Source organism: Leopardus geoffroyi, chromosome D4 (assembly GCF_018350155.1).
Source record: "Leopardus geoffroyi isolate Oge1 chromosome D4, O.geoffroyi_Oge1_pat1.0, whole genome shotgun sequence".
NCBI lineage: Eukaryota > Metazoa > Chordata > Mammalia > Carnivora > Felidae > Leopardus > Leopardus geoffroyi.
The window spans coordinates 5,809,008-5,880,902 of record NC_059342.1 but is presented as its reverse complement, the minus strand read 5'-3'; the positions used below and the strand labels follow the sequence as shown (position 1 = coordinate 5,880,902).

General features: G+C 43.8%; 1 protein-coding gene and 1 long non-coding RNA gene across 2 annotated transcripts; one reads left to right on the top strand and one right to left on the bottom strand.

Moving 5' to 3' along the window:
- Nucleotides 1–14,653: 14,653 nt before the first annotated feature.
- On the top strand, nt 14,654–29,983 carry LOC123593826. Its single transcript, XR_006710557.1, has 3 exons — nt 14,654–14,667; nt 17,349–17,350; nt 29,875–29,983. It is a non-coding gene; the product is annotated as an uncharacterized LOC123593826 (long non-coding RNA).
- Nucleotides 29,984–41,346: 11,363 nt separating this feature from the next.
- On the bottom strand, nt 41,347–47,468 carry LOC123593099 (spermatogenesis-associated protein 31E1-like). The gene is made up of 4 exons (XM_045468644.1): nt 46,929–47,468; nt 46,114–46,168; nt 45,545–45,605; nt 41,347–45,318 (listed from the first exon to the last, which is right to left on the bottom strand). Exons 1-4 carry the CDS (start codon nt 47,442–47,444, stop codon nt 42,078–42,080), a joined length of 3,873 nt encoding a protein of 1,290 aa, XP_045324600.1. The 5' UTR covers nt 47,445–47,468; the 3' UTR covers nt 41,347–42,077.
- Between the last annotated feature and the right edge of the window lie 24,427 nt (nt 47,469–71,895).

Sequence of the window (71,895 nt, the reverse complement as noted above, 5' to 3'; positions counted from 1 at the left end):
CAGGCGCCCCTTATTATGTATTTTAATAATCCACATGTGGAGAGTATTGTACTGAGCCTGTGAGGTGAAAAAAGCTATGTCATTAATCCAAGTGCTATTATAAACGTGTTTTAGTGATAAAACTAGCACGTCCAGAGTTTGGAGATTTCGACATCGAGTTAGGAATTTTTTTTTTAATATGATTCTTTTTTTTATTATGTAATTTATTGTCAGATTGGTTTCCATACAACACCCAGTGCTCATCCCAACAGGTGCCCTCCTCAATGCCCATTGCCCACCCACCCCCCGTAAACCCTCAGGTTGTTCTCAGTTTTTAGGAGTCTCTTATGTTTTGGCTCCCTCCCTCTCTAACCATTTTTTTCCTTCCCCTCCCCCATGGTTGAAGTTAGGAATATTTAGACTGTTTCAAGTGAAAGTAGAAGGAAGGGATTTTTCAGACGTTACGAAAATTAGATATTTGGAGTCCTGTGGGCTAGACGTTGTTAGATTGGTAGATGCTACAATAATTCCTCATTTCTTATACACACACCTATGTGCAATATATGGTTTTGCTGACCCTTATTAAGAGGTAGAATCTCCCCTCCCCCCATTTGTATACTTGGAATGGCCTTGTGACTGCCTTTGACCAGAAGAATGTGGAGTGAGTAATATTTGTGACAGCTGATCCCAGGTCTTAAGAGGCAGTCACTGTAGCTTCCTCTTCCTGTTTGCAAGTCGCTGCCTTTGTGTGAGGAAGCTAGAATGGCCCCCTGAGACTCGGGGACCCACATGCCCCACCAGTTGGGGTCCCCTCCCCCAGATGAGCCAGACCCTGCTTGAACCGCCACATCAATAACCACGGATGAGACCAGCCGAAAGAACTGGGCCAGGCCTGGCCCAAGTAGAACTACGAGCAAATGCCAGTGTCGTTTTAGGCCACTCGGTTTTGGGGTACTTTGTTAGGCAGTGGCAGATGACAACTAACACAATTCTTCGAAATGCCAGCGTGCAGGGTAAAGCCTAGTAAAAGGACTGAGGATTTGTGATCTTGAATTTTTTTTTTCTCTTAAAAGCTCTATTTAACTTGTGTTTGGCTTTTGATCAACCGTTGTATTTGAGAGAGAGAGAGAGAGAGAGAGCACGGGAGAGGCATACAGAGGGGGAATAAAGGACCTGAAGCAGGCTCTGCGTGCTGCCAGCAGAGAGCCTGACATGGGCTTGAACTCATGAACTGCGAGATCATGACCTGAGCCAAAGTCAGATGCTTAACCGAGCGACCCAGGCGCCCCTACAATGGGCTGTGCGTAAGGCATTTTTATACCAGGCAGTTCCGCCCTAGGGCTCCCATTACCTCCCGTGTTTAATGGTACCTCTCATTCCAGCCTGGCTTCCTCTCTTTGCAGACTGAGAGTCTTAAGGGTCCGTCATTTGTTGGTCTTTGGCTCTCCAGTTCTGTGCACAGTGCTTCCCACATGCAGCGTTCAGTGGGTGATTATTGATCGACCGGGTACATCTTTGTTGTGCCTGTGCCAGAGTCCACGGTCTTGGCTGGCAGGTAACTCATTCTCTGACTCCAGGATCCAGATAACTGCCTGGTCTGTGGCAGATAATCAATACATGCTTGGGGACTGACTGATGCTTTTTGCGTATGTCTCTAATCTCTGTCAGGGAAAAGTGGAGAAAAGTTATATATAAAAATAAATGATTTTGCTTTTGTGGGAGTCAAAAAAGTGCAGTGTGCATCTATCACCTTCGATGAATTCCTAGCTCAGACCTCTGCACGTGGGACGGCAAAGTGACTGCAGGTACCTGAAGCCTTCGTTGTGAGAGGGGGGCGGGGAGGGCATCATTTCAGAGACAGATAAATGTAAGTTACCTTTTAAAACCCTCAGTTTCTGCATACTATTTAAAAGTGATGGGGCGCCTGGGTGGCGCAGTCGGTTAAGCGTCCGACTTCAGCCAGGTCACGATCTCGCGGTCCGTGAGTTCGAGCCCCGCGTCGGGCTCTGGGCTGATGGCTCAGAGCCTGGAGCCTGTTTCCGATTCTGTGTCTCCCTCTCTCTCTGCCCCTCCCCCGCTCATGCTCTGTCTCTCTCTGTCCCAAAAATAAATACACGTTGAAAAAAAAATTAAAAAAAAAAATAAAAGTGATACATGCATCGCCAGTGGGCTCTATCTTACAAAAGCAAGTGCTTCCTGCTCTTTGTTAAATAGCCGATGCCTGACAGCTCATGCTGAGCGTGGCACCCACCAGTATCCCTTCTGGTTGTGTGAGAACGGGTGACTTTAAGAAGCTGACCTCCACTGTGACAGTGGCATGGACTGGAAGAGCTCTGGGGGAGGTGTGGGAGCACACTGCCTTGCTTTAGCTCTGAAAGTCAACAGTAGCGAAAAGGCAGCAGGGCTCTCAGATTCTACACACTATCGGGTTGTGCTCAACAAAATCCTGCCAGGCCTTCTTGAGTTCCCTGCTAGGTTTTTAGTTAAAAAAAATTTTTTTTTAAGTTTATTTATTTATTTTGAGAGAGAGAGCAGGGGAGGGGCAGAGAGAAAGGGAGGGAGAATCCCAAGCAGGCTCCGTGCCACCAGCACAGAGCCCCATGCAGGGCTCCATCCCACAAACTGCAAGATCATGAGCTGGGCTGAGATCAAGGGTCAGCCGCTTAACCGACTGAGCCACACTCAGGCGCCCCTTCCCTATTAAATTTTGAAAAGTGACAGAACAGCCCTTTGAAATCAAGAAGAGAGGACAGTGAGTGGCATATGACATATAGATTGAGCATAGGCCCATTAGGTCATATAATTTATGCAGTTGAACCTTTGGGGTTGATGCAAAGGTGTCAGTGGGGGAGACTTAATAAGGATCTAGAAGCAGATGCTGTCTTCGAGGGTTTGCACATGTTCTGGTGGCCCCCTAAAAAGCTAAGCTCACGTACCTGATTCGTCAGCATCAGGCCAATGAAAGAGGGGTTTGGAGAGGCCACCTCTGAGATATGAAAACATCCCTTTTACGAGATCAGTGTAACCCGAAACCTATACTACATTCTCAGGCTCTCTCGGGTTGTGAGACCTAGATGTCCGAAATAGGACAATTACAAGTTTATGTCCTGATTTTGATATGTGCTGAGGGGATTAGCATCATAATCTAAGATTTTGGGGGAAGCACGGTTTGCTGATCCCCACATGCCGGGAGCAGACCAGAGTTCCAAATCTCACAGGTGCTTGCTTTGGGCTGATATGAAGAATAGTCCTTCCAAACTTTTTCTGGGGTTGTTCCCACCTTTTGGCTATTGTAACTAGTATTGCTATTAACATCCATATGAAAGTTTTTATTTACACACCTGTTTTTAGTCGTTTGGGATATATGCCTCAGGAAAAGAACCACGGTAATTTCACACTCAGATTTTTGAGGAACTGCCAAACTGTTTTCCACACCGTCTGAACCATTTTACGTTTCCGCCAGCAGTGGGTGATGGTCTGGATTTCTTGACATCCTTGCCAACAGCTGTCACTTTCCATTGTTTTGATTATAGCCATCCTGGTGGGTGTGAAGTGTTTTCTCCTTGTTGTTTGGTTTGTATTCCCTAATGAATAATGATGTGGAACAGCTTTTCCTGTGCCTGGTGGCTATTTGGATATCTTCTCCGGAACAGTCTCAGTCCAAGTACTTGGCTCATCTTGTGATTTCTTTCCTTTTGTCATTGGGCGGTACACAGCTTGGTATTTCCTGTTCCTGTCCTTTATGAGTGACATTGTATAGCGTGCACTCTCATGTCGTTTGTCCTTTTCACACGATATTGTTTGTGGATTCAGCTATGTCATTATATGTAGTAGTAGAACATTTATGCTGACTGCTCTATCGTTTTCCACTTTACATTCAGAATTGATTTGCCTTTCTGCTTTTGATGGGCATTTCATCGTTTCCAGTTTTTGCCTATTCCAAATCATACTGCGGTAAAAATTCTAATATGTCTCGTGGTGAGCATCTCTATTTGCGTCCGTTGGTGCTGGTGGCTGTCAAAGGTTTATACCACCAGCATTTAATCTGAGTGATCTGGAGCCTTGGACACAGTTGTGATCCATGAGTTACATTTCTAACATAGAATTTCTTTAAAGGGGAGACTCTTAACAGCCCTTAGCAAGCAACCACCTGCCTTTCCGTCTGAAAGTATGTTGACATGCAGCTGCCTGCACCTCCAGGGTATCGGGATGTCTAAGACCAGAAACGGTGTCTTGTCTTCATTGGTTCCTCTGTCGCAACTAGGATTTTACCTTCTCTGGAGTGAATAGGTGCGGCAGAGATATATGGACCAGATAATTATGGGATACTGGCAAAATAAAAGACATCCCTCAATAACTATCTTAAGACTTGCTAGGGGCGCCTGGGTGGCGCAGTCGGTTAAGCGTCCGACTTCAGCCAGGTCACGATCTCGCGGTCCGGGAGTTCGAGCCCCGCGTCGGGCTCTGGGCTGATGGCTCAGAGCCTGGAGCCTGTTTCCGATTCTGTGTCTCCCTCTCTCTCTGCCCCTCCCCCGTTCATGCTCTGTCTCTCTCTGTCCCAAAAATAAATAAACGTTGAAAAAAAAAAACAAAAAGACTTGCTAAGACATGGTATTTTCTTTCCTTTTTGCGTGTCCCTAGAGCTGTTGCCTCTGTACTTGATTAGATTATTGCACTGAGTGCTCCCATCCTAGATAATCAGCATCTTCAACTCTAGCTTCACGTGGATGTCTGGAGTATAGATGCCACGGGCATCTTTCTGCTGGTGCCAGACATTTATTTCTGTCCTTTGTTAGCACTTTAAACATACTTTAGATGCGGGCGTCTGGGTGGCTCGGTTGAGCGTCTGATTTCGGCTCAGGTCATGATCTCGCGGTTCCTGAGTTTGAGCCCTGAATCGGGCTCACTGCCTCAGCACAGAGCCTGCTTGGGATTCTCTTTCACTCTCTCTGCCCCTCCCCTGCTCGCTCGCTCTCTCTCAAAAATAAATAACATAAAAGAATGCTTGAGATGATTTTATTAATTATTTCATATTGGTTATTTTATCAACTTTAAAGTAGATAAAGGTCTTTAGCTAATTAATGTATTTGTCTTCACTTCCTTCAGTGTAACTAAGAACGTCAACATGATTCTCTTCTCTTATTCAATGAAAGATAAAAAAAACACTTCTGGATTTATAGTTTGAAGGGACAGGGTGTATGATGTATATGGCCTTATCATTATTTTTTTTATCTTGTCTGCCACTCATAGAGAGACCAAATAAGATTTCTTCAGAGGAAAAATATCCAAATACTCAAATACCAGTGTACTTTTGCTAGGAAAACTTTTCTTTCTTTTTTTGAATTTTTTAATGTTTATTTATTTTTGAAGGATAGAGAGATAGAACATGAGCAGGGAGGGGCAGAGAGAGAGGAAGACACAGAATCTGAAGCAGGCTCCAGGCTCTGAGCTGTCAGCACAGAGCCCAATGTGGGGCTTGAACCCATGAACCATGAGATTATGACCTGAGCCAAAGTTGGACGCTTTACTGACTGAGCCACCCAGGTGCCCCCCTGCCCCCAGTTTTTTTTTCAGTTTATTTATTTGAGAGCGAGTGAGAGAGACAGAGAGGGGAAGGAGCAAAGAGAGAGGGAGAATCCCAAGCAGGTTCTACACCAGCTGTGTGGAGCCTGATGGGAAAGTGGGGCTGGAACTCACAAACAGTGGTCATGACCTTGACCTGAGCCGAAACCAAGAACCAAGAGTCAGAGGCTGACTGACTGAGCCATCCAGGTGCCCCTAGGAAATCTTTTCTTAAAATTCTCACTTGGTCTTATGAATTTGTTATTTTTGGAAGTTCTTTTCCTGTGACTTTAAAAACATTTCTCTACCAATTTTGACCATATGATACAAATGAGATATTTGCTTAGTCCATTTATAAACTCTTTCCGGTTCTGGCTTAATTGTGTTGTGTAATAGATCATTTAGTAGATTTACTTGTTAAATGCATGTGCCACCTGCCCTAGAGACAGCTTGGCCTAGTGAAAGATTAGGGGTTTTTAGACTTGAACAGACCTACTCCTTTTCTTTATCAGAGTGTCCACCGTCAACTTACTTAATGTCCTTGCATCTTAGCCTCTGCATCTTTAAAATGGAAATAATAACATTCGTCTTGGGGGGCTGGTATGAGTTAAACACCGTTAACAAAAGCAGTGCAAAGAGCCTGCCACACAGTAATCAAGAAAGAATTGCCTTTCCTTGCAAAATGTGGGATGCACATAGGAAAGAAACAAGGCACCTTATACGAAGAAACACTAGGGGTGCCTGGCTGGCTCGGTCAGAAGAGCGTGCGACTCTTGACCTCAGGGTGGTGGGTTCGAGCCCCATGTTGGGTGTTAAGATTATTAAAAAAGTAAAATAAACATAAAACAAAGAAACACTAAACACTTAGGGATTTGAAGGAAAGCTTCACAGAGGAAAAGAGGAAACATTTCTGGACGTCAAGGCTCGGCTTTAGTCAGGATTAATGTGAACGTGGGTGGGTGATTAGTGTCTCCATCCCCGGGGGCTTAATCTGGGCCAGACCTGCAGGGCCGTGCACATGGTGGGGTGGCTTCCCCTTTGGGAACAGGTGCTCCAGGGGGTGGACATCCTGGGGGGTGTAGATTAGCAGAAGGGAACCTAGAAGGGAAGACTTCTTTAGAATGTTTCTACAAAAACGGGCACTTTACTCTGCAATGTGCCCTTGGCGACTGGGTTTCCCATCTTTGGAGGATGAGGGCAGGCACAAGGAATAGCAGTTTCTCAGGAGACAGAAGGCTCCCATTTTTTTTTTCTCTTTTTATCTCACTTGCACAGAGAATCTGTCTCCCTCAGGGGCATAGAGAGTGAAAAGACCTCCCAAAAATCAAGCAGGCCAGAGCTGCTCTAAGTTTTGGAGCAAGAGAAATGCTCGGCAATGTGGCAGCTATAGGCAGAGCCTCTCCTGGGAGCCCTGAGACCCGCCAGTGTCCTGCAACATTCAATGCAGTTCCTGAGGCTCTTGTCCTGGGACCAAGGGCCAGGGTGGGCCTCTCCCTGGTGAGCCATAGACAGAGACTTTACCAGGTGGGGTTGCCTCACAAGGTTGCTTTTATTTGTACAAACAAGGAGATCTCTGGAATAATTTCCAAAGCCATGACTCCCCAGACAAAGGAAAGCAGGCTCCTTTTTTTTTTTTTTTAATTTTTTTTAAACGTTTATTTATTTTTGAGACAGAGAGAGACAGAGCATGAACGGGGGAGGGTCAGAGAGAGAGGGAGACACAGAATCGGAAACAGGCTCCAGGCTCTGAGCTGTCAGCACAGAGCCCAACGCGGGGCTTGAACTCACGAACCGCGAGATCATGACCTGAGCGGAAGTCTCGGAAGCTTAACCGACTGAGCCACCCAGGCGCCCCAGCAGACTCCTTTTATTAGGGCTTGGGATGAATATTCAGAAGGAGATTTTAACATTATAATGAGGTTGAGGTGACTGTTGGCCATTTCTGGCACTCTCTGATTCATTTGGTTAGGGGGTCTTCCTCAAATGGTTCTTCTGTTCCAGCCTTCACTTGTTTCTAAAAGGTATAATGGCAGCTAGAAATTTCCTGAGTTCAGGGGGTCAGGCCAGTGACAGAACCAGGGTTCTTGCTCTGCCTGTTGACTCAGGGGCCCTGACTGTATCATCATATATTTTCCCTGGTCCTTCTTCCATGGTTTTATAAATACAATGCACTCTAGACGACGTATACATGGTACAATATGCACCATCAGAAGTTAATTCCAGGCTGTCATTATCATCCCTCCGTAGTTTAGGAAGGTATTTTAGGCTTTTCAAGATGCTGCTACCTGCTGCCTTGTTCTTTGATGGTGAGTTGGGGGCCATGGTTTCTGCTGCTTGCTGGGTCCATTGCGTATTCCTAGCCACCACTCGCCATGTGAGCTAGAGCGCCGACAGGGAGTTTCAAGAAGGTGTGTGACTCCTGGGGTGCCTGAGTGGCTCAGTTGGTGGAGCGTGTGACTCTTGATCTTGGGGTTATGGATTTGAGCCCCATGTTGGGTGTAGAGATTACTTAAAAATAAAATCTTAGGGGCGCCTGGGTGGCTCAGTCGATTAAGCGTCCGACTCTTGATCTCAGCTCAGGTCATGATCTCACGGCCTGTGGATCGAGCCCCACGTCTGGCTCTGTGCTGACAGGGGAGAGCCAGCTTGAGATTCTGTCTCTCTCTCCCTCTCCCTGCCACTCCCCCACTCTCTCTCTGTCTCTCTCAAAATAAATGAATAAACTTAAAAAAAATAATAAAGTCCTGGTTGTCTATTAAAATCACCCAGGGAGATTAAAAAAAAAAAAAAAAAAGAAGAAGTCATGTGACTTTTGCAGTTGATGTTGGACAAAACTGATTGAAGGGGTGTGGTGGGGGTGTGTTTACCTAGTAACTCCATGAGCCCCACCTGGAGGGGAGTTCTTTTTCATGTCTGAGGATGCCACCCACTGTGCTCTCTTCTTTCTGTCCTTGTTATAAGCAATTCTACCCAGAAATTGGGAAGGCATTTCCGCTATGATTCTGGCCACACATTGGGTGATGTGGCCATTACCTGAGGCCCTGTGTACTGACCATGTTACTGGAGTGGACTTGGGCATCATCCCTTAAGGAGGGGCTCTTAGTTATTTGACAACTGGAAAAGGTGATGTGTAAAACAAAATGGCGTGAGTTCTCTGCCCTCATGGAGCTCTATGATACGTAAGGCTCCTACTTTATGGAAGAATAAGCACAACTAAGAGAGTTATGTAACTTACACAGTCACTACCATTAGGTGGTCGGCAATGTTTGGATTTAAACCCAAAACTTACCTTAAAGCTAAGGTTCCATTGATTTGTCCTGACATGTGTAAGCGATCCAATTAATGGGCATAAATAACCACCTTCCACGGGGGAAAAGTGGTATAAATATTATTTGAATTAAAAAAAAAAAGGAAGGGGGCACCCGGGTGGATCAGTCGGTTTGGCATCCTACTTCGGTTCAGGTCATGATCTCGTGGTTTGTGGGTTCGAGCCCCACGTCAGGCTCTCTGCTGTCAACGCAGAGCCTACTTCAGATCCTCTGTCCCTCTCTCTCTCTGCACCTCCTCCCACTCGTGGTCTCTCACTCTCTCAAAGATAAATAAACATTAAGAGAAAGGAAGAAAAAATTCTTACTAACATGTTAGATTTATTCCTGACTTTGACCTTAGCCTAAGCAAATGAAAACACGGGCACTGATTATCTCATCTTTCACTATGGTAAGAATATACTGGAAAAATGGAAGCACCCTAATTTAGAGGATCTGCCAACTAATGGAAGTGGTGGGGACAGGCAAGCTATGTCAGCCAGGGGGTGTCATCCAGTCACAGAAGAAACTTGCTGGCCAGTCAGGAATGAGTGGTGAACCTCACAGGGAGCAGGTGTTGTGGAAAGACCCGCAGAGGAATTCAAAATACAGTCGTATCTGCCTAATATGAAAGAATTTTCCAAAGACCAAAAATAAGATAAAATAAAATAAAACTAATGGAAGAAAAGTTATTTTTTTTCCTGGGCGTTTGGTAGAAATGAGAACATTTTTTCTTTGGACCTGGGATGTCAGTACAGCAGTTGAAATAGGTCACTAGTTGCTTAGCAGGGACGTGATGTTGTGAATACCCGTGCTCTCTGCCCTTCACAGACCTCTGCTTTTCTAGAATAGAGATGGACTTGTATTAATTGTTAATTAGGCCGTGGCTTTTCCTGTCTCTGTAATTAATGTCCTGTCTCCTTGCGAGGCTGTTTGATACAGTACTCCGTTCCCACATCTGTGGGCCTGGAATAGCACGGGAAGGCTTTCTAAAGAGGAAAAAAATAAGTTGTAACAACCACAAGCTTAAAATATTAAAAGGGATGAGATTTTTTTTTAATGATTCCTGCTTTGGTCAGTAAGAGGTTTTTGTCTTGGGGGGAGGGGGCTCCAGTTTTCAAGGTGAAAACAGAAAATAGTTCACTAGAAAAACAAAGGGATAAAGAGAAGATTGCACACTTTCCTTTGGCAGCTGGCGAAAATCAATCCTACTTCAATAATGCTTTCAAAACATTCCTGTTTTGAAAATAAAGTCTAAAGCCATGTCTAAGTTTCATAACTACAATCTGAAAAAACTACTAAAGAGGGAAAGATTGTAATTTTTAAAATATTTCATTTTCCATCATAAAATCTCATTTCTGCTTGACAGTAAATAATTCTAGTCAATTCCAGATTTCTCAACTCATGGGCAAAATTTCCATCCATGCAAAGTTTTGGAAGTTCTTTCTACAATGGCTGTCGTGTGAGGGGCTTATGGGCGTAATGGCCTAGGGAGCTGGTGAGGGTTAGAACAGAGTCCCCAACCACAACTTGCTGGCCTCTGCTCTCAATTCCATGTCTCGCCATTGGGATACCATTTTCACACATTGTCTCTTGGCACACAGGTGACCAGGTTACTTTGCACAGATCAGTCTGGGCACTCACTCACATCCTTCAGAGTCTTCTGGAATTGGCATCCCCTTAAGAATACTGTTTGTCTTACAATTCACCACTCCTTGTAATGCCAAGAGTGTTGCATTTCTGGGTCTGCCCGCCCCTTCCCTTCCCAAATAGTTGTTCCACACCTCCTATTTCTTTGAGGGGTGAGCATGAATGGAGAAGGAAACATGCATTGACATAGAGCTCACTACGCTCCCCACATCCACAAGACCGAATGCTCTGGGCCATTTTCTTGAGATGTGGGAACCTCTACCAAATGCCCCTAGCAGCTGGCCCACAGGGTAGAGGTTAACTGAGGTGACTCTGGAGGAAACATGTGGGTTCCTGGGGTGCTCAGCGCATGGGGGCTCCCTCTTTCCTTCTCTTACAGTTGTCTGTCAGGACAGCAGGAGCCAAAGCTTAGGTGGAATTTTGGGGTTAGGATGATCCTGATGTCGTCTTCCTTCATAAACTGTATCTCACGGTCTTTCTGCAGCAAAGATTCTGAAATGCTTCTAGTTATTAAAAAAACACTGCTAGAAAAATTAAGAAACATTAATATGACAACAATGCTACCTCAGTTTCACTCTGCTGTACCTTATAAATGTTTCTCTTTTCTCTTCTCTCGTCCCCTCCCCTCCCTTCCCCTTTTCTCCCCTCCCTCTCCTCTCCTCTCCTCTCCTCTCCTCTCCTCTCCTCTCCTCTCCCCTCCCCTCCCCTCCCCTCCTCTCTTTTCCTCTCCTCCTCCCCTCCTCCTCCCCTCCCCTCTTCTCCCCTCCTCTCCCCTCCCCTCTCCAGGACATAGCTTGCCCTGGGTCCTCAATGACAACTCCATGGCAGTCATAACTAAACACTAACCCAGTGAAGCCAGAGACGATTTCATTTGCACAGAGTACTTTCCAAGCATGAAATAGTTCATAAACATTCTTTGTGAAAATACTTTTGCTTAAATGAATGTATCGGAGGCAAAACTTTGTAACCTTGAATACACTATAATTTTGGTTGCTGGTCCTTGTCTGAACTGCATGGCTCAGCCTTGAAAGGGCTCAACAAAGAAATGGCAGAATGAAGAGTGGAAGTGGGAAAATTGATTGAAATTCAGTCTGACTCTGGACGGGACCGCTTTGGCTCCGGGACTGCGGGTCAGGGCGGGGAGCTGCTAGGAAGGGTGGTGGGGCACATCGTAGATGAAAAATCCACCTGCCCTTTATCATGTTTTAAAGGATGGCTATAATCCTGTAACTATATGGAAACTGCTTCCAATCTGTGTTATTTACTTGATGGATTGATCCCATGTTGACATCTCATTCATAAGACAGTGAAAGTCATCTTAGAATAAACTCTTTCACTTAGGGAGTTTTTCAATGCAGAGAGGGCTTTGGCTTAATGGACAGCAGAGGAGTAAGACGTGGGGTAGCTAATCTGCTTCCTGTAGCTACCTCTGCACCTGCCAGGTTAGGAAGAGGAATACCGTAAGGATAGGACACCCTCTGTGGGAAATTCCATGCAGCGCCAGGCACAGCCTCCTCCTTTTTAGTCTGCACACAGGGTTTGCTTTAAGCATCCCACATCTGGATGATGAGCAGTTTTACTGCCCTTTAAATGAAATAATGGCAGGTGAAACCCCCCTCACACTTTCCAGATGGAGACGCCCATTGGAGGAGATGGTTGCTCTCTCCATTCCCTAACGCCCCTACCCTAACTACATACACACAGTGCAGGGGTGATGTTTTTGGATTGCTTTAAAGTCCCAGAAGGTGAGGGTGTGGAGAAAAGAGAATCCTTCTGCACCGTTGATTGGAGTGTAAACTCGTACAGCCACTATGGAAAGCAGTATAGAGGTTCCTTGAAAATTTGAAAACTAGAAATACCTTATGATCCAGCAAGAGAAGGAAACAAAAATCTAGGAAACCAAAGCAACAGAACTTGATAGCAATTGGAAAATGCTCGTACGTATTTCCCAACACTTGCGCGGTTAATGTTTTAAGCTGTTTCTTTCGTGTCCCAAACGTTTATTGTTGTAAGACATTGAGTTCAGTCCTAAAAAAACCAGCCATGTTCATCAGCACCTCTTTCTATCTGAGCACTGACTACCAATCTTGAACTGTCAGAGGAAAAGCGTCTGGATGGCGCTACAGTCTCTCTGCCATTGGCGTGATCCTGGTTCTATCTGGACGATGACGTGTGGAAACAGGAGCCCTGTGATCCCCACCAAGCAGATGACTATGCCTGTGGACAGTCCTCACTGGTGACTGCCAGAGAGCTAACAAAGGGCTATCGCATTGTTTCCATTTTTTTCCCTGGTGTATAGAAAGTTCACAGAAATGATATATACAAACAACTAACTGAGAATGTAAACTATCCCTAGAATTCGTGGGGCAGTTACCAAATTCCATGCTCACCCTAAATTGTTAATAAAACTGATTTGCATGCAGGATTGCTGAGAATACAAAAAGATCACATAAAGCAGAGCTCACCCATGACTTTGATGCCCGCCAAAGCAGTGGAACAGAGCATCAACTAAGGAGGCTGTGGTGGGATTGATGAGTCATCTGGGTGCAAAATGGTAGTCCTCGGCTGGTCCAGGGATGTTGGAGGAGACATGGAGGGGGCAGGGCAGGGCAGGTATGACCCTTTTCTTCCTCTGCATGGCCAGTATTTATTCCTAGCTTCCACCCTCCCCCCGCCACACGTCTGCCACCTCTCTGTCTGCTCTACTTTAATTCAATCTCCAAGACTAATCACCCCCAAGTTGAGCTTTTCACCTGTATTTAATTCTGGATTTAGAGCAGATTGTTACTTCAACTCAAGCTGATAACCAATGATTTGTCAATTTACATAGTAACGAATGGTTACAGGAGTGTATCATCTATTTCAGATTCCAAAGAGGGAGGGATTTTGCTTTTTAAACTTATTACAGGGGCGCCTGGGTGGCACAGTCGGTTAAGCGTCCGACTTCAGCCAGGTCACGATCTCGCGGTCCGTGAGTTCGAGCCCCGCGTCGGGCTCTGGGCTGATGGCTCAGAGCCTGGAGCCTGTTTCCGATTCTGTGTCTCCCTCTCTCTCTGCCCCTCCCCCATTCATGCTCTGTCTCTCTCTGTCCCAAAAATAAATAAATGTTGAAAAAAAAAATTTAAACTTATTACAGAACATTGTGGTATTGGAAAAAAAGAGAATATCTATGTTTGTTTTTCCAGGTTTTTAGCCATGCTACAGGGGTAGAATGTAAGAATCTTCACATGAGAAATAAAATTAGTTGTGTATTTTTAAAAAATATTCTTGAATGTTTTATTCATTTTTTGAGAGAGAGAGAGAGAGAGAGAGAGAGCATGTGTGCACACAAGTAGGGGAGGGGCAGAGAGAGAAGGAGACACAGAATCCGAAGTGGGCTCCAGGCTCCAAGCTGTCAGCACAGAGCCTGACGTGGGGCTCTCACGAATCATGAGATCATGGTCTGAGCTGAAGTCGGATGCTTAACTGACTGAGCCACCCAGGCGCCTGTGTCTTTTTTTCAAATGTTTATTTATTAGAGAGAGAGAGAGAGAGAGAGAGAGAGAGAGGGAGAGAGAGAGAGAGAACGTGTGCAAGTGGGGCAGGGGAAGAGAGAAAGCGGGCTACAGAGGATCTCAAGTTGGCTCTGCGCTGACGGCAGAGAACCTGAAGTCAGGTTCGAACTCTTGAGCCGTGAGATCATGACCTGATGCTCAACTGACTGAGCCAACCAGGAGCCCCCAAATTAGCTGTGTCTTGTGACTGTTCAGCATTTTGCTCTAAGTTCTGCGGGTAAATGCAAAATGCCACAAGACAGTGCACACTTGTCCAGGCCCAAGGACGTCTCTCTTAAGGAGTCTAAGAGTGTGCATTTCCTGGCCACGTTTCAGTTCTCATGGTGAAATATGTCTGGAACACAAATGACTAGGGATTGCTGATTAATAGAGGCCTTAGTCTTTTCTCCTGATCACTGCTCGCCCAGCCTGGTGCCCAGCCTGGTGCCCTCTGCCTCTCCTCTCCATGCTATCTATGTTTCCTCTATGGAGTGGAGGAGAATCATTCTATGGAGTGGAGGAAAAGCCAGTGATGGTCTTTTCCTAAGTCAAGATGGGACTCTGAGGAAGCCCGTTTCCTTATACAAAGCCCTCTCCCTTATAAAGAAACTTGAAGTAGTCGAGAACATTTTCCCAATGTTTCTTGAGCTTGCTTCTAACCACGGTGTCTGCTCGTTTCCAAGCATGAACCAAAGCACAGTAGTTTGTGTCAATATCATTACAGTGAAGGTATGGAATATTCTTTATCTCTCCCTACACCTGGATGACATTAACAAGACTAGAATACTAGAATTTATTGAGCCAATTTTATTCCTACTAATAGCCCAGCAATTCCAATCAGCCTGTAAAATGCTGGTTACTTTCAGCATTAGACTTATGATACTTTCAAGTCAGGTCTGGAGCATCACACGATGGGAGGAGAAGACAAAATTAGGGCAGAGACGAAATCGGAAAAGAGGCCGGGATGAAATGGAACAGCTTTATAAATGAGAATGTTTGAGCTATCTATAATAGGGTACATTTGTACTCATGGTTGAGAATAATCACAATATTTTCAAGGACATCTCTTTTGCTAAAGGTTCTGTTGCCCAAATAAGCATGGTACACATTTTACTTGGTTTTAATGCAGCATTTATTAGGATACTTTCATGTCTTCTAAGCCCCAATAATTTTTAAAATTATTTTTGGACATCTATACACACATGCTATAGTATGATTGGGTATGTGTGTGCAACGTATGTATGTATGAGTTAGGTATGTGTGTTTGTGTATAAGTATGTGTGTGTATGCATGTGTGTAAGTTTGTGTGTATATGTGTAAATATGTGCACGTGTATAAATAGGGGTTTACGTGTGTAAGTGTGTATATCTGTGTGTATACATGTGTGTATGTGTTTATGCATGCACATGTGTATGTTTCTGTTTTGTGTTTGTATGTGTATTTGCATGTGCATTTATGCATATGTGAATGTGTATGTGTAAGTGTGTGTGTTTGTGTGTGTGTGTGTCTGGAACTCTTTTTATTTTTATTTTTTTAATTTTTTAAATGTTTTTATTCAATTTTGAGAGAGAGAGAAAGCATGAGGGGGACAAGAGATAGCATGAGCAGGGGAGGGGCAGAGAGAGACAGAGGGACAGAGGATCCGAAGTGGGCTTTGCGCTAACAGCAGCAAGCCTGATGCGGGGCTCGAACTCACAAACCACTAGATCATGACCTGAGATGAAGTCAGACACTCAACCAGTTGAGCCATCCAAGCACCCCATATGTGTCTGTAACTGTTTTTTGTCTTACAGCATATACACCCAAAAGTGACAAAAGTGACAAATGTGACTATCACAATAGCAAAGTTTTCATGCTTATGTTTTCAGAACACTATAATCTCAACTTCCCGCACTATGTTCATCAGCAGAAATAAAGTTGCAAAGCAAACACTCTTGTTTGTACATTTGACTAACAACATTCTGTGTGTTGACAGCCCCTATTGAATTAAATGTCATTTTTTTTCTTGTTCTTACATTAGCTAAGTGGCTTCAGAAAAATACATTTTCATTTTAAAAACCATACTGATTTGAAACAGCATTATAAGTTCAGGTTGGGAAAATATAATATCTTCATAGTTACAACTTTATTGACATGCTGAATTCATGTTTTCATTTACTTCTTTTGTTGTTGTGTTGTTGGAGTCTTTAATTGTTTTAAGTGACACAATTATTAGAGCATTGGAGTCTTTTGAGATAGTTAAAGGGTTTTTATGCCTTGGCTGCTGAAACTAGGACCAGGCGAAAATGTCCCTGAACATAGGTTGTGAGCTAAGAGAATGAATGTCTTTAGTACCAAGATGTCTGGTGACCAACGTTAGAGGAATGAATTCTATTTCTAGCTTTACGACTAGTTATTTTGAATGGATTAGAGGAATGAATTCTATTTCTAGCTTTACGACTAGTTATTTCGAATGGGTGAAACATTCTAACTCATATTTATAAACCCAGAATGAGTTAGTTGCATCTTAATTTTTCTATAATTAACAGATTCTAAAATATATGTTGTGCAATGGAAAGTGGTATGAAATGAGGGACAGTACATAGTTTCGTGAGCCCCATATATGATGGAAGAGGTCTTTTCTTTCAGATTCAGACTCAATGTGGCCCCTGGTAGAAGGTTTACAGATTATAAGAAAAATTTAGCAAATACCACTGGATTTCTTTATGTTCTAGTCTTTGTAAGAACTAGCTTTTAACAGTGTCAAAACTGTATGTGTGTTTTCTCCTTCATTGATTTCTGTTCTTATTTTGATTAATTTGTCCTTTTTTCCTCTTTTGGTTTATCCATTCTCTTTCATGCTTACACAGATGGATCAATGTAATCTACTAAGTTAACAGTCTAAGAAAGAAAAACTAGATGATTATATCAACTGATGCAGAACAACCATTTGACAACAATCAACACCCAAATCTGTCAAAAAACTAGGACTACAAGGTAACATCTTCAACCTGATACAGAGCATCTACAGGGGCACCTGAGTGGCTCAATCAGTTAAGCATCTGACTCGTGGTTTTGGCTCAGGTCATGATCTTACGGGTTCGTGGGTCTGAGCCCTGTATTGGACTCTGTGCTGGCAGTGTGGAGACTGCTTGGGGTTCTCTCTCTCTCTCTCTCTCTCTCTCTCTCTCTCTCCTCCCCCCCTCTCTGCCCCTCCCCTGCTCATGCTGTCTCTTGTCTTTCTCAAAATAAATAAAAGAAAACAGAGCGTCTACAAAAAGACTCACAGATAACATCATTCTTGATGATGAAAGACTAAGTATTTTCACCATCAGATCAGGAGTAAGGCAACGTTTGTTCTTACTACTACATGGGGGGGAATCTAAGTGACACTATGAATCACACTATTGTGCAATTCAGTACAAAATTAGATCTCATGTTTAATTTTCAGCGATGTCAGTCCTGTGGCTACAAGAAATACGAAATTTTCTTTTTCGGGTTGACATGTAGGCCCTCTGGTTCTCGGGCCCTCATCTGAGCTGAGAATTAAAAGACTTAAGCTTGTTCTTTTCTCTCTGCAAAAACTTAATTACACTAAAAATAAGTCATCCCACACCACAGTCATCCACACTGCTGTAATGGTCAAGGGCAGCAGCTACAGGGGCCCCCGAGTGTGTGTGTCAGTTGGTGTTTATCACAGCTTGGCACAGATGGCTAGTGTGGTTTGGTTAAATTTCATGTCACACACGCCATGGATTTCTAGCATCTCATCTTCCACGAGGCAGGAGATCAGCACCCCATGTTGAGCCCAAAGGCATGAGAAAACGAACTTCCAGATCCTGTCCTTATGGGCCCGTCTTCTGGAACCTCTTGCTATCACGTCGGGTTCCATTCAGGAGACCCAACTGGGAAACTATGAGGAAGTATTAAGCTGTTAGAGGAAAGTAACTTGGGAAGTGGAAGGAGTACCCTAAAGGGTACCTTAGGGCTTAAGGGAGAGGACCCAAGGCAGGACAGACTTGGAAGGGGAATCGGGGCTTTGCTGAATAAGGTGTGGTTACAGAGAAATGTGCTGGATCGCCACTGGGGCGATCCATAACTCCTGGGAAAGCAGCAGTGATTCTGGGGTTCAGAGCTGCAGCTTGTAGGCAGACAAACGGAGGGAGTCGGGGGCACTTCTACAGGCACTTTTGGAGTTAGGCTGGAGAAGGAGCATATAGCTACCAGGAAGGAAAACCCCTTCTTCTTGCAATGTCTCTCCAGGGCATTCTCAACTGCCCAAGCTTCACATCATTCGGGCAGCAAGGGAAATATTTAAAATGTCCAGCTCTATGGTCATGGATCAGGCAAAAAAAGTATACATTTGGTGTGGAGAATCATTAAATTGATACCTGGCCCACACTTCTGCTACCCTTAGCCATTTTACACACAAACCATGTATGTATAAGTATCTATCATGTTTAAAGGGAAGATTGCAATATATAACCTTGTCCCACAAAATTCCCCGGTGGATTTTGCTGAGGTGTGTCCACCAGTCATAGTAAGGACCACAAGGGCCAGTTCTGGTCAGGGAAATGTCTGTGGGGCTCACTACTAGTGATATAGGCCACGTGAGTGGTCCAGGCGCTCCCATCTGAGAACATCACTCTGGAGAGCCTGGGACCAACACGGCGCATGTGTAAACGGTGTTCTACCCACATCAACGTCCGTTCCGACAACTGGAACTTGACCGTGGTAACCTTGCGTGTGAGAGGGTGTGTAGCATCCCTGACCGGTACCCGCTCGGTGCCTACCATTGGGCCAAACACAAATAATTTCATGACTTTTCCAAATGACCCTGGGGGTTCAGTCCTCCCCCACTGGGAACCACTGCCCTATGCCCGCCCCCGCCCCCATGCCTCTTGGTATTCCACCCCCAATTTCTTTCAGGTTCCTTTTAGCACTGTGTGTTCTTGCCTGTGACGTTTGTGTTCAGAAAAAAACTTGTGGAAGAGAGGATGCCTGCCCATTACAACAAGTCACGCTTCCCCCCTCAGGGAAAACACATGTGGATGGTTAAATGTCGTAATCTCTCTCTCTCTCTCAAAAATACACATTAAACAAAATAAAATAAAATAAAATAAAATAAAATAAAATAAAATAAAATAAAATAAAATAAAGATATTATTGCCAACATATTGGGATTACAGCATGAAGTACAGAAGAAATTTCATGTAAAACACCTAGTGTCTCATGTCTGACAAAATATGAACACTCAATAAATGACAGTTTATTTTTGTAGTTGATATTATTATTATCATTACTTCCTATTAATATTAGATCAGCGTGAAAGTGGAGTAAATACATACCTTTCCCAAAAACATAAATACAAGGAGGGATCCCAGAGGATGTTTACTCACATTTTATTGAGCTCTGTTGTGAACACGGGCATTCGTTTTTCATAAAGCACTTGAAATTCTTCACTTAAGAAGTCCAATGACTAAAAAGTAATTAATTATCAGAGTCTACTTTGGTGGTTGATAGGCTTTTCTTCTTGTAAGATACTGAGTAGAGGTAAGGATAGACACTCCAGGTAAAACAGACTTACTTCTCTTGATTATGTTTGTTTAGTCTGTAGAATTCAAAATGTCTTTGCTTGTTCCAAGTCTGTTGAGATTTTCTATTTCTTCATGAGTTAGTTTAGGTCATTTGTGTGTTTCAAGGGGTTCATCCACTTCTCTAATGGTTACCTAATTTTTTACCACACAATTGTACACAGTATTCTCTTACAATTGAAGTTCAACTCTATAGGGTTAGTAGCATTTCCTCCACTGTCGTTCTGATTGATTTTAGCAATTTATGTCTTCTCTTTGTTACTTTGTCAGCCCAGCTAAATATTTGTCAAATTTGTTGGTCTTTTTCTAAGAACCAGTTTTGGGTTTCATTGATTTTTTCTATTATTTGATGTCTCTATTTTGTTTATTTCTGCTCTAAACTTTATTATTTCCTTCCATCTGCTAGCTTTGAGTTGCTTTGCTTTTCCTTATACAATTCCTTATGTTGTGAAGTTACATTATTGATTTGAGACCTTACTTTTTTTTAAATGTTGGCATTTATGCCTATAGATTTCCTTCTGAGTACTTCTTTCACTGCACCCCTTCAGTTTTGATAAGTTGTGTTTCCATTTTCACTTGTCTATAAGTGTTTTCTAATTTCCCTTGCGATTTTTAAGCGTGTATTGTTGGAGTTTCCATATATTTGTGAATTTTCCTGTCTTCCCTTCAGTTATATATTTTTACCTTCATCGTGTTGTGGTGGAGGAAGTACTTTGTACAATATCTGCCTTTTAAAACTTATTGAGACTTGTTTTGTGGTTTAACATGTGATCTGTCCTGTGGAACATCCCATGGGCACTGAAAGAGAATTTCTTCTGCTTTTGTTGGGTAGGCTGATTTATTGATTTATTGGGTTGTTCAAGTCCTTTATTTTCTTAATTCTTTAACGTCTAACTGATCAATCAGTTATTGAAAGTGGATCATTGAAGTTGCCAACTCCTATCATAAAACTCTGAATTCCTCCCTTCCATTCTATTACTTTTTTGCTTCATATATTTTGAGGTTTTGTTCTCAGTTGCATAAATGTTTATAGCTTTTATTTTCCTTGAAATATTTTACCTTTTATTAGTGTATAATTTTCTCCTTTGTCTCTTTTAAACTTAAAATTTTTTTTTAATATTTATTTATTTTTGAGAGACAGAGAGAGCACGAGCAGGGGAGGGGCAGAGAGAGAGGGAGACACAGAATCCAAAACAGGCTCCAGGCTCTGAGCTGTCAGCACAGAGCCCGACGCGGGGCTCGAACCCACGAACCGTGAGATCATGACCTGAGCTGAACTTGGACGCTTAACCGACTGAGCCACCCAGCGCCCCTCTTTTAAACTTTTTAGAATGAAAGTCTACTTTGTTTGATATTAGTATAGCCACTCCGCCCACTATTTGTATGGAATATATTTTTCCATCCTTTTACTTTCAACCTATTTTTGTCTTAGAAATGATGTGAGTCTGGTGGACAGCACATAGTTGGATCATGTAGTCTTATCCATTCTGCCAATCTCTATTTTTTGATTGGAGAGTTTAATCTATTTACACTTAGTCACTGATCAGAGGGCTTTGCTTCCACTATCTTCCAGAAAACAAATATGTTTTCTACATGTCTATAGTCTTTCTGTCCCTCAGTTTTCTCCATTACTGTCTTCCTTTTAGTTGTTTTTTTGTGTGTGTTTGATGAATTGTTTTGATTCTCTTCTTAATTCCTTATATGTATATTGCACATACAGTTTCTTGGTAGTTACCATGAATGTTACATTTAATATCCTAAAATTTAAAAAATCTAATTTGAATGGATGTCAACCTAACGTCAACAGCATTCAAAAGATTCTCTCCTATATAGCTCCACCCTTGCTTACTGTTACTATTGCCATAGATTATACATGGTGTGCCATATAATATGAATTAATATGGGGCGCCTGGGTGGCGCAGTCGGTTAAGCGTCCGACTTCAGCCAGGTCACGATCTCGCGGTCCGCGAGTTCGAGCCCCGCGTCGGGCTCTGGGCTGATGGCTCAGAGCCTGGAGCCTGTTTCCGATTCTGTGTCTCCCTCTCTCTCTGCCCCTCCCCCGTTCATGCTCTGTCTCTCTCTGTCCCAAAAATAAATAAACGTTGAAAAAAAAAATTTAAAAAAAATATGAATTAATAATTATTTTCTATGCATTTGTTTTTCAAACCCTGAAGAAAATATAAAGTTGGATTATAAACCAAAATTACAATAATAATTGCTTTGCATTGCCCGTAATTACCTTTACCCTCTTTCTTTGTATGGCTTCAAGTTACTATTTTTTTTTTCTTTTCAACCTGAAGGACTCTTTTTAGCATTTCCTGCAGGAAAGGTGTAGTGGTAATGAACTCTCTCAGCTTTTTAAAATCTGAGAGTGCCATTTCTTTACTATTTTTGAAGAACAATTTTGCTGGATATAAAATTGTCCATTGACAGCTTTCTTTATTTTTGTTTTTTCTTCCTTTAAGCATATTGGGTATATCAGCCCACTGACTTCTGGCCTCCAAGGTTTCTGATGAGAAATTGACAGATAATCTTATTGGGGATCTTTTGTGTGTGTTGAGTCATTTCTCTCTTGCTACTTTTAAGATTATCTCTTTGGCTTTATCTTTCAACATTTTTATTACAATGCATCTTACAGTGAATACCTTTGATTTATCCTATTTAGAGTTTGTTAAGTTTCTCGAACACGTAGATTAATTTATTGAAATTTAAATCCTTTAAATTTGGAAAGTTGTCAGGCATCATTTCTTCAAATATTTTTTCTGCCTCTTTCTATCTCTCTTCTGATGGCATTCCCACAATGCCTGTGTTGGTCCACTTGATAGTATATTACAGGTCCTTTATAGGCTCTGTTCATTTTTCTTCATTCTTTGTTCTTTCTGTTCTTCAGAATTGACTTGATCATTTCAATTGTTCTTTCTTTCAGCCCACCAATTCTTTCTTCTGCTTGTACAAATCTGCTTTTGAATCCCTTTAACATATTTTTCATTTAAGTTAGTGTACTTTTCAATCTTCAGAATTTCTTTTTTGGTTCTTTTTAAAAATAAATTTATCTTTTTTATTGATATTATTTTCCCACATATTCTTTTCCTGTCTTTGTTTATATCTTTCTTTATCTCTTTGAGCATCTTTAAGACAGTTGTTTTTAAAGCCTTTGTCTAGTAAGTCTGATACCTGGGCTTCCTCAGGTACATCTTCTGTTGATTCATTTTTCTTCTCTGAATCAGCTATACTTTCCTGTTTCTTTGTATGCCTTGCTATTATTTTATTGGAAATTGGGAGTTTTGAATCTTATAATGTGGAAACTGGAAATTAGATTCTCCCCTTTAGCCAGAGTTTGGTGCCTTTTTATTGTTCTTGTAGGGTGCCTGTGTGCTGGGGTGTCTTTTCTGAGCTGCATCTTTCCTTGGGTAAGCATGATGGCTTTCCAAGTCCCCCTTCATACACAGTTGTTTTAATATAAAAAACAACAGGTGTGACTTGTAAATCTCCTGGAAGCCACTGAAGCTGGTGGGAGTTGTAATATTGGTGGCCAGCCTCCATGTCCACACCTCATCAATCAGAGCAATGACTTACAATGAGAATCCAAGACCCTAATAGTTGGGTGACAAGGTCCTGATTGGCAACCCTGGTTCAGTAAGCTGCCTCGGAAAGACGGATTGTATTCCTCACAGCTGCCTGATACAGGGCTGGATATCTGCCACCACCTTCATGCCTTGAATAAACCAAGTTAACCGAAATTTCCCAGCCAAGCTGTCCCCTGGACATTACAAGTGCTCACATAAACTACACCATTCCAAAATAATCACTTGAGATAGTTTCTGCTAGTACAATTGTTGTCTAGCTGCAGAGATGGATGCCTGGTGCTTCCAACACCACTGTCTTTTCTTCCTCCACTCCCCTGAGGATCGATCTTAACAGCGAAGTAGAATTACTTATTTAAACTTATCGGTTTCCATGCATGGGATATTCTAATTTTTCTAACATTGGACATTTCTAACTTCTAAGATTTTATTAAACTTAAAGTGTCTACGACCTGTTCTATTGACTATCTGGAAAATAGGACCTTAAAATCCTAGACATTTTGATTAATCAGAAAATTACATGGCACTAATATCCTAGTCAATCAGGCATCCATATGTCAGTCTAGTACCACTTTGAGGGGTAATTGAAATAACCTTTCTTTGCCATTGCTGACTATTGCAGAGTGTGAAATAATTATAAAAGTATAAAGGCCCTTAAGGAGAGCAATTTACCTATTCTTGGCATTAATATTTAGGACCAGTGCCACCTGGGAACAATCAGCACAAGTGACTTCAAATTTTTGGAGAGTATCACCATGGCAAAAAAAAAAAAAAAAAATGTAATTATAGATAGATTTCAGTGTGAAAAATTATAAATTTACTTTTTATAGCTCTGACTTTGGTGATATAATTGCACCCAAGGGCATGACTTAACAAAGAGGGATTGATAAAGGAAATGCCATTGACTTCTCAAGCGGTGCACTTCATAGGATATAGTTTTATAATGAAGACCCTAGACAATCATGAAGTTTCTGAAAGAAGCATCTATATATATGCATGTGTATTTTTTTTTTAATTTTTAAATGTTTGTTTATTTTTGAGAGAGAGACAGAGAGCAAGCAGGGGAGGGGCAGAGAGAGAAGGAGACAAGGAATCTGAAACAGGCTCCAGGCTCTGAGCTGTCAGCACAGAGCCTGATGCGGGCTTGAACTTGGGAATGGTGAGATCATCACCTGAGCCGAAGTCGGACGCTTAACCGACCACCCAGGTGCCCCTATGCATGTGTGTTTTTAAAGTTTGTACTGGATTGGGATTATAAGGCTTGATGGGATCTAAAAACATTAAAGGGGGTCAGGAGGATGTAAGCCAAATAAACAAGGATTGTTAGAATGCCTTATTGTGTATTAGTCCATTTATTAGCAGTATATGTCTCCAAGAAACCAGCTGTCTAGAAACCTATCTCCTGAGAGAAAACAGCCTTGAGTTTGAAAGTCTCTCAGAATGGAACATGGTGACCCTGAAGAATTTTAGTATCTGGTCACTAAGTTTGCAAAGCTGGATTACACCACAGCCCAGCTACTTATCAACTGCCTTTGTACTCTCCTTTCTGGGCCTTGGTTAACTCATCTGTAGACTTGGGAGTTAGACTAGATATCCCTAAAGTCCGTCCTAAATGCACCTGTCCTGGTCTCATACATTTCAATCATTGGATTCAACTTCCTGCTCTCACAGGTGTTCTTTGTATAGCATCCTTCTACAGCTGTTGCCAAGCTAACTCCCTGGAGAGGGCTCCAGCCAGGTTAGAAAAATCTAGATTCATTGCCTATGTCCCTCTTTGAAAACAATGCCAGTGTTCTTGACCTATATTTTTTAGCAAGTTAGATCTCACTGCCATATGTCATTCTCTCTCCTCCAGGTCTTATACTTTCAACAACTCTTGGATTTTTCTATTGTGTTCCAAGAATGTGTTTTCAGAATCCTCATCTCCTGTTTGTTTTCCTCTTGAGCTACATCTGGTCATTAATGTTCTTATTATAGTGTGTCCACCTGGTTGAGGTTACTGAAATAGTCGAATTATTGGTCAGTTGAGACTTACTGTGTTCCTTCAATGGCTAGACATGTTGTTCATGCTTAATATTTCTAGTTAGTATAATTTTTAAAATTAAAGTGCATATTTAATCTAGTTTTTTTTACCTCCTTTAGTCCTCTTAAAATATTGATGGTGTCTCTTATAATTAATAATTCCTTGGGAGGGATGAAAAAATTTGATAAATTCCTCTGGTATTTTCAGTACATTTGTAATAATGTACTAAAAGGTAAATTATGTAAAGTACAACTGTCTCGCCCTAATGAGTCCTAAGGGAATGTTTTTTTTTTCTTCTAGAGTTATACTGGAATTTTAATTTCTTAATCAACCCAAGCCAATGCTTCTCTCCTGTGGTGCATATGTTCACAATTATGTACATATTATTTCAGTTATTATGGATCCAGGAGACTGCTGTTTGATGCTGACTCTCCACTTCTGTTCAACTGCTAATGGGTCAGGAGCTCTGTGGTCCCAGAAGTTCCATGAGCTCTTGATAAATAGACTCACATTTTATTAGTATTGAGATTGCTGCCATATTTGCAGTTTTCTCAGTCTCTTCTGCAGAGTGACATGTGTAAGAATTTTATGTAATTCTAATTTTGAATTTTGCTTAACATACCAGCATGCTTAGATTTTTTTTTAAAGGAGACTAATTAATTCCTATTCCCTGTCATCCTCTTTTCTCTCCACTTTGCTTTTCCCACTTCAACATGCAAGCATTGCTATATTGCATTGGAGACACTGAACAGTTGCTTATTATTTTGTGAACGCAAAATTGGATTGAAATAGTTTTCAGCTCTAGTTTAGAAACAAAAATCAGAACCAAAACTTCTACACTAGTGGGAAAACTTGCTAATGAGAGTGCTCATAGCACTAATAGAGTTGAACAAAAGGAATTGTTAAGTCTCAATTTTATGTATGTGCTTTCATAATGAATCGTATTGGGAGTCTTGCCACAAGAACATACACAATTAGCTCAATCCAAAGGTACTATACCACTGTCTCTGTATTAGTCTTCCTTTCATTTTCACTATATTTTTTCCTGATGTTCCTTGTGAAAGATAAATCCTTACATATGGCACACAGCTCTAGACCCTGGCTTAACTGCACTTGCTGATGGTAATAGAGAAATGGCCCAAACAACACACTAATGGTACATTATTTTATAATCTCGAGTTGAGTTTTTGAAATCACCATCCGTTTACATTTGACTTAAAGTCGTGATGATTCACATGGGTTTCTGCCTACTTATTCTATCTTTAATTATTAAGTGAGGAGTATTTAAGTCTTCCTTGTATTTGTATATTTCTCCTTTCAGATTTTTCAGCTTTTGCCTTGTGTATTTTGAAGCTCTTTTGTTAGGTGCATACACCTTTAGGTTTGCTATGTCTTCTTGGAGCATTGACAAGTTTGTCACTAGAACAGCTTTCCGGGCATCTCATAGATTTTGATATGTCACATTTCTATTTCCATTTGTCTCTAGCTATTTTTTGATTTCTCTGATTTCTTCAATGACCTATTGGTTGTTCAGTAGTGTGTAGTTTAATCTCCACATATTAGTGTTTTTTCCCGTTTTCTAATTGATTTCCAATTTCATACCATTGTGGTTGGAAAAGATGCTCGATACGAGTTCAATCTTCTTGAATTTGTTGAGCCTTGCTTTGTGGCCTACCATGTGACCTATCCTGAAGAATGTTCCATGTGCACCTGAGAAGAATGTGAATTCTGCTGCTTTGGGATGGAATGTTCTGTACATATCTATTAAGTCCATCTGGTCTAATGTGTTGTATAAGGCTGATGTTTCCCAATGTAATCTCTAGTAGGATGATATATACACTGACGTAAGTGGGATGTTCAAGTTGCCTACTTGTACTGCAGTATATTGTATTTACTGTGTCAATTTCTCTTTTTAGGTCTGTTAATATTTGCTTTATCTATTGTAGTGCTCTGACTTTTTGTGTGTATATATTTATAAATGTTGTATCTTCTTGCTGGATTGACTTTAGCATTTTGCAATGCCTTTCTTTGTCTATTATTACAGTCTTTGCTTTAAAGCCTATTTTATCCCAGGGCACCTGAGTGGCTCATTTGGTTAAACATCTAACTCTTGATTTTGGCTCAGGTCATGATCTCTGCACTGTGGTGCAGAGACTGCTTGGGATTCTCTCTCTCCCTCTCTCTCTGCCCCTCCCCTGCTTGCTCTCTCTCTTTCTCAAGATAAAGAAACTTTAAAATAAAATAAAATCTATTTTATCTGGTATGAGTATAGCTACAACAGCTTTGTTTTGGTTTTCATTTGCATGGAATATCTTTTTACAGGGCTTCACTTTCAGTAGTACACGTGTCCTTACTTTAAAGTAAGTCTCTTAGGGGCGCCTGGGTGGCGCAGTCGGTTGAGCGTCCGACTTCAGCCAGGTCACGATCTCGCGGTCCGTGGGTTCGAGCCCCGCGTCGGGCTCTGGGCTGATGGCTCAGAGCCTGGAGCCTGTTTCCGATTCTGTGTCTCCCTCTCTCTCTGCCCCTCCCCCGTTCATGCTCTGTCTCTCTCTGTCCCAAAAATAAATAAACGTTGAAAAAAAGAAATTTTAAAGTAAGTCTCTTATAGGCGGCTTATAAAGAGCCGTCTGACTATGGCGTGGTTGCAACACAGGGGTGCTTGCCGGCTGGCTGTGGTGTGGCTGTGGCAGATGGGTAGGTGAAGTATGCCCAGTGGCACTAAAAGGTTAGAGTGACATTGCCAAGATGGTACCTGCCAGCAGGCGGAATGGGATTACAAAAACGGTGCCCTCCATCACTTTGGTTCCTGGAATGAGTCCCAACATGGTTCTGACTCTCTGGAAGTCACGTTAGGATTAGTAGGTGAGGCTCTTCCACATATGGTCTAGGTCCTTTCCAAAATGCTGCTTTTGTGCTGGGTCCCAGCGTGAGTGAATCTGTGTGTGAGCCCTTGAAGAATGGATTGGCTATTCCCTACAGTTCTGTGGTTGTCCTGGACATAACTCCCTGCTGGCTTTCAAAGCAAGGAGGGCTTGTTCCTCTGGTTGGGGTGTCTGATATAGAAGCCAAGCTCCTTGCCTCTCAGGGGAAAGTTGCACGTCTGTGAGATCCCTCCTGACTGTGGGGCGCTCTGCAGGGGGTGGGGTTTTGGTGACAGCGTGTTCTCTGCTCCTCCTGCTCGTCTCAATGTGGCTTTCACCATTTGTGGTGGAGGTCCTGTTCATCTAGTTTATAGGACTTTTTTTCAGAGGAGATTATTCGATATGCAGCTACAGAGTCGTTGTGCTTGTGGAAGGAAGGAAGTTCAGGATCTTTCTACACCACCATGTTGAATCAGCTCTAAAATATACATATGTTTTTTAAATAAAATAAAGCAGAAGGAGGATAAAGATTGCAAAGTGGGGAGGTGGGGACCAGGGCCTTTAAAAAAATAAGGTGATCAGAGAAGTTTTAACTATCACGGTGTCTTTTTAGCTGAGCAGCAGGAAGTGAGGGCTGGGCCATGTAAGTGTGGGGGGGGGGGGGAATGCCTAAGGACAGAGCAAACAGCAAATAAAATGGAACTGAGGCCAGACCATGACCTGTTTAGAGAAGAGCACAGAAGCAAACTACACAATGCAGAAAAGAGTAGGGGTGAGGGAAAGGGGGAGTGTAGGGAGGGGGCAGAACCTGGTTAGGACTGTGGTAAACACTCTAGAATTTACTGTGTGAATTGGGAAGTTCTTCTAATGTTTTGAGAAGAGGGGTGGAACTGTCCACCTTGCATTTTAGAAGTCTCACTCTTTCTGTTTGTTTTGTTTGTTTCTTTTTTTTTAATTAAAAAAATTTTTTTTAGAATAAACTGTAGAAGCACAAGGTATGAAGCAGCAGAAAGCATCTGAATTAGGAAACTAGCAAAAACCTCAGCAAAAGAGGAGAGTGGTTTGGGCAAGAGCAGGAGGAGGGCTAGTAGTGAGACATCACTAGATACCCATTAAAATTCTGAAGTAGGGCCAATGGGATTGGTTGATATGGGACATATAGGGTTACGTGAGTTAGAAACTAAGGATGACACTGAGACATTTTTGCCTGAGCTACTAGGAGAATGGAATTGCCATTAGTTGGGAAAAGAAAGACTGGAGGTGGGAACAGATTCAAGAGAACAAGGACAGGAGACGAGGTAAGGTCAAATGACTTGTAGACACTTGGGCTGAGTCAACCCATACGCAATTAGACACACAAGAAGGAGTTCAGGGGAATGGGTCAAGGCTGGAAATGTAATCTTGTGAGTCATCAGTGTGCCAATGGTATTTAAAGTCATGAGATTATATGAACTCCCATAAGGAGTGAGTTAGAGAAAAGCAGAATGAGAAGATAGGGATAAATTAAACAAAGGAGACATAGAAGCAGTGGCTCCTGAGGTAGAAGGATAACTAAGAGAATGTGGTGCCAGGAGGTCAAATGAAGACACCTTCCTGTGAGGAGGTATTGGTGGCCATCAACTGTGGCTCCTGTGTCCGTTAAGGGAAAGATTAGCAACAAAACTCTGGATGTAGAATGTGATCAGTGGTAACCAAGGGGGCAATTTTGGTAGGGGATGAGTGAGTTCTAGATTGAATTGGAAGAGAAGAATGGCCAACAGATACATGCAGAAACAGATTTGGAATAGACCTCCAGATATAACAGATACATAGAGATGGCCAAGAGGTACAAAAAAAGATGCTCAACATCAGTAACCATCGGGCAAATGCAAATCAAAACTATGATGAGATATCATCTCATACCTGTTAGAATGGCAAATGTCAAAAAGACAAGAAACAACAGTTGTTGGTGAGGATGTGGAGAAAAGGGAACACATGTGCACTATCGGTAGGAATGGAAATTAGTGAAGCCAGTATGGAAAACAGTATGGAAGATCCTCAAAAAATTAAAAAGAGAATTACCATATGATCCAACAATTCCACTTCTGGGTATTTAGCCAAAGAAAATGACAACACTAACTCAAAAAGATCTATACACCTCCATGTTCCTTGCAGCATTATTTACGATAGTCAAGATATGGAAATACCCTAAGTATTCATTGGCAAATGAATGGATAAAGAAAATGTGATATATAATACAATACAATATTATTCAGCCATTAAAAAAAAACTTGAAGAAATCCTGCCATTTCCAGTAACATGAGTGGACCTCGAGGGGCTTATGCTAAGTGAAAGGAGTCAGACGGAGAAAGACACATATTGTCGATTCTCACTTATATGCAGAATCTAACACAAAAATAAAATAAAAATTCCCACGCATAAAGACATAGAGAACAGATTGGTGGTTGCCAGAGGTGGGGACGGGGAAGTGGTCCAGATGGGTGCAGGGATTCAAAAGGCACAAACTTCCAGTTATGAAACAGATAAGTCATTGTGTCATTTGCAATGACATTGATGGAGCTAGAGAGTATAATGCTAAGTGAAATCAATCTGTCAGGGAAAGATGACTACCATGTGACCTCACTTATTTGCGGAATTTAAGAAACAAAACAAATGAACAAAGGAAAAGAGAGAGAGAGAGAGAGAGAGAGAGACGCAAACCAAGAAACAGACTCTTAACTATAGAGAACAAACTGATGGTCACCAGAAGGGAGGTGGGTAGGGGATGGGAGAAATAAATGATGGGAATTAAGGAGGCCACTCATAATGAAAAAAATAGAAATAAGAAGAGAATTTAATGATCAATAAAAACTGAAACAGAAAAATAGGATGTCATGAGAATGTAACGTACAGCATAGTGACTGTAGTTAATAATACTGTATTGCATATTTGAAAGTTGCCAAATAGTAGACCTTAAAAATTCTCATCACAGGAAAAAAAATCTATAGCTATGTATGGTGATGGATGTTAACCAGACTTACTGTGGCGATGAGCATTTTGCAATATTTACAAATAGCGAATCATTAGGTTGTACACCTGAAACTAATACAATGTTGTATGTCAACTTAAAAATTCAAATACAGCCGTAAGTTGGAAATGTGGATGAGTAGTTAAAGGTATGTATGAGGTCAAAAAAGAGGTATTAAGTATTTATTTCCTAATACGCAAAAATTATGGTGGGATTGCATGCTGATTATAATGATTAAATAAAATTTTCATTGTTGATTCATGAGAGGAAGTTAGTCAATGTCTGGGGCAATCCACTGTCTTGTGTCCTTGAATCTGGGTGGGGGGGTAGTTAGATTCTGGTGCCAAGTGGAGGGTTTGGTCTCTGAAAGGGGCAAGATAGCGAGCCCACTGTGTCCGGAAGGAAGGCAAAATGCAGATGTAAGGGATATAGGGAAAGCGTCTTTTGATTGCTTCTATTTTTTCAATCCCACGGGAAGCAAGTCCTCAGCTGAGAGTGGGCACCGGGAAAGAGATTTTGGAGGTTTTCAGAAAGAGAAAGTACGAAATATAAAATAATTTAGGAGCAAGGAAGAAAAAACAGAAGAAGTCGGATTGTTGGGCAACAATGAGGACACTCGTGAAGTTACTGATCGTGAGTTAAAGTGAGACCAAGCTGTGACATCCTAGGGGAGGTCCGGTCCCAATCCTGTCCTCTGTAGTTTCTGCTAACTAGATCCACTACCTGGACCAATTTCATTAACTGATGCCTGAGCCCCATGGAGGAAGGGACAGAGTGTTACAAGTAAAATAAAAAATTTCAAAAGCCCTGAAATTTTGACACTTCTTTAAATTTGTTTAAAGTTTATTTATTTTGAGATGAGAGAGAAAGCAGGGGAGGGGCAGAAAGAGAACGAGAGAGAGAATCCCAAGCAGGTTCTGCATGGTCAGCATGGAGCCCGACACGGGGCGCTTGAACTCACAAACTGATGAACTGTGAGATCATGACCTGAGCCAAAACCAAGAGTCAGATGGTTAACCGAAGCTTGTGTACAAAAGAGGGAAAGAAGACCGTGTCCTCTACCCCACCTGTCATTGAGGGACCCCTCAGAGAGTCTCCTGCTTTGCCACTGATGTAATTTTCAGGCATACCAGGTGAGGACAGTAGTACCCCGCCCCCCCCCCCGGAAGTTTATGGAACCTGTTGACTGTGGATGACCTGGGGGTCGCTGCAGACCCCAGGAAAATGTACAAGATTGACATCTTAATATGCATAACTGACTAAAATGTTTTATCACCAAGTATGAGACCTTCCTGGGAATTCCCAGAAGTGCCCACATGTGTACCTACATTCCAGACTGATGGATGTAGGTTGTGGGTGAAGCTACTACTGTGAAGAGACTTTTGCAGATGTAACTAGAACTATGAGTCAGTTGACCCTAAAACATAGAAATAATCCAGGTGGGCCTGACCAAATCAGGTGAGCTCTTTACACACAGGGTTTGTCTGGCTGGTAATAGATGAAAAGGTCAGATAGATTTAAAGCACCGAGGATTTGACACATCATTGTTGATTTGAAGATAGAGGAAGACACGTGAGAAGGAGTGTGGGTGACCTTCAGATGCTGAGTGAGGACCCAGAATGACAGACGGCGAAGAAGGGACCTCAGTCCTACAACTGTAAGGAACACAACTCGGATAACCTGAACGAGCCTAGACACGGATTTCTCCTTAGGGCCTCCAGGCAAGGGATCTGCTGGCTAACACCTTCCTTTCAGCCTTGTGATGCTCAGAACAGAGAATTCAGCCATATTGGAAACTGTAATAATAAGTGGGTATTGTTTGAGGCCAGCAAGTTTGTGGTGATGTGTTATGTACCAGAAAATGAATACATTAGCCTTTATATTTCTTTTGCTGGAGATCTAGATAAGTTTCAGAACTAGGTCATTTGAGGCTATGCAGGTGGCGTTCAGCCAGGTAAGCTGGGGCCGTGTGAGATCAAGTTGTCTCTCAGATTGACCAATAAACCCGGGAAGTTGTGATCGTCTCATAGCAACGGATGCAATTAGTGAAGTCTTTTCTCTCAAACTTGCTGGGTTAATTTTGAACATGATTCAATTTCACATTCGTTTATTGCTTCATGTAACTCTCTTCATAAATTGTTTGTAAGTGGGAATATCTTAAAATTTTTTTTAATGTTTATTAAAAAAATTTTTTTAATGTTTATTTTCGAGAGAGAGAGAGAGAGAGAGAGAATGAGACTGTGAGTGAGGAGGGACAGAGAGAGAGGGAGACACAGAATCCAAAGCAGGCTCCAGGCTCTGTGCCGTCAGCACAGAGCCCGACGTGGGGTTCAAACCCACCAACCACGAGGTCATGACCCGAGCTGAAGTTGGATGCTTAACCGAACTGAGCCACCCAGGCACCCCTTTAATGCTTATTTCTGAGAGGAGAGAGAGAACAAGTGAGCTGAGCTGTCAGCACAGAGCCTGTCTCGGGGCTCGAACTCACGAACTGTGACATCATGACCTGAGCCAAAGTCGGATGCTTAACCGGCTGAGCCACGCAGGCGCCCCTATACATGGGGATATCTCAAACCATTTTTTTACACAAAGACAATAAAAATCTTCACTTTCAGTTTTACATTTTTTTCCCCACTCACTAAATATAGTCTCTGATAATTTTTTTCTGAAAGAAGAAAGCTCGTCTTTTAAACAAATGATACTGGAGAAAATGGACATCCAGAGGCCAAAAAAAATCTCAACCCAGACTTCACCCCGTTCACACTAATTAACTCAAAATGGATCACAAGCTTAGATATAAAATGTAATATTATAAAACTATTCAAACTTATCTTAGGAGAAAGACTTTTGGATGCAAGGACAGGCAAAGAACTCTCATTTCTTTTTTTATGAGTACCTTTTAATGAAATTTTCTTTTTTTTTAAAGTGTATTTATTTTGAGACAGAGAGAGAGAGAGAAAGCGTGAGTGGGAGAGGGGCAGAGAGAGAGGGAGAGAGAGAGACTCCCAAGCAGGCGCTGCACTGTCAGTGTGAAGCCTGACGTGGGGCTCAAATTCACAAACCGTGAGATCATAACCTGAGCTGAGACCAAGAGTCGGAGGCTTAACCGACTGAGCCCCCCAGGAACCCCTAAAGTTTTACTTTCAATAATAGCTTTGTGTGTACCTTTAGTTATTCTGAGAAAAAGGGAAAAGTACTTGTTTTGTCCTTCTAGGTTTATAGACGAATCACACAGACTGATCATTCATTATAAACCCATATTTGGTCAATAGTAGAGCCATCCAGTATCTCCCCGAGGAAAAACCTCTTCATACTCATGAAACTTTTTGAGCATTCGAGGTAGAACCAGAGGGTCAGGAGTGAGCTGGGGACGGTGTTAGTGTTGGTGTGGGAGCTGGGAGGGAATTCTCCAAACCCAAGGACAGACAGGTTGACCTAGCAGAAACTTCTAGAGAAAGAGAGAATAGTTACTTGGGCTTTGAATCTGCTGATCAACCCTAGTGCGCCATTTTATATAGAATAATGAAAACAGCGTTTGGCAGCAAAAACTGGAATAGGTAATACAAATTTAAGGGTGCTAAAACACGCACGTATATATATAGGTATATATATATATAGGTATATGTGTGTGTGCGTATGTGTATATATATATATTTTTTTTCTTACAGCTTTATTGAGGTATGATAGACAAATAAAAATTGTATATATTAGGTTGTACAATGCGATGTTTTCATTTACCCACGTAACGTAAATGATTTTGCAATCATTTTGTGAAGTGAAACCAGAAAATCATACCACAGTTTAAGCTAATTAATATATCCATCACCTGACATCATTAGCTTTTCTTTGCGGTGAGAACACTTGAAATCTACTCTCCCAGCAAATTTCAATATACAAGACATTCTTTTTTTTTTTAATGTTTATTTATTTTTGAGAGAGAGAGAGAGAGAGAGAGAGAGACAGAGCCTGCACATGAGTGGGGGAGGGGCAGAAAGAGAAGGAGACACAGAATCTGAAGCAGGCTCCAGGCTCTGAGCTGTCAGCACAGAGCCTAATGTGGGGCTTGAACCCATGAACTGCGAGATCATGACCTGAGCCAAAGTTGGAGGCTTAAAGCCACTCAGGCACCCCTGCAATACATTCTTATTAACTATAATCACCATATTGCACATTAAATCTCTAGAACTTTTCATCTAATAACTGAAAGTCTGCACTCTCTGTATATTTGTAATTTAAAGTGAAATTGTTAGGGAATAAGAAGACATATTTTTCCTACTTTTTCTCTTATACATCTTTCAAATAATGTCTTGAAACATTTTCAATAATTCAAAACTAATTTCAACAAAGAAAAAGAATGCAGGTGGTGTTATTTTTCACCACCACCTTTTACATGTGTTTGTTAAGAAACCAATGGTTCTCCAGACTTTTTGGCACATTAAATGTTAAAGTAAACAAGAGATAATTATTTCTTATTTTTAGAATAGTAGGTTTACGATATATGTAGCTGTTGCAAGTTGCATATTTAAATGATTTTAAGTATGTTCTTTGGTAATAGCTTTTTAAATGAATTTTTTTGTCATAATAGAAACAATACCTCGAGGTAAAATTGCTTTTTAAATTATATTCTGCAAACACTTAAATTTGTCATTAATTTCAAAAGCTACAAGGATATCCATATTTGACATTTAAAATAAAGGACTTAGGGGCACCTGGGTGGCTCAGTGAGTGAGCATCCAACTCTGGAGTTTGGCTCAGGTCATGATCTCACTGTTTGTGGGATCGAGCCCCGTGACGGGCTCTGCACTGACAGGACAAAGCCTTCTTGGAATTTTCTCTCTCCCTCTCTCTCTGCCCTTCCCTCGCTCATGCACTCTCTCTCAAAATAAACAGATATTAAAAAATGAAATGAAAGACTTTATCATTAATTTTGAATTTTCTTTGCATCGTTATATTTCAATCGTCGATGCTATTTTATCTTACAGATTCTTCTCGAAACATTTTGGCTACTTGAGTTGGAAACCTTTTTAAAGATGTGATTACACTGTTGTGATTTGTACATAAGGTAGATTAGAAAACTTTAATTCACGTTCTTATTAGTTAGAAAACTTTGATTAGGCACTAGATTAAGTACTGGGAATGCGGTCAGACTCATCACTCCTCACTCGGCCTGCAAGGAGTTTCGGTGAACTTGTCAGAAACCTGCGAAGATACTCAGGTGGCTGTCACAGAAGGCAGTGCGAGGGGGTCTGGAGAACACTACATGTGGCGATTGACTTAGCTGAGGAAGCAGAGGAACATTCTGGAGTGAGTGTGTTTGGAGAGAGGACTGAAGAATGGGGGTGTTCTAGGGAGGCCGAGTCAGTTGGTTAAGATGAGATCATTCCAACATCCGTGTCCAGGAACACCCCTGTGAGCAAGTTTTATCCAGGTCACGTTGGGTTTATTACTCATTGTGGTGAGAGAGGACACACACCACGGAAACCACCAAATGTCTCGGTAGGAGGTGTGAGGAAAAAAATCTGTCAAGAGGTGCCTGGGTGGCTCAGTCGGTTAAGCGTCCGACCCTTGATAGCAAGTGGGGCCCGTTCGGGATTGTCTCTCTCCCTCTCTCTCTGCCCCTCCCTCGCTCATGCATGTTCTCTCTCTCAAAAAAAAATAAACTTAAAAAAAAAACCAAACTCAAAACAACTGACTGATGGCAAGAGAGGTTTCTTCTCTCTGAGATATTTTGTGATCTAAATGGCAAAGTGAATCTTCTTTTTCTTTCTGAGAGAGTGATACGTACCCTAACCTGGAAATGGTGGAAATGATTTCGTGTAGGGATATCATCTGGCCGACTTAGGAAAGGGATCCTTCCACACCGATGCTGTCCCATAGTAGAAGCAGCATTCGATTAGAGTCACATGTGGAAACCGAATGTGCATGTGGTTTGGGGAGTCTCTCCGTGCCTTGGGGTCCCCATTTGTTAATTATGTGACTGGGCTAGGGAGGAGGACATTATTACTATTATTATTATATTATTAGGTAATGGTTCTTCATCTCCCCCCTTCTCCTGTTCCCTTTTTGTTCCATTTACTTCTCTCCTTACCCACTTCTGCATCTGACGTCTCCAGTAAGCCTCAGCCAATGAGGGGGTGACGGGGCGAGGTGGTGGTGGGGAGCGGTGTCACCTCGGAGTAAGGAGGGAGGGTGCTGTTCCCAGTCCTGCTTTGGCCAAATTCTGTTTCCTACTTAAATTACGGGCGAATTCTGTAACTGGTGTCCTGGCCATGACCAACTGACCCTGAACTCGCCTGTCCTTCTCAATCTGTTCTCTGCACGTTCTTCCAGCAAACAGCCTAGTGGTGACCCTTCCAGCTTTGATAGCCTATAAGTACGTACTTATTTGTGAGGGAAGGTATCTCAGCTTCCTACCTCAGACCTCCATCTTTTCTTCCACTGAGAAAGGTTGGAGGTAATGGAATAATTTTCCAGAAAATATTTATATCCGTAGTTCTGCTTGTCCTTCCTTATGCTCCATTCTGCTCCTAGGGGGCGAGGAATGGCCATAGGAGGTAATGTACAGGACACATATACTATTTGTCACTTCTGCAAAAATATTCTGTTCCACGAATCTTAAAAAAAAAAAAAAGCAATGCATCCAACCCACAGGCCAGCTAAAGCACACACATAAAAATGCTCAGAGCAAAAAGCCGTGTCACCCACATTTCTTGTTATCGGGATGGGTGTTATCTATTGTGTTTTCCTGTGAAAGATGGTAACATTTCCTAAATCCTCATCTGTTTTGTGGGAAGTTATGTGATTTTATGCTTCTTACCACAATTTCGTTTTATTCTAATTAAAAATGTGGGTTAGAAATAGCTTAAACTTCCAAAGAGAAAGTATCATTTTTATGATTGCGGAATATGGTGGGTGTGGGCATCTATAGGGAAATGATGGGATATTCTAGTCATTAAATACTATTGATTGGACATTAGAGGGCATCCCTGGCCACCTTCCAGAGTTCTGTGGTTCAATAACATGAGAAAGTATCACCAAGGGAGCCAATTTCAAAGCATTAATAGCTATGATTTTATAAAATATTTTATTGCCTGAGGATTTTTTTTTCTTAATTAAAAAATACAGACAGCCACAGAGCTCACACCAGCTCATCCCTCTCTTCTGAGAAAGGACTGTGACATTGTCACCCCAATGGGTGACCTGAGACATAACCATATACTTGACATCTGTTTATCTAGATCTTACCATGCCAAGGGCAACAGGATTCTTATGACCAGTTAGAAATATGGAGTCTTTCGATTTATAAAATATTAGGGAGATGGTGAGACCTTTATTATTATAATAGAAATGCTGATTAAACGAATACTTTTTTGAACAGATTTTAAAATGCCAATTCATCAGTAATTTAATTGACATAATGTATATTTAAAGCACCAGTTAAGTGAAATATTTTCTAAGATTTCAAAATTATTTTAAGCAACGTGTCTTTGTTGGAACCCGATGATGTAAAACAGAGCCTGACCTCCCGAGTCTTGGAAAATGTGCATTCCTTAGAAGATATAAAATGAGTCCTTCTAAAATAGTCCAGAAGTTTAAGGTATCTTAGCTGAGCATTAGGACTTTTTTTTCTTTTTTCATATTCTGGAGATACACATGATATCATCTAAGGATATTAGTATGCCTTATTTTATTTTAAATGTTTATTTTTGAAAGGGAAAGACAGAGCGTGAGCAGGGGAGGGGCAGAGAGGGAGGGAGACACAGAATTCCAAGCAGGCTCCCGGCTCTGAGCTGTCAGCACAGAGCCCGATGCGGGGCTCGAACGCACACACCATGAGATCATGGCCTGAGCTGAAGTCAGACGCTTAACTGGCTGAGCCACCCAGGCGCCCCATAAAAAGAACACAAAGAAAAAAGGAGAAGTATCTCGTATCATTAACAATAAATATAAACAAGCCAGAGGATAGGATAGAAATATTGCCAAAACTGTCTCATTTGTCAAACAGCTTTATGTGTTTGATATTGTGGATTGTTTAGTTTTAAAATAAAGCCAACCTCACAAACCTAACACAAACAGTGCACTCACTATCTGTACACAGGAGTCAGACGTCTCTTTGCTCTATTACACCATCCTGTATCCCAGCTGCCTTAGGCCTCCCTAGGGGGTTTCCAGGGTGAAGGAGTCATTTGCAGTGCGGGGACTTGTCCCTAACAAAACAAAAAATGTGACCCCTGATGCCGTTTGACTAAACAGTGACTAAAAACGGACAAATAAGATACCTTCCCTCATTAGGCGCTGGCAGACATTTGCTTCCTCTTCAGTTTGTGATTCTTTAAACTGTGGGTCAGAGCTCAGGCTAATGAAAATCGGTGAAGGAAAGGAGTTGGTGGGTCTACGTGGGGAATCCAAGGCTTTTTCTTAGGATAAAAAAATACGCCAGCATTTTCTCCGGGGAGGCTGCTGATACTCTTCCCTACACCCAACTTGCTAAGTGGCTTCGGATCCACTCAGAGGGCCTGTCACTGAGTGGCCCCTCGGCCTTGTAAGGATGGGGGTGAGGCCTCTGTTCAAGGTCTGTCTGTGGGGCACTGGGGGGGGCCTTTGTGCGGACTGTGTGGTCTCTGGGGTACGATCTGGGATCTCTGAGGTGTTTCTGTAGGAGGTCTCTTTGAGAGGTCTCTGTGTAAGATCCGGGCGGGAGGTCTTTGTGGGTAGTCCCTGGATACTGGCCTCGGTCAGAGCTCTCTGAGAGATCTGCGTGGGTCTCCGTCAGAGGTCTCTGGGTAAGCTCTTGGTGTGGGTCTCTGTGGGAGGTCTCTGTGGAGGTCTGTGTGTGGGGTCTCTGTCAGAGATCCCTGTGGGGGTCTCACAGCGCGGGGCGTCCCTTTCCCGCCTAACTGCACCACCGGCAGGAGGAGGGCGCAGGGGACTTGCTCCTTCCTGTCTCCTGCTGCTCCCTGGGCATCCTGCCTGTGGCCCTTCTCTGGAGGGGCCTGTGGGGACCGCGTCCACCTCTCGGTGCCGCCGAGAGGACCCGGGAGCAGCCAGACTCAGGGACCCTGAGCTGTCAGCACAGAGTTCCCGAGGACCCGGGTGCTCTCTGTCCTGGTCTCCCCTCCCCCCTCCCCCCAGGTCCTGGCTGCACTGCCACTGCTGGGTCCCCTCCCCCCAGGTCCTGGCCGCACTGTCACTGCTGGCCCCCCACTGCTTCCCCGGAGAGAAGCTGTGCCCGAGCAGGCCTGTGCCCGCTGCCCCTGCACCGGGTTCCAGGCCCACCTGCGGGGTCCTGACCCGCGTGAGGGCAGGGCCACCCCTGCTGCGGTCTTCAGGGTCCCTCCTGGGGTGGGACTCCGCACCACGCCAGGGAGTACCCCCACCCTGACCCCCACCCGCCTCGGGGCCCGTCCTTGGGCCATTCGTTAAGTCCCAGTCCGCCCGGGGCCCCCAGACTGCGCAGAAGGGCACCTGCCCGGCCGGGCCTCCTGTGCCAGCCTGGCCGTCTGCGGAGGGGCCCCCCCCACCCCCGGGCTCCGCGGCCGCAGCGGGGCTGGGCGGGGGAGACCTTGGGGGTGAACCGCAGGAAAGGCTCCTCTCCTCGGGGCCTGCAGGCGGCAGTGGGCACCGCGGGCTCCTGGGTCACCGCACCCCGGGGCAAGGCGCGCCGCGCGGTCCCTCGCGGCCTCTGCGCCCCCCACCCGCTCGCTCCCTGGGCCGGGAGCACGTCCTCGTCCCGCGCTGGTTCAGAGTGTGAGAAAGCAGGGGGGTGACGCTGAGCCAAGGGCGGCTCCTGGCCGGCCTATCTGCACCACAGCCCCATCAGGGGTCCCGGGGCAGGCGACGGGTCAGGGGTGGGGGTGGGGGGCAGGATTCCTCCCACCGCTGCCGTCAGGGCCAACCTGGCCTCCAAACTTGGCTCGCGGCTCTGACGCCTGACGCTGTCTTCCAGGCGCCCCGGAGCCGAGGGGTTTCTGCCCCTGCAGACCCCCCCTACAGCCGCCCAAGGTCAGGGAAAAGAGACAGCAGGACGGGAAGGGCGGAGCCAGATCCCGGGGTGGGGTCTTGTGGGTTGTGTTCCTCTTTGGTTTGTTATGGAAACCGAAGGTGTGTGAGGGAAGGGGTCTGGAGTATACCACGTGGCCACCCTCCTCCCAGGGCTCCATTCCTTCTGGGAGCCAAAGCAGGCACTGGGGGAGAGCATGCCCGGATCCTCCCCCCCCCCCCCCCCCCCGGCCCCGCGGGGCACAGACAGAGGCCAGCTCCTCTCATGAGAAAAATTAAAAAACAACATATATTTTGGGAAAATAAAGATTGTGGTGGGAAGAAGCCATTAGCACATAGAGGATGTGCTAACCTGAGAAAAAACAGGTTTTCTCTGCATATACTCAATTTTTTCTTGAAGAAAATCTTTCCTACCAGGAAAGGCGTGAGAAGCACCCGCTGCTTGATGGGATGAGCCACATTTTTGAAGACTGCATACTGGGTGACGGTGGACGTGATCTGAGGCTCCTGCCACCATCGGCTTATGGTGGCAGGGCCCGCTTGGGGACCCTGGCTCCCCAGGTGGGAAGGTTGGCCTGCCATCCCTGTCTCCGGTTCCTTGGCTCTTGTTCGGACAGCTGTGGGACTTGGGGGTGGCCTGGTGATTGGACGCCGTCTCTCTCATCTCCCTCCTCTGGTCTGGGTAGGGGAACCCACTGCGCCCTGGAATTCTTTGTGCTGATTTACCTCTGAGGCATGAAGTCCTTGGTGGAGTCCCAGTTTCTGCACCAGGATCTGTCCCACAGTTGTCACAATCGTCTGAGTTTCAACAGCTTTGCCGCCCCAACCAATCTGCTTCTTACTGGTCCCCGGCCCTGGACAGTGGCTGATGCAGGATGGCCTTTTTGAAGGGGATCTCCCAGTCCTTTGCCTTTTTTATTGAGATGAAGATAATGCAGAAAGTACCTCATCTTTTTTCTAGAGTGGCTTTCTGGAAAAGTCTGTCCCTTTTCTGGCACGGGCTAGAGGCATTTGCTCCCAAGGCTGTCCCCTGTTCCTGTAACCTGGGGAGGGTGGCTCAGCCTACTGGCTTGGGAAGCCCTCAGTTCTAGAAACGCTTTTCCATTCCCTTCTAGTTTGGGACCCTTCTGGTCTTTTCTCTCACCAGTGGAGGCAGTCATCTTGCTCTGGCTCTTACGTGGCTCATCAGCTTTTGGTATACTGGGCTCCTGCTGCCCCTGGCTGCGTGGTCGGCTGGATATCAGGTCAGTTTCTGGCACCAGGGAAGCTGGTGTGTCCCTGCTGGAATATTGACCCTGGGAACCGGAGGGTGACTTCAAGATGTCTTCAGCAAGGAAAACATCAGTGTGAGAGTCTTGCAGGAGCACACCGGTGTCACGGTCTTGGACAAGAATGCCGGTGACAAAGTCTTGAAGGGCGATGTTATGGGGAGAAGCTTGAAGTACACCAGTGGCACAGCCTTGAGGCTGGCCCTCTGACTCTTCCTTCTCTTGGAGCCCAAACTTAATAGCCACCTTTGTTTTAAGGATTGGTTCCTTTGGCTCTTGGGCAACCAACTCTGTAGGTGGTGAGGGGCTTTTACTAGTCCCTGGAGACCCCAATCTCCTCCGATCCACATAACTGGTTTGACTGTTGGCCAGCACCCTGGGTCCTAAGATGACTTTCCAAGCAGGGGCCTTCTCAGCCTCCATCGTCTCCCTGGCCTCTTCAGCTCCTGAAGATTGGGACCTGGACTTCATCTCCAGTATTGCTACCTTCTCTTGTGAAGCCTGAGCCCCCCTTTTCGCCCTTAGCTCATTCCTGGCTATTTCTGAACTTAGACTTGGCTCCAGATTCCCTTTCTTGGCCCCCATAACTGTCTCACTCTGAGGGGTTCTGTTTATGAGGCTGAGTGTGAAGGTCGGAGAAGGTGAGCTGCCCTCCTGTCCAGGTAAAGCGGCCTCTGAGGGCTCATGGCTGTCACCTGGTGAGGTTCCTTCCAGGGATTTCTGGATTTCCTCAGATGGGGGTGAGGGGGCAGGCTGGGAACTCCCTGAGGTGGGAAGAGACTCGTCTGCTATCCCCTTTTCTCCCGGATAGGGCTGAGGAGGTTTTCCCAGGAACTTGTAGAACTTGGCTTTTGAGTGGGCCCCAGATACGCAGGTAGCCAAGCAGGGAGACGGGGACCGGGGAAAAGGCAAGGGTTGAGCTTCATATGGCTTGAGATTTATGGACTCAAAGGCTCGGAGGGGTGGGCCCCACTTATGCTTCACCCGAAACCTTATGATGTGTGCTTCCAGCATCTGTTGAGTGAGAGAATTAAGGAAAGACAGCTCATGGGAGGTGTTTATGCAGGGTTTCCGACCCTTCAAGGGTGCTAAATTTCTGATTTCCGTGTGAGTGTGGCACTTGGGCAAAATATGGTTGGCCACTAGCCAGGATCGACGTACACTCACGGGGATCAAACCCTCGCTGATCTGTCCCAATTTCTTGCACAAATGAACTTTCAAGGTTTTTTCTACACGCTTCTTATCTGGGCTCCTAGCCAAGTATTTTCCTGAGTCCGTCTTCAAGGTCCTCATCAAGTATCTTTCTAAATCCTTCTCAGAGCTAGTTCCTGGAACCTTCACTGGGAAGTTGGCCGAGACCCTGGAGAGATCTGTTGGGATCCTTCTCAGACATCGCTGTAGACCCATACCAAAGTTGTCCTTTAGTTGAAACCTTGCTCGGCCCTTCCTACGGGAACTTCTAGGGTGTCTGGACCTGGTCCTCTGTGTGGCCTGGCTGCTTTTGGATTTAGATGCAAAGGACCTTGAGAGCCCCTGCTTGTCCTGTGCCTGACTCACCCCTGGGAATTCACCCTGAGGCCACATCGGGTCCAGAGACACTTGGACCTTGTGGGCCAGACTGCCCTGGTGTTTATCCTTGCTAAGCCTCCTTTGAAGGTTTTGCTTCTGGATATCACAGATGACAAAATCCCTGTGAAAGATGGAAACTGACTCGTGGGCCTCAGAGGCCTGGCTGTCCTGGAGAAGCTTAGGAGGGATACTGCTTAAGAATTTGGGAGATATTTTCAGCACTAAGGGTAATGTCCTTTCCCCTTCTGGTTGCTTTTGCAACAAGGGCTGTTCCCGAGGTTGAATTTCAGTTGGAATGAAAGATGGTGTCTTCTTCTGGGATGGAGGGCCAGATACCCCATAGGTCCTCATCTGGGGTGGAGGAGAAGTAGGTCTGATTGGGACAGAGGGTGCAAGGTGGGCCTGGGGCTGGGACACGGTTGGCGTGGAGGGTTGGGGCTGGATCCCACGGCAGGGCAAGGGTGGGGCAGGGGGAAACTGTGAAGATATTTGCTGCTGAATTAGAATTGGCAAGCAATTAGAGATAACATTGAACAAAACAGAGGGAACGTGTAGCTGAGAACTAGAGGCCAAGGCAGGGGCCTTGAGGGACTCACTGTGCAGAGAGGGGAGACCCCAGAAGAGCTGGCTGCATTTCTGCTGTGAGTTGCCCTCCAAGACCTTGGGGAATGACAGCCGCCGAGGACTGGGCAGCTTCTCGAGTTTGTTTTTCCGGTGCCAGAAGGATCGTGGGGTTGTGGTGTCCTGCTCAGCACCCAGCAACTTCCACAAAGTCCCCCCAAAGTTCAAGGGGTTGTCTGAGTCCAACTGCTTCACAACTGACCCATCCCTTTCTTTCTCCTTCCAAATCTTCTGTTCCGCCCTTTTGGTGATGAGTATCTCCAGCAGCTTCTGGATGTCCGGGTTGACAAATGAGGGGTTACGAGTCTCTATCTGCCTTTTGGAAGGGCCACCCCAGGACAAGGCCTCTTTTGGGTGGCAGGTCAGGTGTTGTTGGTGGCACTCGCGCTGTGCCCAAATGGGGAAGAACCAGGACTTGGTGCTTTCCCACCACCAGGACAAGGACAAGATGGGGTAGCTTGCATGGCCAAGGCCCGAGACAGCTGGAACGAGAGGTGCCAAATGGGAATTGCCTGGAGGTGAGCTCTCTGTGACTGTGTCCGCTGGGGTTCTCTTTAAGTTAGATTGGTCTTCTTGAGGTCCTACTGGTAGGATGGAGGCCAGGAGTGGAGGGTGTTGGCTGAGAGTGGGGGACGCCGTCGGGGCCCTGGCGGGCGCGGCATCTCTCACGGGCTGCCCGCGGGGCTGATGGGCTCCGGCAGGTGCTGCTTTGCCGGCGGCCCCAGGGGCTTCTTGCCCCAAGAGCTGCTGAAGGCCTCCCTGGTCAGAGAGCCGCCCCAAGTGGCTGCGGGAGACACGAGGCACGCGCTGCAGCCGGGAGCAGACAGGGCCGGGCGTGGCCATCACCGCCCTCCGGGCCCCCGCACCCGCTTCCCAGCGCCCCCGCCGTCCCTCCTCCCGGGGCCGTATCCGATCTCCGTCCCCAGGGCTCCCCCCGCCCCCTGCAGCCCTGGGGTCCCACCGGAGGCTCTGAAAGGCCCACCCGGGAGAGAAGGGGCAAGATTCTTTACCTCTGCAGAAGGGAAACCAGGTCCCGAACCCCTTCCAGCTCCTGCAGGCAGTTTCTGTAAGCTGGAGGCGGGAGACCCGGTCACAGAGCCGAAGGCGGGGACCCGGGGGTCTTACGGGAGGCGGGTGCAGTGTCCCGTTAGGGGACACCTTTGGGGGATTAGACTCGGGAGCCCTGAACATCGGTGTCCGAGGCCACGTGGTCTCACGGTGGCAACAAGACCCACGGTGGGGGTCGCTTGGTCCTTTACGGAGAGCTTCCCCACTCGTGACCTTGTGGGGGGAGAAAGGGCCGGGTCGCCTCCCCGAGGAACCTGAGCAAAGTTCCACAACTTGGCCACAGCTGGAGCTGGAGGTCCCAGGCCCCTGCCGGGCGACACCGTGTCCGGCCCCTCGGGCTGGTTCTGGCCCAGAATCTGGGAGGCCTCGGGGTTCCGCCCTCCGTCCCGGGAGCCTCCCGGGGCTCTGTTTCCTGAGGGACGGACGCGGGTGTTCCGGAGACGGCGGGGCTGGGCGCTCGGAGCAGGAGGGACACTCGCCAGGGGCGCAGGGCTCCGTGGCGGCCCCTTACCTTTCAGGATCTCGCTTTTCTTGCCTCTGGTGCTCCTTCGCCATGGCGCCACCTGCTGCAGAGACGAGAGAACACGGGGTTGGGGGGACGGGACCCCCAGTCTGTCTCGCCTCTCTGGCTGCAGGTGCTCTGTGTTCAGGAACAGCGCAACTTCCTACGTTCAACTCATGGGGCGGGTGGGGGGGGTGGCTTTCTTTCCTGTTCGTCATTTGCGAAGTGGACAAAACTGTTCTCCGTTTTTCTACTTTGAAGAATGGACGCGCAGATTTTCGATGCGAGAAATCTCTCCGTCCCTGTTCCTCTGCTCGAGAAACGTTCCCAGACCTGCGGTTGCGTCTCAGCGCCTTGAGGAAGCACCTCGCTTCCCGAGACCCGAGCCCCGCTGCCGCCCCTGCTCGGGGCCTCCCGGGCTCGGCGCCACCCTCGATCGGCCCCAACCGAGGCCAGCTCTCCTGAGACATCTGCCCCGGGAAGGTGGCTGCCGGCCCGGTGCCCAGCAGCCTGTCCTCCCCCGGGGATGGAGCTCTGGGCCTCCAGTCCTCCGGTCACTGTGTTGGGACCGTGGCCCAGGAGCCCTCTGCCACACCCGGCCTCCTGGCCCGAGATCTCCCGGGAGAAGCCCTCCTGCCCCTCTAACCCCTGCCTGGTCTGGCCTGGCCTGGCCTGGGAGGATGGTGCTCTCTTCTTCCCCCGAGAACACCCGTTCTGCTCTTTCCCAGCTCGGGAGTCTCCCCAGTGACTCAGCAAAGTGGAAACGATGATAGAAAAGAAGACGGAATCCTCCTCTCTGCTGGGTCCGGGCCAAGGTTCCTTACCTTTCTGCTGCTTCTGCGTTTCCTTCGTGGTGCTGAGGATGTTGGGTCCGTCTGGAAGCAGGAGATCAACAGGAGGAAGAACGACAGTCCACACAGGAAGCAGAAGATGGTCTGGGTTGTCCAGGAGGGGAGGCTGGAGCTCAGCCAACCAGCGCTAATGCTTCTCAGAGTGAAGAGAATATTCTCCATCTCCTTACTCGAAGCGTTAGTTCCTGATCCCACTACTGTCCTCGCGCAACTGAGCGCTGAGCTTGTACTTGGGGACAAGAGCCCCAGGCTCACATCACAGAGCCGTGGCCTGGTCACAAAGGGCCCCTGAGGGAGGGGGAGGGGACAGAAGAAGAGCAGGCTGGACCACAGCCCCTCCCCCCCAGCCCTGTAGCTCCTCGTCTCCCCCCAGCTTCCACAGTCCTCCCCTTGATAGGCACCAATCTCTTCTTTGCATCTATGAGTCTGAGTTTTGCTTTGTTTTGTTTGTTTGTTTTGGTTTTTGATTCCACATATAAGTGAAATCATGTGGTACTTGTCTGGCTTATTTCATTGAGCAGAATACGCCCTAGGTCTATCCATGTTGTCACAAATGGCAAGATTTCATTATTTTTTATGGCTGAGTAGTATTCTAGTGTGTGTGTGTATGCACGTGTGCATGTGTGTGTGTGCATGACATCTTTATCTGTTCATCCCAATACATATGGGTCATTTAAGGTCGATGTTTTCTTACTGATTTTCTGTGTGGATGACCTATCCATTGATGTAAATGACGTATTCAAGTCCTGTATTGTATCAGTCCTGTATTGTATAGTGTAATTATTGTATCACTGTCCCTTTCCCTCTTTAGGTCTGTAAATATGTGTTTTATACATTTTGGTGCTCCTGAGGTATGTCGATACGTATTTGTGTTTTTAAAAAATGTTTTTTCTCAATTTTATTTATTTATTTTGAGAGAGAGAGCAGGGAGGGGCAAAGAGAGGGAGAGAAAGAATCCCAAGCAGGCTCCACGCTGTCAGCACAGAGCCCGATGTGGGGCTCGATCTCACAACCCGTGAGATCAGGACCTGAGCTGAAACCAAGTCTGATGTTTAACTGACTGATCCACCCAGGAGCCCTCATATTTGTGTTATGTCTTCTGGTTGGATTGTGCCTTTTATCATTGCGTAATGCCTTTCCTTGTTTTCTTTTAAAATATAGTCTTTCTTTTAAAGTCTATTTTGTCTGATAAGAGAACAGACACACGGGTTTTCTTTTCACTTCCATTTGTGTGGAACATCTTTTTCTATTCTTTCCATTTCACATTTAGTCTCTGTGTGTCCTTGTTTCTGAAGTGACTCTTTTTTTTTTTTTCAATATATGAAATTTATTGTCAAATTGGTTTCCATACAACACCCAGTGCTCATCCCAACAGGTGCCCTCCTCAATACCCATCACCCACCCTCCCCTCCCTCCCACCCCCATCAACCCTCAGTTTGTTCTCAGTTTTTAAGAGTCTCTTATGCTTTGGCTCTCTCCCACTCTAACCTCTTTTGAAGTGACTCTTTTATAGGCAGTGTGTAGATGAGTCCTGTTTGTGGTTTGTTTGTTTTTAATTTATTCTGCCACTCTATGTCTTTTGATTGGAGAATTTAGTGCGTTTACGTCAAAGTAATTGTTGATAGGTATGTACTATTGCCATTTTGTTTTTTTCCTGGCTCTTTCTGCACTTCCTCTCTGTTCTTTATCTCTTTTTCTTTTTCTCTCTTGCCTTGTGATATGATGTGTTTCTTTAGTGCTACACTTAGATTCCCTTCTCATTTTCTTTTATATATTTACTACAGTTACTTTCCTGTGGTTACTATGAGCGTCACATATAACACCTTATGTATATAATCATCTGTTTTATGTTGCCACTAACTTAAATGTGAACATATTTTAAAGATCTGCATTTTTACTTCTTTCCCCACACGTTTAATGCTTTTGATGTCACATTTACCTCTTTTTATTTTATTGGTCTCTTAAATAAGTATTGTAGTTCTTCTTAATGTTACTATTTTTGTCTTTTAACATTCATACTAGCTTTATAAGTAATTTATTCACTATCTTTGCTGTGTATATACTATATATTATCTTTTCTGTTAAGAATTTAACATATTTTCTTGTTATTAACTATGCCATTACTTTTCAGGTTAAATAAAAGTCCCTTAAACATCTCTTGTAAGGCCAGTTTAGTGGTAATGAACTCCTTTATTGTTGCTTATTTGGAAAACTCTAAATCTCCCTATTAATTCTGAATAATAACCTTGTTGGGTAGAGTATTCTTGGTTGGAAGATTTTTTTCGTTCTGCACTTTGAATATGTCATGCTACTCTCTTCTGGCGTACAGAATTTGTGCTGAATAAATTGCTGATAGTGTAATGGGGTTTCCCTGGTGCACAAACAATTTTTTTTTTTGCTGCTTTTTATATTCTTTCTAACTTTTGACATTCTAATTATAATGTGTCTTGCTGTTGGTCTCTTTTTTTTATATTTGAAACTCCCTGTGGTTCCTGGACCTGGATGTGTGTTTTCTTCTCCAGGTTAGGAAAGTTTTCAGCCGTGATTTCTTCAAATGAGTTTTTTGCACCTTTCTCTCTCTCTTCTCCTTTTGGGACCCCTTTAATTTGCATTATTTTGCTTGATGTTGTCCCATAGGTTTCTTAAGTTATCTTTAATGTATATATTTTTAATGTTTGTTTATTTTTGAGAGAGAGAGAGAGAGAGAGAGAGAAACAGAACATGAGCAGGGGAGAGGCAGAGAGAGAGGGAGACACAGAATCCAAAGCAGGCTCCAGACTCCGAGATGTCAGCACAGAGCCCCCATGCAGGGCTCAAACTCATGAACTGCAAGATCATGACCTGAGCCAAAGTCAGATGCTTAACCAACTGAGCCACCCAGGTGCCCAGTTATCTTTAATATTTTAAATTCGTTTCTCTTTTTGCCACGCTAGCTGGGTGAATTTTAATGCCTTGTCTTCCAGCTCTCAGACCCTATTTTCTGTTTCATCCAGTCTACTGTTGAACCTCTGTAGTGTACTTTTCAGTCTAATTATTGTATTCTTCAACTCTGTGACTTCTAGTTGGTACCTTCTCACACTTCCTATTTCTGTTGAAGTACCCACTGTGTTCACGCATTCTTCTCCTAGGTTCGATGAGCATCTTTATGACCAGTAAATTGGAGTCATTACATGTAGATTACTTATCTCTGTATCATTAAGGTTTTTCTGAAGTTTTCTTATTCTGTTATTTGGAACATATTTCTCCATTTCCTCGTTTTGCTGGACTTTCTGTGTTTTCCTATATTTGGCAAAACAACAACTTTTCAGTCTTGAAGGAGTTGCCACGTGTAAAGATGAATTTTCTCGCTCACCCTTGTCCTAGTTCTTGGTTGTTTCCTACCTTTTGTCATTGTCTAAACAGGCAGATTTATTTTGATATGCTGCCACTGTTGAGGGGGTGCCAAGATCTGGCAATGTTCCAAGGAGAGGAATCTAATTTAACCCTTAGTTTCAGGCTGATTGGAAGCCAGACCCTCAGGCAGAAGCTTTTAAAGTGTGAATATATATACAGTCCTGTGGGGCCACAATTGTAAACCCAGCTGGACTCCAGATTGGGGAACCTGGAGGTGTCCCTGGGTGACAGTTTAAAACATCAGGGCCCTAGATAAAGGTATAAGGTCCTTTCTGAGACGTTTGGCAGAGCTATAGTGAGGCCAGTGGGGTGCCCAGGGATGGTGTCTCCCCGCTTCTATTCCCTGGAAGTCTGAGAAACCTGAAGCTTGTCCCTCAGATTGAAGGGTAAGTAAATCAGTCTTTTTCACAGGAAGACTGGGGGTGTGTTTCTGTCATCTGTGCAGTGCCCTAGCAAGGAGTGTCTTTCCAATTGTTATAGTCCCCTGGAGCCTAGCAGTGCTGACTCCCTTGGCCACCAGGGCCATGCAAACAAGGGGCATCTCTTGTGTGGTTTGCACATGCCTACTGGCTTTAGCAAGGCAGCTGGTATGTGTAGGGGGCAAAGCACGCTCTCTGGCTTCAGAAAGAGAACAGGAAAATGCCTTGAATGCATGCACTCATGGCTTCCAGCAATGCTGCAAGAGATCGCCCTGTCCCAGGTCCCAGGCTGGGGGCAGGAAGATGCCACGACTCGTCCTGCTAGCCTGCCCTAGTCAGGGAGTGAACTAGCCCTAGTCAGGCACAGGTGTGCCCACCTGTGCCAGCAGAGTAGGTGGAAAGCCCACAGTGTCTGCCAGAGCCTCCAGAGAGGCCCCTGACTCTCCCCTGCCCCTCCGGCAGATACCCTCCGGTGAGCAAGGGTCTCAGAGACTTTGACGTACAGTCTAGGCGCTTTTAAAATTGGTGTTTTTGAACAGGCTCCCCCGGTGAGTGAGACCGAACAGGAGCCATTTAAAAGGAGAATCTCTGTTTCCTGTAGCACTTGGGTTCCTGGGATGGCAGCCTCCATGGTTTTCTAAGCCAGGCATCTTTGGGAGTTCATCTCTCTGCTGCAGATCACAGGGGTTGGGGTGCCTGACGTCAGGCACCAACCCCTCACTCTTCCAGAAGAAGCACTAGACTGGTGAGATCCCTCCCTCGTGTGTGTTGGGACACTGGGGGTTGAGTTTTTTTTGTGAAGACCTATGTCTCTGCCTCTCCTACATGTCTCGAGATTCTTTTATCCTTTGTTGTGGGGAAGCAGTTCATCTAGATTTCACATCTTTTTCACAGAGAAATTACCCATACATAGTTGTAGATTTGGTGTGTCTGTAGGAGATCAGTTTAGGGTCTTTCTTTGCTGCCATATTGGATCCCTTCCCAGAAGACATTTTTATAGTGTCTTTAAAAAAAAAATGTCTGTTGACTTCACTCATATGAGGACTTTAAGATACAAAACAGCTGAACATAAGGGAAGGGAAGCAAAAATAATATAAAAACAGGGAGGGGGACAAAACATAAGAGATTCTTAAATGTGGAGAACAAACAGAGGGTTACTGGAGGGGTTTGTGGGAGGGGGGATGGGCTAAATGGTTAAGGGGCATGAAGGAATCTACTCCTGAAATCATTGTTGCACTATATGCTAAGTTGGATGTAAATTAAAAAAAGAAATAAAATATAATAAGATAAAATAAAATGAAAAGTTTATTTTTGAAAGAGAGAGAGAGAGAGAGAGAGAGGGAGACTGAGAATTCCAAGCAGACTCCATGCTGTCAGTGTAGAGTCTGATATGGGACTCAAACCCACAACCTCTGAGATCACGACCTAAGCTGAAATAAAGAGTTGGATGCTTAGCCAACTGAGCCACCCAGGCGCCCCAACATTTTTATGGTATTTTTCTATCGTACAAGACAGTACATTTCCATGCTAATTCATCAGCATCTATCAGGTGTATTATAATGGATTTTTCCTAAGGTCGTTGTTCATATCTATGAGATAGTGTTAGTTTTACTCTTCCTGACCTGTTTCAACCTTTCCACCTCTCTTGAGTCCTAAATGCATGTTGCCTTTATTCCTAAGATCCTGGGAGTGTGCCCAGTTTAAAAGCCTTTATTTTTTTTGCCATTGATATTTACTGTTATGCCTTGGCATGGGGCTGATTGATGAGGGTGTTGCATGAACATTCCCCCTGCTTGTTAACTACACTTTATGGGAGTAATGTGAGCTTTCTGTTTTTGGTAATTTACTATATTCTCCACTGAGGACAAAGTAGGGAGTGAGCATATTGCTGTAAGGCCAAAGAGCATGATTGATAGTGCGGATGTAAAACAAGCCAAGAGTCATGGTCCGTGTGTGTAATAGGTTTTGTGAGTGAGGCAGAAATGGGATGGAGGCAGAGGGAGAGAACTGAAGTGACGCTAAGAAGTAATCTCTCTATTTTTATCTTCTTTAATGGCACCAGCCTGGATCAAAACATTTCAAAGCACACAGAACCAATGAGTCAGAAATTATATTGTAATTATACACCCATTATTCTCATATGAGCTCTTGGATCATGATTTATCAGAGATTTTTCTGGACATTTTTATGGATAAATGGAAAGGTGTTTTTGACAGATATCAGTCTAGCAAATGACTTCAGAGACATAGAGAGCTGGCAGGAGCATTGCTGGAAATTAATTACTTTTTGCAAGCTCATCAGAGAACTGAGATTACAGAAAAACAAGCAACATGAAATCTAAAAAGTGACGGGCATCCACGGGAAGAAATAAGAGCTCAGCATGACTTAGGACAGACGCAGACTGAATAAGCTATAAGCTCAAACAAAGGTTAAACTAGAAAATTCTTAACACATTTTTATTTGTTAAAATAGAACACAAATCCTGGGTCATATCTCAAAGAATAAAATAAATGTCCATGCATCCATATAAATATAAATTATTGACCATAAAAATAAATAACAGAAAAATTATTAGTAACACAGATGCAAATATTCCTGACTCACAGAAGTAGAGCTTAACTCCCTTCCTCTTGAGTGTGCACTGGATTTAGTGATTGGCTTCTAACTGATAGATACTTTTGAGAAAAGAAAATGTAGCTTTATAGAGGAGAAGTCTGGCGGGCACCACCAAAACCCACGATCAAGCTAACACCCCCGGTGGTTAGTCATGTTGACGTCATGTCCCCCTTGGGGGTTCTCACCTTCGTGCTATACTTCGTCCAAACCATAACCTCAGTCTAATCAATAGAAAGTATCAGAAAAATCTAAGGGAGAGCACTTCAAACGGAAAAAGTCATGAAAAACAAGGAAAGGCTGTGAGAGTATCACCGATTAAGGATGACTAAGCTGATACATAACGAAATTCTGTGTTATCCTTATTTGGATTCTGGGAGAGAAAAAGGACATTTGTGGAGAAACTGGTGAAATCTGAATAAAATCTGTAGTTTAGTTAACAGTATAGTACCAATGTTGATTTCTTAGTATTACAGATGTACCATGGTTATGTGAGATGTTAATATTAAGGGAAGCAACTTCTAGAAGTCATCACTTTTATCCTTACAATAAGAAAATTTTGCACAGGTTGGAAATGAATAGCTTTTCTTGGACTCATCACAGAACCAAGGCTTCAAGGCTGGAGAGACAGGCACAGGCAGAAAGCTAGGAACTGAGACCTGCTTGCTGCTTCCTGAGATCTGTGGCAGGCACCACTGTAGCCCTGTACTGGTAGGAAGACTTAAATGATAATTCTGACAAATCGCTGGAGGCTCTGTGACTCATTGAGAATGAGAAAATCCTGGAGGCCACAGTCTTGGGGCTTCTCCATCAGGACTCTTATAGGCTCTCATGGTGAAGAGTGAGATGCCCTGGTGGCTCTGGAGGGGGCTGAATGCAAGGAGGAGGTAGTGGGAGACAGGAATTGTTTGGAAACATGAGCAGAGCTTTCTATAGAGCAGAAGGATACTCTCCAGGAGAAAGAACTTGGCCAGAGTGCAATTCTGAAATCTTATTCCAGTTAGGGACTAAATAATCCCCCACTTCAGCCCCCTGCATCCTTCCTTTCTCATGTAGGGGGGTGGGTGGGTAAAAGACATCGACAGGTGATAGAGCTTCAAGAAATAGATAGGGAATGCTGCAGTTATGGAAAGGAGCAGGGGCACAGGCAGAGAGATATGTCCCTGCAGCAGAGTCACAAAAGTCTGTGAAGGTCACAGCCCCAGAGAGAGGCCCACTATAGACTGGGACTCCCTGGCAAGTTCTAGAATGCTTTCACTCCCTGAAAGTCTACCATGACACCAACAACCTGCCATGACACCAACAACCTGCCATGACACCAACAACCTTCCATGACACCAACAACCTGCCATGACACCAACAACCTGCCATGACACCAACAACCTGCCATGACACCAAAGCCTACTATGACACCAACAGTCTACCATGACACCAATCTAGTAAGAGTGAATTATAGCCAAAAGAACAGGAAGACAAAGATTCTCTCTGAAGAAGAGTACTTAGGGAAGCCCAAAGTCAAGAGGGGAGACAAAAACAAGAACACTAGAGGCATTTGAAACCTCTGGCACCAACATTATCGCAAACATTAAACATGACCAAACTGATAAAGATTAGAAAGTTGGATCTACATAAAGGAGGCGCTTCCAGGAAGGAAGGAATGAAGGTAAAATGGAATCCTTGAGTTTTCTGATCCTTAATTGATTTCTAAAAGACAACTGTTTAAAGTGACAATACTAACAATGTGTAATGTAGTTACAGAATCTGGATCAGTGAAACGAATGACAAGGATGTCCCAGGGAGGAGGGGAAAGAACTGGCAACACTCTGTTATAAGGTCCCTGCACTAACGTGAAGTGGTGTAATGTTATTTCAAGGTGGCTTTAGATTACAAAAATATGTGTTGTAAACTCAAGGCCAACCTCAAAAACTATAAGGAAGGAATTATAAATTATACCATAAGTTAGGAACTAAAATAGAAATATTAGGAGAAATTGGGAACTTTGTACAGGGAATTGTGTGCATTTTTCTGCATCTTTGCTAGTGTTCTAAAGTTATCCCCCCAGATAGTAGGAGTTCAAAATGTTCTTGAAGTATAACTGCTTAATTATGAAATTGTTTCTTAAATAAATTGATGGTGCATCTCTCTCTCTCTTTAAAAAATTTTTAAAATGTTTTATTTATTCTTTTTTTTTTTTTTTTTTTTTTTTGAAGTGTACACACACATATACATTTATTTACTTATTACGTATGCATTCATTCCAGTTGAGCGAGTGAGTGGCAGAGAGGGGGTAGGGAGGGAGAGAATGGATCACCAAGCAGGCTCCGAGATGTCAGCACAGAGCCAGATGTGGGGGCTGAAATTCAAGAACCCCGAGATCATGACCTGAGGCAAGACTCGGACACCTTACCGAGTGAGTGAGGCACCCAGGTGCCCCCGAACCGTTCGCTTTTACAAGGATGGGAATTTTGGCATGCGAGTTGTGTTTCCAGTGTTCATAGGTGAGGCAACACGTAGAATAGTATACTGCAGGCAGGCAGGCAGGCAGGCAGGCAGGCAGTCGATGTTTTCTTTTTCTTTCCCTTCTGGGCTTCAGAGGGGGATGGCGAGTGTGAGGGAGGGAGTTGATGACACTGGGCGTAGGTGTTCTTGTGAGCCGAGCGCGGCTTGGGAAGTTCCCCGAACTACATGACCCCACAGGAGAACAGGAATTCCTTCTCGACAGCAAGAGAGTGGGCGACTAGCACCGCCCGAGTGTGGCCGAGCCTCAACTCTAAGTCGGGGTGGGGGAGCACTTCTGCCTTCCCATCTGGGTTCCAGGAAGGAGGGAAGCTGTCCTTCCGGTCCCGACCCTCCCTGTCTGTCCGGGGGCCCCTCAGCCGCAGAGGTGGTGTTTTGAGTCGTCCCTCCGTGGTCGTCTTTGCCACCAAATACTTCTGTCGAAGGTGCTCGGAGAATAACACAGGTTGATATTTCCAAAATGATCTCGAGATCCTATTCTCTGCCCCTCCGCCCCTCCCGTGCGCGCGTGAAAACACCCACCCCACCCCACCCCACCCCACCCCACCCCTTCCCATTCCTTCTAACTACAACTGTTCCTATTTCCATCCATGTACTCCCAGACAGCTTCCTCAAGCCCCACCGCCCACCCTGTCGACCTCTTTGGGTAGTATAAAAGCGACCAACAGGCAGGGGGCGTCCGGGCACCACCACGGTGGTGGAGTGAGGGAGTCCGTGTGTGCCGACTACGGGCCGATCGCAGCAGGGCGGCCGGGACGCAGCACCTGCCTCGCCCCCAGCCACCTGGGTCAGTAGCGTTATCCCGGCTGGGGTGGGGGGAGGGGGACACGGAACGGAGGGCGCAGCAAGAGGGCTTTGTGGGTCGAACGGACGCCTAACCGAGACCCTCCTTCCTGCCACCAGATACCGTTTGTGGATGGTCGTCGTCTCGCCGTCACGCAGCCCCCACCAGTCTGTTTTATTTATTCTTGAGAGAGAGAGAGAGACAGAGCATGAGTGAGGGAGGGGCAGAGCAAGAGAGGGACACAGAATCTGAAGCAGACTCCTGGCTCTGAGCTGTCAGCACAGAGCCTGACATGGGGCTCGAACTCATGGACCACGAGATCATGACCTGAGCCGAAGTCAGACGCTCAACTGACTGAGCCCCCCCCCAGGTGCCCTGATGGTGCATCTCTTGACCTCAGTTCTCAGATCGGTTGTTTTAGAGACCTGGAGATCAGGCATCTGAAAAGAGGGGTGCCATAGATGAAAAAGAGAAAATACTAATATAAAATGTTATGGTAAGTCAAGAGACTGTAGCCTCTCTGTACCATGTAAAAATGAAGAGACAAAAAGCACATAAAATTAAAATTATGCTTAGTAATTAATTTTCAGTATTTTATCTTGTTTATAAGTGACTTGGGTACCCAAAGAATACTATTTCTTAAAAAGTTTTATTTATTTCTTTCACGAGAGAGAGGGGAACAGGGGAGGGGCTGAGAGACAGGGAGAGAGAGAATCCCAGGCTCCGCACTGTCAGTGCAGATGTGGGGATAGAACCCGATGTGGGGTTCTATCTCATGAACCGTGAGATCATGACCTGAGCCTAAATCAAGAGTCAGACTCTTAACCACCTGAGCCACCCAGGCACCCTTCCACAGGATACTATCAGCTCAGTTTAGCATAAGTTTAAGGTTTTAAGTTATCTAAAGAGATTGGAAACTATTTTCATACTACGAATCGTAAGTACTGTTGAAATAAGTTTGGTCGGAAGAATGGTTCAATTTGGTTAAACACAAACGCACATTTTTAATAATCTGAAGCATCTGGTAGCTACAATGCTGGTTTATTTAACCCAGAAAACTTTATTTTTTGTTGTTTTAAAAGTATTTCTTATTATTATTGTTGTTATTGTTATTTTATTTTAGACGGTGTGAGCAGAAGAGAGGAATGGGGGGGGTGGGGAGGGAGGGAGGGAGGGAGGGAGAGAGAGAGAGAGAGAGAGAGAGAGAGAGAGAATTTCAGGAGGCTCCATGCTCACTGCAAAGCCTGATGACCTGAGCTGAAATCAAGAGTTGGAAACTCAACTGACTGAGCCACCCAGGTGCCCCTAATCAGGAAACCTTTGTAAGTTTAGGAGAAATACGTCCGAATAGAATAAAAATGTATGACACTGAAAACGTAGCCATTTTTATTCAACCAACAGTATCAAACTAGTCCTGTTTGCCAAAGATTTACATAAATTAGGTGAACTTGAATTTTAAAAATCTTTGAGCTAGTTTCATTAGAGTACTTCTTTTTAAAGTATATGAAAATATCAGAAGCTCAGTTCCCTGAATTTCTCAGAACTCTAGTTGAAGTGTTCATCTTTAGAGCAATCAGAAAAGAAGTCCCTTTAAGAAATTTATGTTCTAATTTTGCAATACCATCCAAAGGTAGGAAACTATCATGTATTCACAGACATGAACACATACAGGCAGACGCAAACGGAGAGCTTGAATTCTAAAACTTCAGCCATGCATCCCACAAAAGCACAGAAATAAGAGCACAAGATCCCCATTTCTGGTTGTGCAAAAGATCTGGTTGTCATCATTGCCGTAAGTATTTGTGGAGGAGGTCTTTGAGATTTCCTTTGCCCTGATGCGTAGTCTTACGAAGGCTGTGGACTAGATTTTGGGCGAAGGGCCCCGAAGAGACCCAGTGGACAATCTGGATGTCTCCAAAACCCATCTGAGTGGCAAAACGTCCCGCCTCATCCTTCCAATGGGCTTTTCAGCCCCAGATGTTGGCAGCTGTTGTGTTTTAGATTAGTTAAGTTTCTGTTTCTACAGAAGGTTGAGCAGGGGACAGAGTGTCGTAGTAGAGGAAGAATTTCCTTGGAAAGGGGCTATATTAGTGTATTTGTCAGTCAAGGAGTTTCTTTGGCTTTGGGAGGTCTGGCTTCTAATGTGAGCTTTGATTTTGCAAATTTCGTTTTGATGTTTTATAGCGAGTCTTCTAACAGTGACTTGGGTTCTATTTTTGATGGGTCTTCTTGCACTGTCATTGAACAGTGTTTTCTGTTAAAGGGGGCAGAGGGGTGGTGACAGGAATAAAGGGAGGTCAAATTGTCGATAAGAGCCATTCAAGGGCCAAAGTGCATAGGCATTGAGTCAGGGGACTGGAGGGTGAGGCCGTCAGGAGAGGAAGGAATACTGATGTTCCAACTGGAAAGCTGTTCTCCTTCCAGAAGGTTTACTGTGGCCATGAGACTAAACAGAAAACCATGCTGGGTAGTAAGAGATTTCTAGTGAGATAGGAAGAGGTTTGGGTAAAGGCATGTGACATGGTAGACATCACAGATGCATGTCATTTCTAGAATTCTCTGCACCTCCTTGGACTGAGTGGCCTCTGTTAGAGAAACCTATAGGGATTCGTATTTCTATTTTCCTGCACAGAAGGCCAACCTAATATAGATGTTGTACCCTTCTAGTACAACAATGAGTGAGACATTCCACTTCTTTCCTATTATAAATTATGTAACTGAACATTGCAAAGGGAGGGATAAAGGATCAGTCTCTTGCTTAAGCTTGGTCTCTTATCGGAAGCCAGTTGTGTCTTTCTGCTTTAATGGGATATGCTGTTAATAGGAGTAAAGTAACAAGGCAAATGAGTCTGAGAGGTCTGAGCATCACATAATAAACACTGAAGGAGGGCTGATTTCCACAATCTTATGTCAGCATCACTAGGCACAGAATGTTCTAGACACACATGAGTGATTAGGGACCGCTGGGTCAGGGTAGCGATCATTTTATGTGAAGTCCAAATAAATAATGAGTATGTGTTCATGCAGAATAAATCCTGTTTACAGTAAGCTAATTAAGGATGCCCTAGGATGGGAACACAAAAGAGAATCACTGTACTTATAGATAATGGAGACTACAGAATAGTGACATATGTCTCTATATCAGTTTAATTTGTAAATTTAAAAAATGTGAAGTTTAAAGCATTCTTTACATTTTTCTTTTTAGAGAGAGAGAGAGAGAGAGTGCAAGCAGGAGAGAGGGGCAGAGGGAGAGAGAGAATCTCAAGCAGGCTCCATGCTTGGTGTGGAGCTCGACTCGGGGTTTGATCCCGCGACTGTGAGATCGTGACCTGAGCCAAAATCAAGATTTGGACGCTCAATCAGCTGAGCCATCCAGGCTTCCCAATGTGAAATTTTTACTTGTTTGTAAACAAAGAAAAGTTTAGGGAAAAAAATCCCTTGAGCCAGACACATAATTCTTATTTGATTTCAATATCATTAGGAACAGCAGTGCGATATTCTTAATCATCCTAATTGACAGGCAAGCACATAGAAGTCCAGATGTGTTCATGATATTTCATTGTCATGCAGACACTGAAGACCGTAGGCATCTTGGTATGGTGAGTTTGCTAGATTTATATTTCTTAGTGAGGCACCTGTGGAGGTACGCTTTTCAGCTCTCCCTTTCAAAAGAACATATTCTGACATATTGTAAGGGGCAGTAGGGGCAGTAGGGACAGCAGGGACAGCCCCCAGCTGCTGCATCTCTGGGACTGTTGGGATCCCCCGCAGGCCTTCAAACTGGGGCCATGCTCTCCCCCAGGCTTCTCCCAGCCAGTGACTGGATGGTAGAGTGGGGCCCTCCCTGCCTGGTGTGGGATTCCCCCAGTGGGCAACCTTTGCTCTGGAGCTCCCCATCTGCCTGGCCAAGGCTTTCTCAGAGCTGCATCGAGGTCCGAGGCTCTTCTTGCTTGATCCTGCCTCTTGCCCTGTCTGGTCTCTCAAGTGTCCTGCATCGCAATTGGAATGCTCTCCCCCTCTACTCCTGCTTCTTTATTCACCACGAGCATTTCCCGGGCAAATCACTTGTGTGTCTGATTCCATCTTGGTATCTGTTTCCAACAGAGTCCAAAGTGACCCACAAAGTTTTCTAGACTCCATCGTGGGTCCTTTTAGTGAATGGTGATACTCAACTCAGCGTAACATTCAAGGCAGGAAGGCTGGGATTGGTTTCCACCCCAGATAGTGAGTGATTCATTGTAGCGGCATATAATAAAACTTGGGGAACCATAGGAGGCATCTCCAAAGGGCTGGAAATGCTTCATCGAGATTTGATGCAGACAAGGCATTGCCTCCCAAAACCGTGCAGATCTTAAATTTGACAGACCTATATATATATATGTGTGTGTGTGTGTGTGTGTGTGTATTTTTTTTTTAATTTTCCAAATCTAGAAAGACCTTAATGATTCTCTTAAGCTTAAAATATTTGCATGACTCACGCCAGGTTAATTCTTCTCAAGGATTTTTAAACTTTGCTTTTACGTGTGATTTTCCTTTTCTTAAGATGCAAAGTAATTCAGATCCTGAGAGAATAGACACCATGTACGTCTTCCGACCCACCCCCTTTTATACCCTAAGCGTTGTTTCCTCTCCAACACCATCTGTTTAGTCTCCCCATCTAGCTGAGCACCTTCTGGCCAGGTCTCTAACTCATTAGCTAAGAATCCTTAGTTATGGCACTTAAAAGGGGAGGTTTTGCCTCTTAGAACAGCTAGAAACCACTGCTGCTGTCTGCAGCCCTCTGTACCTGGCACAGCCCGTGTTGTCACTCATGTCTACACAGATGACCCACCACAGGAGACACCCCCATTTCCTTCCGATCCTTCCACGTGAGGTAGCCCTTCCCACCTTTTCCCCCTTGGTTTGTCTAACTAAAATTATTTTTCTTTCTTTGCTGCCTTAGGAATTGAGGAAATGCAGATTAGAACACAGATACCATCTCTCAACCGCAAATTGGACACAATTAAAAAAACTGACACCATCAACTGTAAGTGGTGGCATAGAGCCCCTGAGTCATATGTTTTACTCATTTATTTTTAAGAGAGAGAAAGAGAGAGAGAGAGAGAGAGAGAGAGAGAGATAGGTAGAGAGCGAGGGGGACAGAGGATGTGAAGCCGGGTCCATGCTGACAGCAGCCAGCCAGATGCAGGGCTCGAACCCACGAACTGAGATCCTGACCTGGGCGGAAGTCAGACACTTAACTGACTGAGCCACCCAGTGCCTCTAGTCTTGTAACTGATGGTGGGGATGTAACCACTTTGGAAAACAGTTTGTTGTGACTTAGTATATGTGAACACATGGAAACCTTTGGATACCGCAGTTGTACTGAATACAATCTAGAGAAATTCCAGCCCCGGGATCCCGAAGCCTAAGAATATTCATAGCGGTTTTCACTGTGATATCAAAAATGGGAGGAAAAAACCCAATCCAATCAACTAGAATGGATACATTTGCTTGACATAGTTTTATGATGGGATACGATAAAGCAATGACCGTAGGCCACGATGAAACTTTGTAGGAGTTAGTATTATAAACATGATATTGAGAGGTGCCTGGGGGGCTCAGGTGGTTAAGCATCCCACTCTTGATTTCTGCTCAGGTCATGATCTCAGGGTTCATGGGATTGAGCCCCACATCAGGCTTTGTGCTGACACCCCAGATCCTGCTTGCGATTCTCTCTCTCTCCATCTCTCTCTTTCTGCCCCTCACCCCCTTAAAGAAAGAAATAAACTTAAAAAAAAAATGAACGTAATATCGAACTGAAAATCAAGCTGAAGAATATACACAGTACAATTCCACTTATCTGAAGTTCAAAAATATGCAAATCAAAGCACTGTCTTATTTAGCTGTATATTCATATCAAATAAACTATAAAGAAGAACAATGGAGTTGACAGCAGAATGGGGACCGATCCAGGCCCACAAAGACACAAGTGGGTTTTCTTTCCTAGGTGGAGTGGTTACACTGGGCGTTCATTTATTTTTATTCCTTATGTCTTCCGCATAACTTACACACACATCATTTTGCAAGTTTTAAGAGATAAAGCAAAATAACGACATCAACAAAAAACCTGGGGAAGAGAAACATAACAATAACAACACCAAAAGGGGAGCCCTATCTGCCAGAGACTATTACCCAGGGGACAGAAAGCACCATCCGATTTCTGCACCAGAGCCAAAGCTTGGTTTCATAACATCTTAAGGACTTAGTGACATGTCCAGCTTTTGAAACAGTGGTTCTCTGCTGCCTCGCTGCCACCCTGTTTTACAATAAACCAGGTTCAAATAAAAGGACTTCTGATAAAGTACATTGCTAAAAGGCAATGTAAAATTCTATTTCTTCTTTGATACATGCCCCTTGAATCTTTTTCTGGGGTCGGACTGTGGTTATTTTTATATATGTGGGTCTCACGCCACGATGTGGCCACACCTGGTCCCTGGGATGCCATGGCAAAGCCTCTTAGATGGGAAAACTAAACCCACACTAGCTGGAAGGCAGGGGTACCTCAGATCAAATGCGTATGGCTTCCGGCCAGTGGCCCTCTACATTAACAGCCTTGGGGCATATGTACAGTAGCCAGAAAGGGTACTTTTAAGGAGAGAAAATACATATTACTGAAAAGAAAATTAAAATACATAATTATCTTCATCAAAATTTAAATACAATTTTTTTTTAATTTTTTTTTTCGACGTTTATTTATTTTTGGGACAGAGAGAGACAGAGCATGAACGGGGGAGGGGCAGAGAGAGGGAGACACAGAATCGGAAACAGGCTCCAGGCTCCGAGCCATCAGCCCAGAGCCCGACGCGGGGCTCGAACTCATGGACCGCGAGATCGTGACCTGGCTGAAGTCGGACGCTTAACCGACTGCGCCACCCAGGCGCCCCTAAATACAATTTTTATACATACAACAGAAATATAAAACACCTCTGTATATGTGTATGTACAACATGCTCCCTTTTGTAAGAGCTGTGAGGATTGTAGGTATTCATATGAAATAGTCAGAGTGAGCATTTTACGATTGGCTGGCTTTGACATCCCAAACCTCACACTCTGGATGAAGAAACTGATGATAAGAGAGATTAGGTAATTTTTTGTTTGTTTGTTTGTTTTTCCCACCAGCCGTCAGACTGAGCTGATCAGAGCCCAGATCTTCCTGGCTTGGTGCTTGGTCCCTCCTCTTCACAGGACGGCCCTCTCTGAAAAGGTGTGGGACCATGACAATAGCATCTTATCATGCGTCATATCATCTTGTCCTCTGTGATTAAGGCACTTACTTATGAAGCTTACTCAGTGGTCCAGGACACAACTTCCCACCATCTTTGAGTGTCTCTACATCATTTACCCGATCCACAAGATGGTAAACCAAGGGCCTTTCCCAGACCCTGGGCCGCAGTAGAACACATCTCAGGCAGGATGGCATGTCCTGGAATAAATTCTTACGATCTATGTCAGAATATAGTAACCCTGTTGGATTCTCTACAACCTTAAATTGTATATCCTTTTTTAAATTTAAATTTAAATTTTTTGAGAGAGAGACAGAGAGAGAGTACACACGAGGGTGCATGCACGTGTGAGAGTAGGGGAGGGGAAGAGGGAGAGAGAGGGAGAATCTGAGCCACCCACGTGCCCCAAACTTCATATTCTTAATGCAAGACTCTGCAAAACAGTTTAGAAAAATACAGAGAACAAACTGAGGGTTGATGGGGGGGCAGGGGAGAGGGGAAAGTGGGTGATGGGCATTGAGGAGGGCACTTGTTGGGATGAGCACCGGGTGTTGTATGGAAGCCAATTGGACAACAAATTATATTAAGAAAAAAAGAAAACTTCTAACCAAATGAACCAAAATCCAGAATGTGCTATATAAATCTCATGGAAACACGGCTTGTTATAAAATATTTTAGACATGAATTATAAAAATAATGTAACATATTTCTATGTACTCATATTAAATAATAGAAGGTTATTTTAAAAAGAAAGCAAAGGTTTTAGTAAATTAAGACAGGTTAGCAAGATCCCCAGTGCTTTTGTTCGTTTCTATTTCCTACTTTGTGAGTGTTCCTGCTGCAAGTAAATGGTATCCCTTTATTTATGTGAAATGTGCCACATTCCATGTTGGAGAATAACATGGCAGTGGCATGGAGGAGGCGAGCGAGCACGGGTGAGCGCGGGGCCTCCCTGTCCCCAGAGGAAGCACCACACCTGTGAGCGGTAGACAGACATCTGCACAAACAGAGCTAGGCAAGAACATGGCAGGCTTCAGGAGCCAGATATCAACCAGCATTTCAAAGGGATTCCAAAGGTAAAGAAAACTGTTCTAACTATTGGAAATGAGAAAAAGTCAACACAGTGGTTATTGACAATAAAAGTGAGTCTAGAGATTATAAAATCGGTAGGTGCTGGGGTGCCTGGGTGGCTCAGCCGGTTAAGCATTGGACTCTTGGTTTCGGCTCAGGTCACGATCTCATGGTTTGAGGGTTCGAGCCCACATCGGGTTCTGTGGAGCCTGCTTGGGATTCTCTCTCTCCCTCTCTCTCTGCTCTTCCCCTGCTCTCTCTGCCTCTCCCCTGCTCTCTCTCTCAAAATAAATAAATAAACTTAAAAAAATTTAAGTTGGTAGATGTTGAGATTAAGGTCAGGAGCAGGGTTGGTTTTAGTCGAAGGGTCTGAAGGAGGAGACGGGAAGCCGACCCTTGAATGGCCCTTTCCAGGGGTCCTTCTCTCAAGTGTTACTTACCCACAGCCTCCTCCTTCAATCCGGTGGTGTTTCCCAGGGCTGGTCCTCACCGAGTTCCCCCTGACATTTTCCTCCACAGACTCTGCTTCTCTGGTGGACAGGGCATAGGAGTGAAGGATAAACTTAGGGCCGTGAAATAAAAGGGATGAGTAAGAGAAAACAGCTAGATGTCTCTGTCCTAGAAACCCAAGGGAAAGGGGCTCTGACCCGAATACATTCCCTTTACCTCAAATCCTTTAATTCTTTAAAAGCTGGTGCTGGCAAAACTCCCAACAGAACCCATCTTTGGGCAGGAGCAAGGGAAGGTTATTTTTGGACACACTGATCCTAGACAACAATGTGTGTTGTAAGTGGTATCGAACCCACTATAAGGAAAGAAAACAAAGAAAAGTATATGAGTTGTAAACATCCCATCCAGACTCCTTCAACCTCTTCTTTCAGCAAATCTTTCACAATGATGTAAAAGGAAACTATCTTACAAACCCTGTTTACTGTTTTTTGGTTTTTGGGTTTTGGTTTGTTTTTGCTAGATGCAGGAGCCCATTGTTTAACTACCTAGGAAGGCAGAATTCTTCCTTTTGAATCTGGCCTCCCAGTCAACGCCAGGATGCATCCTGCTGATGCACTGATAACCAAGTGTCATTCTTGAAAAAAAAAACGTGGAGTTTCTTCCTATTTTCCAGTGCAGGAGTTTTACAACCAAATTTCTTTTCTTAAGGTTTTATGTTTAAGTAATCTCTATAACCAGTGTGGGACTTAAATCTACCATATTTCTTTCTTCTTTTTATTACTTTTAACTTTTTTTCAATGTTTGTTTTTGAGAGACAGAGAGTGAGCGGGAGAGGGGCAGACAGAGAGGGAGACACAGAATCCGAAGCGGGCTCCAGGCTCTGAGCTGTCAGCACAGAGCCCAACATGGGGCTTGAACTCACGAACCGTGAGATCATGACCTGAGCCGAAGTTGGATGCTTAACCGACTGAGCCACCCAGGCACCCCAAACCCACCATATTTCTAAAATACATGGTAATGCTGGTTTTATCGATACACTCCACTAATTGATCTTATGTTATGAATATAGATTATGATTCACCACTGATTAGTTCAGTTCAGTTTACTCGTATTTAATCCCCAGCAGTATATAAAAACTAAGAGTGTAGAATTATATATTACATTTTGTTGTCAATTTTTGGCCAGTCTTGGGACGCTCTTTGTTCTAGGACAAAGCCACACTTTCAAAACAAGTGCTTTGGGACAGTATTTCTCAAACTTTAGAGGACTTAAGAATCCTAGGCTCCAGAGTTTCTGATCTAATAGTTTGGGAGTCAGGGGACAGGGAATTTGCTTTTTTTTTTTTTTTAAGTTTATTTATTCATTTTGAGAGAGAGTGTGAGAAATGCACAAGTCGAGGAGGGGCAGAGAGAGAGGGAGACAGAGGATCCGAAGCAGGCTCTGCGCTGACAGCAGTGAGCCCAATGCAGGGCTTGAAATCCAGAACAATGAAATCACGACCTGAGCCCAAGTCAGAAGCTCAACAGATTGAGCCTCCCAGGCAGGCACCCCAGAGAATTTACTTGTCTTATAAAAGATGGCAGCACACTTTGAGACGCTCTGCTTTACAAGATTCCTTGTTTATTTCCCCCTCATTATTGTGATGCTCAGCACGCTCAGTCATTAGAATCCCTCATGATAATGTAACTAAAGAGAGATAAGTTATAAGAAACTTCACTCTGTTTAATTGCTTGGTTTGAAGTCATGCCCTTTGCTAAACTAAGACTGGTCATAAGAATGTAAATGAACCCTTTAAACTCTAATAAGTAGTACATCAAGAATTGAGAATGTGAAGTTTGAATGAACAAGACACCCTTGGTATCTCAGTACAGCCCTCAAACAAAGAAGATTCCAAGTGCTGTCTTGAGCATGATGTCATCACGGCAGACTCAGAGCTCACTCACCCCCACCGAGGTTATTAGCACAGTGACAGTTGCTGCTGATGGCATTTTCTCATTAGACCTTACGTGTAAGGTGCTTGGATAATGGAGGGATACTTAAAATCATCTCACCTTCTCCTGGTTTGGCCCATCTCCACTCAATTTGAATATTTGGTTTATCCAAAAGTTATATGGATTTAAAGAATATTATTGGGTTTTTTTCGTAGGTTCATAGGCGAGGATCCCTTGAGAGACCTGATCACTCCCCAGGGCTGGTGACTGGCACTCCCTAACCCCGGGTCCTTTCTGGCTGTTGACAAGAGATACCGGTGCCTTACCTTGTGGGCTTGTTCATACAGCAGCATACAACATGGCAGCCGGCTTCTTCCAGAGCAGGTGATCAAGAGAGGAAGGGTAAGGTGGATGCCACAGTCATTTTGTCACCTAACTTTGAAAGTTATAGTTCTGTATTTGCTTCTGCTGTGTAATATTTATTAGAGGCAGGTCAATAATTCTAGTCCATATTTAAGAGGTAGGAGGATTACGCAGGGTGGGAATCCAAGCAGATAGGGGGTCACTGGAGTCACCTTAGAGCCTGCTTCCCACAAGCGCATTTTTGAAATGTTCTCTAAATTCATAACATGAACTAGTCTCCTCAACTTAATCTTCATAAAATTTCGCTACTCAGTTTTTAACATTAAACCAACATACGTTGTGACTAGCCCTAATTATTGGCACATTATAATAGTTATTGTTTCTAATTTGGGTAATGCCACTGCAATATTTTATCACTTTAAATTTGATAATTTGTTCCCTGGTTTTCCTATACAACTTGTTTTATTAAAAAAAAAAAGATGAAAGGCCAGTTGTGTACTTAGATGTATACTTTTTAGATCTTAAAATCAGAGAAGAGCATTGTCCACTTTACTTTGGGGTGATTAAATGATCGTTAGAAACTTCCTTAGAGTATGTATTTGCTTATAGAAACTTTCTTTCCCATTATACAGAAGAAGCTAGGGGAGGGTTGTCTGGAAAGACACGTCTGTTCCTTCTTTGAACTCAATAGCTACACTGCCTGGGAAATCGCAGGCCTGGGGTCAGACGTCACTCACCTGAGCTCACTTGAATTCCACCCTGATAGCAGTGAGTGCAGGGCAAAGGCAGTGCAGGGCCAATATCCCGCACTTGAACACACTCTTGCATTCGAGTGTGTCCTTGGCCTTATGAGGCCTCAGTTTCCTCTTTTGGTAAAGTAGGGACCTTACGTTAGACAGTCTTAATACAATACCAAAAACACCTGTGATTAAAGATAAATTTGTGTTCGTAAAAATGCAAACATCCTGAACTTCAAGAACACCATTAACAAATGGAAAAACAAGCCCCAGATCAGGACCCAAATTTTTCAAAACATATGTATGATAAATTACTTGTATCCAAAGTCTGTTTTAAATGCTTACAGCTCAATTATGGGAACACAAAAATGCAATAAAATTTAAGCTAAAATTTTGAATAGACATTTCATCAATAAGCACATGGCATGTTTCTCAGCATTATTAGCCATCAGAGAAATACAGACTAAAGCCACAGTAAGATGCCCTTCACGAACGCTAGGATGTCTATAGTAAAAATGATGGTCAACTACAAGAGTCAGGGAGGCCATGGAGAAATTGGAACGCTTATCCATTGCTCATGGGAAGATACAAAGGTGCAGCCACTGCGGAAAACAACCTGTCACTTATTTAAAAACAAAGACATACATTTACCATATAACCCAGCAATTACTTCCCTGAATATCCATCCAAGACAAATGCAAATACGTGTCTGTGAAGAGACTCATGCATGACTGTTCATGGCAGCATGATTTGTAACAGCCAAAATGTAGAAATAATGCAAATGCCCTTCCACGCTACAACAAAAACAAACCTCCAATATATTATGCTAAGTACATTTTTAAAAAGCACAGATTTTGAAATCCCATTTATATGAAATGTCCATTAAAGACAAACCTACAGAGGCAGAAAGTACATTAGTGATCACTTTGGCTTGGAGTGAGAATACAGAGCTCTGGTACATGAGTATGAAGCATCTTTATGTGGTGATGGAAATGTTCAAAAATTGGATTGTGGGAACAGTTGCACAACACTACAAATTTACTAGAAATTACTGAATTGTGCACTAAAATTGGGTGACTTTATGATATATACATACTTTGCATACTATATTCGTTAAGTATATATATTACAGTATATATATTATACTATATACTATATATTACATATACATATAGTATCTATATAATACTATATTAGCTATGCATATACTTTGCATCATATATTAGCTATGTATATATATTATAGTATATATAACACTATATGTTATATGTAATATATAGTATATAGTATATATATAATACTATATTAGCTATGCATATACTTTGTATCATACATTAGCTATGTATATGTGTATGTGGTAAAAAATAAAATAGTGACCTTCAGGATTGCTGTTATAAGTAGAGTTTAAGTGCTCCCTATTGACTAGGGACTAGTCAATAAATTGCTGTTGTCTTAATGTCTGACTCTGCCATTATTGCAACTTCACAACTATTATGCAAGATTATTATCCTAAAAGACCAATCCTGCATATGTATTAAAAAATGGAGTGCTAATCCATGCTTTTTGCCATTGTCTTGTGTCATTTAGATAAAAAAAGAATATGAAAATTGTATATCACCCATAGATGAAATTATGCCCATGATTTAGCCAAACCTTATCAATATTTGAGATTATTTCCCCTAAATTCTAATCCATAAAGTAAAAGCTCAATCATTTCTGTTAGAAATGTTCACTTTGCAGTGAAACCAAATCATTTAATAGTATCTGTATCAACCGAATCTTAGGAAGCCATTTATATTTTTAAAACTTTGGTAGTTTTCTTTTATAATGCTCTTGTGAAATATAAAAAAATATCCTTTTAGCTTATAGTCTATAATTAGAGATACAACCAGGAAAAGAAATAAAAACTGAAATCCCAATAGCAGAATGGATTTTACAGGCTAATTAGAAACTTTGAGAGCCTCAAATTTTAATTAACACTTTCCATTTGCAAATTAGCTGTAGAAATGGTTGCATTTTGCTGTCCTTCTCTCCGTAAGGAGCATATTTTAAATAGTGAATGGAAAAAACAAAATGGGAAAACAAACCAAGAATGCAAATATTTTGCTTGCTTTATGTATTCTTAAGCTTCTCCTCCAAGCCTCACGCCTCCTTCTTTTCATCATTAACGAATAACCCTCTACTAGAATGGGGGTAAAGCAGTCAGAAAATACCAGTAAAACCAAAGTTCTGAAAACAATTTTAACAAGAACAGTAATGCTAAATACCTGGAATTTTGTTTCATTGCAGAGTTCTTAGCTCCCTGTTTGACAGAGGCTACATGTGGTCACGTTCTTCAGATTTCAGAATAAGCCACGAGGGTGCTAGATGCCAACAGAATTCCCGAGTTGATGAAAATCTTCTTTCTGATTTATTTAGATAAATCCTGGGATCATCTGTGATTTTAAGAGGTAAGAAAATACGTTCTGAATATAAAAAATCAAGAAAGTTAAAGCAACAGGAAGTTACACTACACAGTGGGAAGCAACGGGCAAAATTCAGGTCAACGTAGCCCTTTTGGAGCAGGAGGGAGAGGAGAGTAAATGCGGGGAAGCGGCGTCCATGTCCTGCGGATACAAGAAGCGCTCATGAAGTTAGGTCTCCAGCTCCCCTAGGAGAGAAAGAGGAGCCCCTGGGTCTCACAGTGATCTGTGATCCCTGCTCTGCACCCCTAAGTCTATTGCAAGGAACCTTCCAAGGACCTAATTGCTGTAACATGTAACTCACCCTCTCTTCTGGGTGGTGGTGCTGTCTCCCCACCCCCAGATATTTATTGTTCTGTCACGTGTTCTCTTTCTGAGGGAAACCGTCCACCCTCTTCCTCTGTGAATTTTCTGTTAAGTCTCTGCAACCCCTTCCAACCCCATGATCTTCATGGGAGACACCAGGGTCTTTGTTGACCCGTGACTCAAGGTGGGATGACCAGGTTTCTTCCTAAGGAATCTGAAGTGGGGCTAAAATGTTTCACTTCCCCACTCCCATCTGATTCATCTCCTGAACAAAAACCATAAACTTAGCTGGCCACATTCATTGAAGGAACGAAAACACCATTTCACCCAGAGGCATAATAATTAAGCACACTTGCCGAAGAAATCAGAGAAAAGAGAAAAACTATTGTTTTCTTTGATTTAGGACATTAAAGTTGGATTTCTAGAACTTTTAAAAAAATTATTACCTGACATATTTCTAATACCAAGACTATAGTTGTAATACAAAAATACAGATTCAAAGGGGCACATGCACCCTGATGTTTATAACAGCACTACTAACAATAGCCAAACTATGCAGAGAGCCCAAGTGTCCATCTACTGCTGAATGGATAAAGATGTATACTCAACCATCAAAAAGAATGAAATCT

Coding starts and splice junctions, on each gene's coding strand:
- LOC123593099 (XM_045468644.1), bottom strand. CDS start 47,444: ATGATTTCACTTATATGTGGAATCAAAAACCAAAACAAACAAACAAAA. Junction 46,169..46,928: donor AACGCAGAAGCAGCAGAAAG/GTAAGGAACCTT, acceptor TCGTCTCTGCAG/CAGGTGGCGCCATGGCGAAG. Junction 45,319..45,544: donor CTGGTTTCCCTTCTGCAGAG/GTAAAGAATCTT, acceptor TGTCTCCCGCAG/CCACTTGGGGCGGCTCTCTG.